This window comes from Solea senegalensis, linkage group LG4 (genome assembly GCF_019176455.1).
Source record: "Solea senegalensis isolate Sse05_10M linkage group LG4, IFAPA_SoseM_1, whole genome shotgun sequence".
NCBI lineage: Eukaryota > Metazoa > Chordata > Actinopteri > Pleuronectiformes > Soleidae > Solea > Solea senegalensis.
In genome coordinates this window covers 2,709,586-2,781,187 of record NC_058024.1, presented here as the reverse complement: position 1 = coordinate 2,781,187, position 71,602 = coordinate 2,709,586, and the positions used below count along the sequence as shown (strand labels likewise).

The window sequence follows — 71,602 nt, the reverse complement described above, 5'->3', positions numbered from 1 at the left end:
TGCATACATTGTGTTACACATGTTTTTCATTGATGACTGCCTAGAATAGACATGGGCATTTTGCGGCCCGCGGGCCACATTTGGGCATCCCTGTCCGGCCCGTGGTATGTCAGTCAGATACACACCATGAAAAATGACAAAGATGCAAGTGGAATAATAATAATAACGATCAAAATGATTTGATGGTGAAAGAAAGAAACGCCTCTGACACAGGACTCGTACCGAGCAAAGGGATTTTATTTGGTTACAAGTCAGGCGTCAGACCAAGCTCTGCAGAAGCTTCGGAGAATGTGGTCCATGCCGAACAATTCTGGCCACTGTGAGCTGGACCACATCTGTGTTTCTTCAACAAGCCTTATCCAGGACCGGCCCAGGACTGGCTCGTAAACGTGTTGTAAAACTGTCCTAGGTAATGCTCGTGACCCCAAAATCCACCCCAATGAGGAGTTTCCCGCTTGCTTTTCAATACAATGGAGATCACATCATGATAAATCAGCTGAGTCAGATACTACAAAAGTTGAGCAGGGAACCCTATTGTTGTGGGGCACCAGTCCTAACCACTGCACCACCTTGGAACCCTTGTCTCGTCTTTGTGCCGTCTTTATACCACATGTCTGCAGGTGTGAACAAACACCTTCCTCTCTTTTCTTTTTGTTTTCTATGTGCGGTGTTGATGCTGTTTTTGTTGTTCATGTGTTCCTGTCTTATTTTCTCAGTCGTCTAAAGAGTTGCAGAGCACAATAGCATCAATAGAGTGGGCATTTACTGTTGTGAAAACTCAGACAAAGCCGTGTTTGTGTTTCCTTTTCTGAAAGGCACAAACTTTTGTTTCGGACAAAGCGTGTGAACGACTGGAGAGAGGTTTTATTTTTGCTAAATTACTCCTTTCAGCGTGTTTTCATATCAGGGTGATGGTAGTTCAGTGGTAGACCAAGTTGTCTTTCAACTCAAAAGTAACTTTGAGTTGACCCACAACATAGACCACTTTGTATTATTTACATAAGGCTTCACATCCACCTGCCATTGGGCTTTTATTATGCTCTATATGAACTGTGTGTCTGTGACTCGTGCACTGCTGAGACTCTGATTCACTCACAGTGTCTTGATTCAAAAAGAGATGAATGCCTGTATTTTCCATAATTTCCAAATTGATTTGGAATCAATTGATTTGAGAACGAAAGACACTTCTGCACTCACTCTGTACCCTCCTCCTCTTCCTCCTCCTCTTCCAACACACCTCACATTGTTCTGTCACTCATCAGTACACATTTCAACCATGACTGATTACTCTCTCACTGACACGCCTCACCCTTAACGTTGTGTGTTCTTTCATGCAAACAGGTGCAGAAGCTGTGCACATTCAGCGGCTCCCACAGCGTCTTGTTTCATTTTATCTCTGCTGTTAAAAGACACCGTAGAGGACAATAAAGGGTTTATAAAGTCAGGTGAGGTACTGTACTGGACAAAGAGTGCAGCGGATGAATGGATTGAACACACACGACTTATCTTTTCTTCATATCATTCAGTTGAGTTCAGTGAAAGCGACACATGATGTCTCCAATGCAGGAGACATTTCAAAACGTATGAATGCCAACGTCGGTCACTTCTCAAACTTGTAAACGTTGGGTGGAGCTGAGAGGCTCAATCAGCATGTTGTGAGTTCATGATTTAAATGAAGATGACATTTGTTTATATTTGAAAGACGGGAAATACTTCTACTGTGCTTGAAGTGTATTATTATGACACGTCGGACTCATAACTGACAAGGGTTCAGTTATTCTCATCGAGCTGCTGTTTCTGTGACAGACAGTGATATTTGTACATAGTTAGACCGAAACCTTTTACAATATTATTAGAGCAGAGAAACAACAGTTCACACAAACACTAGGCATCAGTGGAGTGAACAACTCTGTTAAAAAGCCTTTTAACAGAAGAACCAGACTCAGAGATGTGCAGCATCTGCCTCGACCGGTTGCGGTGAAAGGAAAAATATGGGACAGAGGAGAGGAGGGGGACAGAAAGTGAGTGTGCTGGATGTAAAACACATTATATTTGTTCTTTATCTGTCGTAGCTTTGCTGTTATATGAGCAGACAAAAATAGCACAGTATAGTATAGTATAGTATAGTATAGTATAGTATAGTACAGTATAGTACAGTATAATATAGTATAGTATAGTATAGTATAATATAGCATAGTATAGTATAGTATAGCATAATATAGTATAGTATTGTATAGTATAGTATAGTACAATATAGTATAGTATAGTATAATATAATATAATATAATATAGTATAGTATAGTGTAGTATAGTATAGTATTGTATAGTATAGTTTAGTTTAGTATAGTATAATATAGCATAGTATATTATAGTATAGTACTGTATAGTATAGTATAATATAATATAGTGTACTGTATTGTAGTGTAATATAATATAGTACAGTATAGTGTAGTATAGTATAGTATAGTATAATATAGTATAGTATAGTATAGTATAGTATAGTATAGTATAGTAAGTACAGTATAGTATAGTATAGTATAGTATAGGATAGTACAGTACAGTATAGTATAGTATTGTAAAGTATAGTATTGTATAGTATAGTACTGTATAGTATAGTATAGTATAATATAGTATAGTATAGTATAATATAATATAGTACAGTGCAGTGTAGTATAGTATAGTATAGTAAATACAGTATAGTATAATATAGTAAAGTATAGTATAAGCAACTGATGCATATCGATATAGATAGGTGTCTGTTTCCTGTTTCCTGTTCTCTGTTTCCTGACCAGTATTGTTTTATTGACATAATTATTTCGAGTGAATTGTTCGAATATTTATTCTTCATTTCTAACATGAGCTTCCATTTGGACGAGGAGTCTGGTGTATTTACAGCTCTGCTGATCACTGATCGCGACTGACGAGCCGCATCACACACCCTGCTCCTGTAGCTACTGAACAAATCTGATTCTAATGATTCAGTTACACTGAAAACAACTGCTTTACAAGTCACTAGTCACTGGTTTGTGTGTGAGTGTGTGTGTGACACGTGTAAAACAAAGTCACTGCAGTTTCATGCAGCGATGACTCCGCCCACATTGACTAGGTACTATTTTGTAGTGGAAAACCAACCTAAACCGTGCTGTGCAGAGGCGAGGCGAGCTGGGACCATACAGGAAAGGGGCTAAAATGTGTAAATGTGTTTTTAACTTTAATTCCTGCTAAATTCATCAGATCACTGACATTTCCACAGTTCCTCGCCGATAGGTCCTCAGAAGTGCGGAGAAAGAGTCAGTGAAAGAAAGAAGAAAAAGGTGATGAAAAAAGACAAATGAATGAATGTTATCCATGGACCTAAAAGACATTAAAATAGAGAGAGAGAGAGAGAGACACACACACACACACAAAGATTTGTTCATCAAATTAACTTAATGTTAATAAAAATGAGTTGAGGGTGAAAGTCGGAGCGGAGAGTCGTGATCTCCAAATGTTCAAACGCATCAAACTATAATGCTCTAATTGTGCAAATCAGCAATTGAGGACTGAGGCTAAAATAAGTGGTTACATTGTGAGGGAGGGAGCTAATTAAAATGTGTGAATTCATCAGTAATATCGCGGCGGTTTACAAAAATAAAACAACAAACATCAGTAAATATGTCATCAGAGCAGCATTTGACAAGTCAAACCCCTCTGGCCACAGTGACAGTTGCTGGATCCTGTGAACGAGCAGCTTAGAGTAATTCACACACGACATGTCATAACAACCCCGACCTCAACTGCAGTCAATTACCCACACGGTCTTCCTGTGTGTGAGTTTGGCCCTCTTTTCTGTGGTTGCCAGACCCTGATGGTAAAGACTGGAATCAGGTCACTGGGCTGCCATATCTCATATATCAGATAGATATCTGCTCCATCTGAGTGCTGCCGACTGCACCACATATACCAACCTACACACACACGCTTTCGAAAATTGCAATAAAAACTGAAATTTGTAATTCGGTGAATCACTCCAACCTTATGCAAAAAGTGTTTTTCACATGTTTTACAACTTCTGGTCTAATAAAAAGCAGATCCTTAACTTCCAGTCAGTTGTCCCTAATAAATAGAAAACTTAAAGAGGAAATCAATGGGAATTAACTCAATAACTAATGGAAAACTTTTTATTAATGTTTGCGACTTAAACCTTTTGATATTGATAAAAAAATCAGACTCAGACTAATTGAAATTCGGGCTTTATAGTTTGTGTTTGTGAGGGCAAATAAAATTAATGTAGGTTTTTAACCATCTACAGGAGGGGACTCAAACTCGGGGGCCACGGAGCATCAGGTCTGGTCAGGAGGGGGAGGGGCCAGTCAAGTGAAAACAAGTGAAATGTTTTAGGGAGAAAAACGCAACTATTCAATCATATCAAGATGTTCCACGCAGGTCTCTGATGCATCAAAGATTTTAAAGACAGCGGGGGCGTGTTCTGTCAGTTTGGACATGGAATTGTCTGTCCTGTCCCAAAGATGAGAAAGACGGTGACAGTGACAGTGAAAACATGGCCGCCAGCAACAATAATAACAAAGAAAAACCTCAATAACAAAAAAAAGCTCATCAAATTAAATCTGTGCCTTCTTATAATATGTTCACCACTTCATCTTGTTATCAGACAGCCTTTTATATATGGGACCAGAGGATTGTGTCGCTTTGTAAACCACTCACTCTCCCACACCAAACCCCATAGAGAAAATCAGTGATTTTAAACGTCACACACACAGGACTTGATAGTCCACTACGTCCTCCATCGCTAAGTTCAAATGTCTCATTTTGTCACTTCATTGTATGAACTCCTTTGTTGAGATTGACCTCAGCGGCACAAGTTTACCAAACACGGCAGCAGTAGACCACGCGCTCCTGTGTTCCTGCCGGCTAGAAATGCTGATTTTCTCCATGGGGTTTGGTGCGGGAGCGTGTCAGTCAGAAAAGACTGTCAAAAGGTGAGATAGACAGATAGGAGTCCTCGGGCGACTTTGGGATAAAATCAAGCAATTATTCAGAATGAGGCGCTGAATAAACTGCAAATAAATAGACATTAGCTCAGCTCTGTCACTCATACTGATTCACCCTGATGAAACCACGCCGCAGTAAAGAAGGATGGAGCTGCTGCTGCACCAATGTGGATCAGTAAAAACCAGCTCACTCTGATGATGGAAAACCACTGAGTGAGAGACTCGTCAGCCCCTGAATGAAACCGTGACCTTCACAAAGCCACACTGGAGTTTGTTGGGTCACTGAAATGGTTCAGGGCACAGAAATAGACACAAAGGAGAGAAGTAGGCCTACAGCCACTGCTTCAGGGAGGTTTTAGGTCATGGATTCCTGCAGCAGTGGTCAGGCTGGCACAGTTTTACATGTCCTCATTAATATGTCTATATGCTATCACTCTGTCTCGTCTGTACTCGCGACTGCGTCTTGACTTTCAAAAGGGAAAGTTTGTACCATCACTTTGTAAAAGCGTCTCACTCTCCGCACCAAAGTCCGTGCAGACAGGTAACAACGCGGGCTCCGTCGACGCTCTGGTTTACAGGTCGTCTAACGGCGTGGTTGTGTCAGAGGAAAGGAAATGAACTTGGAGGGTCACCAGTTCAGATCAGTCCCCCACTGTGTGTGTTTACCACCGGTGTGTAACAAGTTATTCACGTTCACGTGAAAATGACTGATTCTTCTTTTGTCACGTGGCTAAAATTGTTTTTCTTTGTTTCCACGTGAACACTGCATCGCGTGCAGTGTTCACATAGAAGTCAAAGGTCAATCTCAGGGTTCAATGCACCATAGAGATGTTACGAAGCCAGACGTCATACCAAATACAAATTCTGCAACGACAATGACACAGTGACCGAGGTTGTTTCTGTGTTTCTGGGCTGAAGACCAGCAAATAATGTCCACCCATATTTAAGTGTTTTTAACACATTTTCAACACTTTTTTTAAGTATGATAACAGCCTTTAAATATGCCCTTTTTATACTAACCCTTTATAAAGTGACAATCAGCCTAGATATGGAATGCGCCATGCACCTCGGGGGGGGGGAGGAGGAGGAGGGAGGCTGGGCCCCTGACTGAATAACTGCATTGAGATAAACACCAGCAGTGGAAAAAAACCCTCATAAGATTATTGTGCTTAGGTGACACAATATAAGAGCGATAGCACAGATCTGCTCGTGTGTGCGTTTGCACAGAGCACTTTATCATGCCGACATGCCACAAAATTACAAAACACATACTGACATAGAGCAAACCGCAGGGAGGTGGCTGATGAAGACGTTTTAACAGCCCGCTTTTTTGAGTCTGTCAACGTGTTATGAATCCCCGACCCCCCCCACCCCCAATCGCCCCAACCGATAAGCAAAGTTCGCATTCTTTCTAAGAAACGAGCACAACAAGACACACCCTCCTTTCCGTCCATTTATCCGCTGAATACAGGAGAAAAAATTTTTTTTGTAAATTTCAACCTAAGAGACGAGATAATATGAACATGAACACCTGATGAACCGATACTGATTCTGCAGAAAGTCTCCAAAGGAAATACTCGCATTGGTTAAAAAAAAAACAAACATCACAGGTCAGCTGGATGAGGTCAGCTCGTAGCACAAGCCTGCAGCGCCACATCACCTCTCACCATCTACACACACACACACACACACATGCACTCCATCAATCTCTCTCCATCAGCTCTGGCCCGTGTGGCCACGGCTACACTTTGCCCTCCACTGATGGAAAGCAAATAACAAGCCACATAAAAGGCCTGCTCTCTGTTCATGAACACACACACACACACATATGCACACACACAGACATGCACGAGATAACAGCCTGTGTGTGTGTGTGTGTGTGTGTGTGTGTTACCATGGCACTACCCCACACAAAGGCAGCCCTGAAATAGCCCCCCTCACACAATGAGACCTGCCACTCTGTCTATGAGATAATGTCTAATTGAAAACACTGCAGCCATTGTGCTCCTGTCACCGGCGCTATTGTCCAGATAGCCCTCTCTCTCCTCCCCCCACCTCTCTTTTTCCATTGACGCGGCGTGATTGTTCCTCACCATTGTGGCAACCCTACCCTCTCTCTCTCTCTCTTTGTTCTCTGCACACACCCTCCTCCCGTATTGTTATAATTTCATTACTTATTTGTTTTTTGTTCCGCTTCTCCTTTCACTCCCCTGCAGACCTTTTGTTCACCATATTTAGGTACTTCATTGGGATCTACTGTCAGTGTGTGCGTGCGCGCGCGTGCGTGTGTGCGTGTGCACGAGCAGGTGTCAGTTTCAAGAGGACATAAAAACAGGAAGCGAGATAAAATAGTTCTGTGAGATGAAATAAAGCCCGCGCCGGCATCACACAGGGAGTACAGATTGGTTTTTATCCGCGTGCAGCTCTTGATACCGGTAATATGAAACATGGCCCTTGTGTTCTGCTGTAGTCGGAGACAAGCAGTTACAAGGACAACAGGCATTGTCCTGAGTGAATGACATTCTGCCTTTTGTTGACTCGTTCAGACAGTATGGACCAGATACCGAGGCTGCATCCATGCCGCCATCTCAGTTGAAAACAGTGTTTTCAAGCCATCAAGACAAAGATGAGCTTTTCAGCTCCATGTCAGATGTAATGTATGTCCACATGAACGTGCTTAAGAAGAAAATAATAATGGCATAAAAAAAACAACAACAAGGGTTTCTGAGACCAATGACAGGGTGAACATGGAGAGAAGAACCAGGAAGTGAATGACACAGTTACACTCTATGTGTTTTATTCACCCACAGTGTTGCAAACAGAGTTATAATAAAAAAAAAGAATTTCCATGACTCATTCTCAGAAGTCAAATGTGATTTCAGAAGTGACAAGCTAACCACACCCATCACGTCAAATCATTTGACGTGGCAAATGTAAGATTAGCCGATACATTGTGACGTTATATTGATTGTTTTTTGTTTTTTATTTTGTACAATTTGAATTATAAGTTTCAAAAAGAAAATGTCAATTCCAGCTTAGCATTTTAAGCTGGAACAAAACAGCTAGAAAAGAACTCCACACAATAACATGTGATCAAAAGAATAAAACCTTATGACTATTTAAAATGTCCGTGCAGAGGTGAACATGGACCTTTTAACCACACGCCATCAGGTGTGTCGCTTTCTTCACTGTTTCACAGACAGCAGAAGGAAAATCACAAGTGCACATATTCATTATTGATATGATCAGGAACACACTGTGATGCCTGCAGAGACCAGTTTTGTATAGTTGAACAGAGCCAAACAGTCAGCACTCGAGTCTTTAAACTGCTGTTGTTGCGTGACGTACGGACAGATCGTGTTTACTCCGTGATCCGTCTGAACTGTGCAAACATGGCTGCCAGCAGAGACACAAGAATAAACTGAGTTTAGCCACTTCACAAAAAGCTCAACTAATGAAAAGTAATAAAACTCCCATTTGCATAGAAAGTTGGAGCTGGGAGTGACATCATCTCCGAGGGACAAGTCGGAAAAAAACATGGATGTATATCAGGGTCATTGTTCGAAAATTGTTAGCCATTGCTAGCCACTGTTAGCCATTGTGAGCCACTGTTAGCCATTCATAGCCATTGTTAGCCACTGTTCACCACTGTTGACCATTGTTAGACATTGTTAGCCACTGTTGGCCACTGTTGGCCACTGTTAGACATTGTTAGTCACTGTTGGCCATTGATAGCCACTGTAAGCCATTGTTAGCCACTGTTAGCCACTGTTGACCATTGTTAGACATTGTTAGCCATTGTTAGCCACTGTTGGTCATTGATAGCCATTGTTAGCCATTGTTAGTCATTGTTAGCCACTGTTGGCCATTGTTAGCCACTGTTGGCCACTGTTAGCCACTGTTGGCCATTGATAGCCATTGTTAGCCACTGTTAGCCATTCATAGCCATTGTTAGCCACTGTTAGCCACTGTTCACCACTGTTGGTCATTAATAGCCATTGTTAGCCACTGTTGGTCATTGATGGCCATTCTTAGCCACTGTTCGCCACTGTTCACCACTGTTGACCATTGTTAGACATTGTTAGCCACTGTTGATCATTGATAGTCATTGTTAGCCACTGTTGGTCATTGATAGCAATTTTTAGCCACTGTTGGTCATTGATAGCCATTGTTAGCCACTGTTGGCCACCATTAACCACTGTTAGCCATTGTTAGACATTGTTAGCCACTGTTAGCCACTGTTTTGTGTGTCTGCATTGAGGAAGTTGAAGTGTGAGTGAGAATCTTTTGCTGATTCTTCTGTTCCTTCAGATGTATCGTGACTGTGTAGTTGTAAGCACTCAATGTCACATGATGTCTTTTATGGTAACACCGTAATGTGTCACAAGGTGAAGACGTTGTTTAAAAAAAATCTTCAATTTGTCCGGAATTTTGAAAAGTCTCAGTTTACATGGCAATAAAGTATATATGTGAACAGAAGGTCAAAAGCATATAAAAAGCTCAGCATTGAGTGAAACCTGGCCACGTGTGGACACTGAATTACAGTGAAGTTGTAGGAGTTGCAAGTCAAACTTCTTTTGCTTCCATTTCAGGTGAAAGAACAGATGAGCCTGTACTAAAAAGAAGTACTGCCAACATGTTTGGAAGCTCACACATTGCCTGCAGCAGTTTGTCTACCTGTGAGTTTGACAGCAGAGAAGACAAATGAATCAATGATCCTGTTCTTGCATAAGTGCAGCAGCTTAACAGGTCAGGCCACAAATGTCACTTTGATTGAGAAATTTGCTCATAACAGTGATGATGATGATGATGATGATGATCCCCTCAGTTTTACTGTCAGCAAAACATTCACACATTTCAAAGGCGAGTGTCAACAGGTAATTATATCGTCCATGGGCATAATTTATACGTTTTAATGGAATTAAATATTTTACAATCATGTCATTTTGTTGACAAAGAGTTGTGATATAAAACATATTCAAAAAAAGTGCTTGTTTTACACACCTAACTATAAAATGGGCTTTAGGTGATGCTTTCAATTAGGACACACCATGAAATGTAAAATGGAATTATGTAAAAGATATCAATAAAACCCTGCTGAGTAGTTATACAGCCAACCAAATTTATTTATATGGCACTATGCAGACAAAAGGCAATTTATAGTGCTTCACAAAGGCATGGAAATAAATTAAAATGAGACATTAAAAATTACATTTAAAAGACAATCAAAACAAACAAATAAACAATAAGAGGCATTAAAATTGCATTACAAAGACAACTAAGAGAAAGCTCCTTGAAGAGAGTGCAAACTTCTGAAAACGTTGCTCAGGGCTGTTAGAGGTGTTTGAATTGAGGAAAGAGAATCAGCTTGTCCAACTCTTTCCAATGTCAGTGTTATAATCATACAACTTTTTTTTTTAAATCATTACACAAATGGCCCTTAAGTGAAAATGATAAAAATTCTCATGGCCTACCAACAATGATTCCCATAATACTTCCCATAGAATATACTGAATAACCACCAGCGGGTGAGTGCTAATTACAAAAATAAGTCATTTTGAATAGAAGTCTATGTGAAAATGATCTGCTTCTCACTTGTTTTATAACGTCAGTAAACATTTTCCTGACAAGTTAATGCATTATTAGTTAGTTCCAGCTCTTTACATCAGTTGCGTAACTTATGTTCTCATCAAAAAGAAAGTAAATGACAAAACATAACAAATAGTAGACCCCAGTGTGATTGACAGCTGGTGTCATCCAATAGGAGCCTGGTAGCAGGTGATATCTCCAAACTTCGGTTCAGATTCGTATAAGTCACGTAACAACCGCATAGCACCTGCAAAAGAAAGTCACATCACCACACATTTGGAACGGAGAACAACAGGACATGGAGCTATCGTCTAAACAACTTCCTCTTACCACTAATGTATTTCATTTCATAGAGTTAACTATCATCCTCATCATCATCGTCATCCTCCGCTTATCCGGGGCCGGGTCGCGGGGGCAGCAGTTTCAGCAAGGGACCCCAAACTTCCCTTTCCCGAGCCACATTGACCAGCTCCGACTGAGGGATCCCGAGGCGTTCCCAGGCCAGAGTGGAGATGTAATCTCTCCACCTTGTCCTAGGTCTACCTCGAGGCCTCCTCCCAGTTGGACGTGCCTGATACACCTCCCTTGGGAGGCGCCCAGGAGGCATGCTCACCAGATGCCCGAACCACCTCAACTGGCTCCTTTCAATGTGAAGGAGCAGTGGTTCTACTCCGAGCTCCCCCCGGATGACCGAGCTTCTCACCCTATCTCTAAGGGAAAAGCCAGCGACTCTCCTGAGGAATCCCATTTCGGCCGCTTGTACCCGCGATCTCGTTCTTTCGGTCATGACCCAACCTTCATGACCATAGGTGAGGGTAGGAATGAAGACTAACCGGTAGATCGAGAGCTTTGCCTTCCGGCTCAGCTTCCTTTTCGTCACAACCGTGCGGTAAAGCGAATGCAGTACCGCACCAGCCGCTCCGATTCTCCGGCCCATCTCCTGCTCCCTCGTCCCCTCACTCGTGAACAAGACCCCGAGATACTTGAACTCCTTCACCTGGGGCAAGGAGTCATTCCCTACCCGGAGAAGGCAATCCACCGGTTTCCTGCTAAGAGCCATGTCCTCAGACTTAGAGGTGCTGATCTTCATCCCGACCGCTTCACACTCGGCCATTAGAGTTAACTAATATCATTGAAAACATGTATTCTATTTCATAAGAAAAACAACTCTAAGTTATTTTTATTGCCAAGCATTATGGCATAGGATTTACACAGGAAGTAGTAAGTGGCTCTTATTTTGAAAGCCAAAGATAACATAAACATGTGCATGTTATTTGGTATTACAACTAAAATGAAAGAAAAAAAACTATGCATTCATTTCATGAGAATAACTACAAAAACGTAATATAAAGTTATTTTATTTAAAATCCCTGAAACTGCAATGCTGCTCTTGATTCAGTCTCCCTGTCCAAAAACATACAAAGGTTAATTGTTGACCCTAACTTTACCGTAGGTGTGAGTGTTGTTTGTCCCTGTGATGGACTGTGTGTGACCAGCCTTTGGTTCTATGTCAGCTGTGATTGGCTCCACCCCCTGTGGTGAGTGAGTGAATTTCTGACATGCAGGTAAAAGACAGCCTGGGGACTAGTTTAAGGGGTGTGGCTCATATGCATGACCTGTAAAACATGAACATAAATCTTCCCCAATGCTGACATGTCTGGTGAGTTTTCAAGTATGTTTAGAAGCTCAAATAAACAATTCATTTTCCTGAAGACTCAACAATGCAGTTACACGGTGTAGTTTAGTGAAGGTTGTTACATGGTGTAATTTAATGAAGGCCGTTACACAGTGTTACACAGTGTAGTTTAGTGAAGGCCGTTACATTGGTGTAGTTTAGTGAAGGCCGTTACATGGTGTAGATTAGTGAAGGCTGTTACACTGGTGTTTAGTGAAGGCTGTAACATTGGTGTAGTTTAGTGAAGGCCGCATTGGTGTAGTTTAGTGAAGGCACATGGTGTAGATTAGTGAAGGCTGTTACGGAAGTTTAGTGAAGGGTACATTGGTGTGGCTTAGTGGGGTGGAGGTTCAGTGGTTAGCCCATTGGTGTAGTTTAGTGGGGGTGGAGTGGCTCAGTGGTTAAGACCCTACCTTGTGTACCAAAGACATCATGGTCACAAGTTCGATTCCACCCCTGGCTAATTGTACTTGATTCCATTGTAAGTCGCTTTGGATAAAAGCGTCTGCTAAATGACATGACATGTAATGTAGTGAAGGCCGTTACATGGTGTAGATTAGTGAAGGCTGTTACACGGTGTAGTTTAGTGAAGGCTGTTAGCATTGGTGTAGTTTAGTGAAGGCTGTGTACAGTGTAGTATAGTGTAGGCGTTACAGTGTAGTTTAGTAGGCTGTTACCGCTGTCGTTAGTGAAGGCTGTTACATGGTATAATTTAATGAAGGGAAGTGTTTAGTGAAGGCTGTTACGGTGTAGTTTATTGAAGGCGGTCCGTAGTTGTAGTTTAGTGAAGGCAGTTACACGGTGTAGTTTAGTGAAGGCTGTTACAGTGTTACACGTAAAGTTTATTGGTGTAGTTTAGTGAAGGCGTTACATTGGTGTAGATTAGTGATGTTACAAGGCCGTTACATTGGTGTAGTTTAGAAGGCCGTTACATGAATTGGTGTTTTAGTGAATGGTGTAGTTTAGTGAAGGCCATTACATTGGTGTAGTTTAGTGAAGGCCGTTATGTGTTTAGTGAAGGCACATTGGTGTAGTTTAGTGAAGGTTGTGGTGTAGTATAACATAGTGTAATTTAGTGAAGGCTGTTACATGGTACAGATTAGTGAAGGCCGTTACACGGTGTAGTTTAGTGAAGGCTGTTACATTGGTGTAGTTTAGTGAAGGCCGTTACGCGGGGTAGTTTAGTGAAGGCTGTTACGCTGTGTGGTTTAGTGAGGGCCGTTTCTGCCAGGTTTTGTGTGTGTGTGTATGTGTATGTCTCTGTGTTTCAGAAATACACAATCATGCTCCTCCAATGTATATATTTCACATGTTCACCTTTTTAAGCGATTGTAGGATGCTCTTATCTGTAAATGTGTGAGTATTGCTGGTGTTTGTCTACATTCTTGGTCTGAATAGCATGTAAACAGGAGTTTTAATAATTGTTTGTAATAGTTGATGTTTGGTGACACCTCCCGCCCCTTCCTCCTCCTCCTCCCCTGGTGCCTGTGCGTTCTGACCTCTGCCACTTCTCGAGCAGCTCTGGACCGACATGTTGATCAGATCCCCAGTGCGGTCGGCCAAACAACTTCACAATGAAAAATGCCTGCACATTTCCTCGGTTTCACAAACACAGCTTAAAACAAAAAGCCCTTATCAGACCTGCGTATTATTCACCGTGTTAATTGGAGGGAAAATAAATGTATTGTGCATCTCGACTCTGCTGTTAAAACAAGATAAGAACCACATGAGCAAGTCTGAGGCTGCAGCTATTCAATGGATTGTTTAATAGAAAAAGTGTGAACGAGTTGGAAACTATGTTTTTCCTTTTTTCTGCGGCGCAGAGACCTGGTGTGACTAATGTGGCCGAGCTGGTAATCCCCTCTGAACGTGTCATTTATTGATTGTCACTGATTGTGGCACAATCCATTCAAGCAACACAGGTCAGAGGTCAAACATGTGCAGTCACAACAAAAGCTATATGGAGATACAATCACCACCCAAAACAAAGAGGTGTGATAACTCCTCTGCACATTACAGCAAACTTATTTCACTCACACTTTTGTGTGAGTAAAATCGTAAAATCGTAAAATCATAAAATCACAGCTTTTCTTGATTGACTCTGGTGTGGGAGAGTGTGACGATGTTTGCAGACTTTGTAGATTCTACGTTGTTCCTTTTATAATAACTCCAAAAATGTTTCTTACCCCAGCTTTAAATGCTATAAATCTCATTCATCCATTGTCTACCGCTTTATCTTCATCATGAGGGATGCTGGAGCCCATCCCAGTTGACACAAGGCAGGAGGCGGGGTCACACCCTGGACAAGTCACCCGTCCATCACAGGTCAAACACACAGAGACGAACAACCATTCACACTATGGTCTCAGTATAGAGAGTGTCATGTTTTTGGGCTGTGGAGCGGCCCATCGGCGCTGTGTGGCCGATGGTAAAAAATAAAACATAAACATCCTCAAAAATTTCAGGTTTAAAGACTGAAAAAAACAGTGTTTTCAGAATAAACAAAGTAAAATGGATGAACGCGTGTAAATGCAACACCACACCACTGCGAACCCGCTTTTTCAGCCTCTGCTGATTGAAAAAGGAAGTCGCGCACAGAGAGATAATCATATCATGAGTCACATTAGCCAACTCCATGTTTGGCAAAGTCTGGGCACAGAAGATGAGAACATGAGCACACTTGTTTCTATAATTGCTCCGTGTCCTGCATCACAGGTTAGAGCAGTAAAGGGTCACTCCGCCCTTTACAGAATAAACGGAGGAATAAACATGTCAGTAATCACAGCGGTCTGATAAAGACCCGCTGTCGCCACGCTGACACACGATACCATCGTGTGGAGACAAACAGCGACCTGTGCGTCACTCTGAGCGTGAATGGGTGCATGATGGGTAGAGGGTTCATCCACAGGTTATAAAAACCTGCCATCACAATACTCACCAAACCACCGGCTCTGAAACAAAGACACTTTCTCTGAAGACAGGCTGTCGCTCCCGAATCAGCTATAACATCATACCCTCTGTTACTGTTTCACCAAATTCCCGTTTTATTTATTTTCTATTTAAAACATTTAACAATGGTTGTTTGTCCCTGTGATGGACTGGCAAACTGTCCAGGGTGTGACCCCGCCTATCGCCCTATGTCAGCTGCGCTCCATTCATGGAAAATATAAGATAAGATATATTAAAGGGGGAGTTCAGGACATTTGAGCTTTTGCCTTCTCTGACCAAAGTCCACCACAGTCCACAGAGAAAATCCGATTTTCGACGACAAATGGAATGCAGCGTATGCATGTCACTTTTCACTGTGCTCATGTAACAACCTGTTACACTACATCTGGCATGTGTATACTATTCGGGGTGGAACGGTTCACAAAAGCCACGGTTCGGTTCGTCTCGCGGTTTTGGGTCACGGTTTCCGGTTCAGTTATTTTTTTTACACTCATACCATACCATGTATCAGATCTATAGCCTAATAATTAGATTTTTTTTTCTTTTTTATCTTAGAAAAACTGAAATAATGAGGCAGCTTGATTAGCTTGTGTCAGTGCTTCACGAAGATGCTTTCATCAAGTGGGCGGGTCTGCAAATACTGAACTTTTAATCGTCTATGTGATGAAATCCTGCATCTTCTGTTGTGCAGGTTTGTCCATCAACGTTTGTCCATCAACTGTCACGTTACAGTAAATCTGTAATGCTCCCACACAGGAGAACGAAACGATGCTGCCGCTGGCTCGTCCTCCAACTCTGGTGCTCCTCCTGCATCTTCTTGTGACATTTTTGCACCTGATGGGAAAAAAAACTTCACTGAATTACGGGCGCAAGGCTTACGCCACGTTGTGTGACATAAACCGAACGGTGCACACGCGTCCCAAACCGTGACGGATTTTTTGAATGAACTGTTCCACCCCAAGTATATACTGCATTGCGCGCTATTAAACGCGTTATTAACAGCGTTAACATAAACCCATTTTAACGGTGCCAATTTCTTTAACGATTAACATTCTTTTTGCCTGAGCAAACTTTCACACGCTGTTGCAACAACTAGTAACGTTAGGAAAACTACAACACCACACCGGCTCTAGCCAGACGGGAAACAACACAACAGTCACGCTGCACACACTTGTTCAGGCTAACGTTCTGTTTTGAGTGGATGGCGAGCGCCGTGCGCGTCTCCGTCTCCAACGCAGCCTGGATCATTTCTCCAAGCACTCCCCACATCCAAGTCATGATGTACGCAGTGTTACCAACCAAGCGGGCAGACCCCCGAACCGTAGTGAGAAGACCCCTGAAGACCGCTAGCTCCTTTAGCTCGAATTAGCTCGTTGCGGCAACAACACATTAAACCACGGCACTTTATTCACACACTGCAGGCTGATACACAGCCTCTTTTATTATTGTGCGGCTCTCACAATAAGAGGAATAAATCGAAATATTGTTATATTAATATTATTATATATATTAATATTCTATTGTCTCAATAAAAAAAACATTTGCACAAAGAAAGGCGATCCACTTTTCTATGCTGAGAAGAGAAAATAATGGGACAAAAAGAAATTTTTAGAATAGATTAAAAACTATGTTAACTATGACATTCATGCGATTAAACATATTAATCGTTTGACAGCACTCATTTTTAAATATGAACACATAGACACAGGTTGTATATAATGAGTGATGTGACTCTCGTGTGTTTCTAAGCCGACACAGTAAAAAAAAAACGGCCGCGTGTGCGCTGATGACCTAAGCAACACCAGGAAGGGTTTTTTTTGAGAATGTGTTACTGTGCAGTGGTGCCCACGTAAAGAACAGCGGTACATCCTGATGAGATGAAGCACGCTGGATGTTGGATTGTGTGTCTGCCGGTGTGCAGGTTTACACAAAAACAAAGCAATCTTCAATCTTCATGATGATTGTTCATGCTTTTCTAACCAAGAATGGAAGGTTGAACTGAATCATTTGAAATCGTACATGTCACATGTGAGCATTATATGTATTATATCTATATGGGGACATGAGACAAGACCTGGTCTGATATCATCATATCACCATAAAGTATCTGTGATGACTTCTCCTGGTTTTTAAGGCTGTTGCATTGATAATCATCATATTACATACATACATGTTGAATAAATGAGTGAAATTCACATATTTTGTGAAATCTTTTCTTCTTTTCTTCTCCATCAATTATAAAAGACATAAGAAATAAGCTCAGTTGGTTCCTGTGATTATTCTGTGTAATCATGTAATCCCTCTCTCGTATTTAACTTGTGTCTTGTGTGTTTGGTGTAACTATTCTGGGTTCATTCTGCGTTTTTACCTGGTTAAATAAAGAATGATGAGGTCCACTCGGTTCTGTGTGCAGGAAGTGTCGTCTCTCGTCTGTAACCTCTGTTGCATCTTGACGTTCTTTTCTCCGTGTAGTCTGGACACTCAGAATGAATAATGAAATGTTGTACACAGAACAAAATTATATCACAGAATGATATTTGAAAACCTCACTTCATAACCTAGTTATTTGTGTTGTAGCAGAATTTGATCCTATTTATAGTAAATTTCATTAACCCTTTAATACCGGGCATATCGGCAACAACACGTTTGCACAAGCACATTTCACAAAAACTCAGATGTTATTTTAAATATGTTTTATACTATTCAACTATTTTACTTTACTATTCACTATACTATTCAAATTTCAAATTTAACACACAAAATCTGTGTTCATGTACAACTACAAGGTTTTTTTCTGAATTAAACGTTTTGTTTTTCTTCATTTTAAAGTGTTCATACATTATTTTAACATGCAGTTTCAAAAAGTGAAACTTATTCTGGGAAAAAGGGCAAAAGCACTTTTTCTGGACATTTTCTGGCCCTTTTACAGTTAAAATAAGCACATAAAACAGGTCTAGACAGGCATTTTGAGGCTTAGGTGTTAAAGGGTTATATATTCCAAAGAAATAAAGCAGGTATTATCTGAATTGACCCTCATGTGCAGCATAAAGCAGTAGAAGATGGATGGTAATAACAAGTGTATTTTGAGATCATGTAATACAGATTATATTTGATTTTAGAGTGTATTTACAGTGTGTAGTCACTCATAAACATGTTATGAGTCCAGAGAAACAGCCTGTGTGCAGCTTTATATCCACATATCAGGATATAGAGACTAAAATTCAGATGTTTTTTTATCAGCCATCTCACCCTAGCCTTACAAAAAATGTATGTCTTGATTTATATTATAACATCCCTGTGCCCCTCATGTGGAGGATACAGCGGTAGATGAGTGAGTGTACATTGTAATGTACATCGACACTGATTGATGTAAAAGAGTATATTGTGATAAGATATATCAGACATAGATTTTCCTATGGATAATATGATTGTGGCAGTGGCACAAGAGGAACTGTATTCATGTTTGTGAAGATGAGTGACATCACAACAGTGGAAATGTCCTTGTTAAAGCCAGTGCACTGTATCGGCTGCTGGGACGAGCAGTCTAACTCTAACTGCACGCTATGAATATCCTGTCAGTCAGCCAGACAGGAAACAGGCACCAGCAGGGTGTCTGACTGGCTCTGCCAGACCCACAGGGGTCACAACTGTAAGGTGGGGGTCAGCCAGGTGAGCTAGACACGGGAACAAAAGACCACTAACAACCTCCCCCCCCCAACCTCCTCTCTCCCCATCCCGTCTGCCTTCCCTTCCCTCAGAACAATTGCCACCGGCGGGAACAGGAAGTGATGTAGAGAGGAGGTTACTAAGCAGGGCAGTTCCTCTGGTCGAGGGTCAGACAAGGAAAGAGAAGTTAAAGGAAAGAGGAGAAATCATAAAGAACACCCATGATGGCACAGTATCCTGTTTGTGTTTGTATGTGTGTGTACTAAAACAATGTTTGACTTTTACAATATCCATTTTTTTCATCATTATTTCATCCTTTAAATATACATTTATACAGTATATATACATATACACATATATACACATATATATGTGGAATAGACACAATTATATTTAAAAGTCACTTCTTAACACACAATTTTAAGCCTAATTATTTGTGTTAAATACAAATTAAATATTAAATAAATAAATAAAGCAGGTATTATCTGTAATGAAAAGTGTTCATATCTTCATATTTATAGGCCATATTGCCCCGCCTTACAGAAATACTGTTTTGAGATATATATATATATATATATTATATAAAATATAAAAGTATATGGTGATAAGATATTTGACCACATTATGACCCAGTCCTGTTACAAAAGAACAGTTCAGTTTCCACTCAGAAAAGAGTGTCTGATGATGAAATGAAACTAAAAACATATTCAGATATTGTAGATTTTATGAAGTGGCTAAAAAGACTTTTCTTTGTTAACACTGGCCTCCCCCTGGTTGTTATCGTGACTCCAGGGCCTCGACAGTGTGGCGTGGAGTTGGACAGCCAGTGTCTCTGCATGTCTCTGTCTTCCTTGAGAATGTAAGCAGGCGTGTGGCATTGAGAAGCAGCAGTCCATTCCCGCTCCGTAACACAAAGACAAGCATGTGGCGCTCGACAGCGATGCCCGCTGAACGACGCATGCTGTCACGAGCTGCAGGGCCCCTGCCTTTTAAGATGCGGCCGAGGGCCTGTGCCCTGAAAGGTGACACCTCAGCCTGCACCACTGAGGATCCTTGCGTCTTCTCTTTCGCCCCCACCCACGGGATCTTGTCTGTCCACGGCTGCTAATTTACGTCACATTTTCTCTGCTGAGCCTGTGTTGTATGTTATTAATACCATTGTTAACTGCACACTCAAGGCTGCACCCCCCACACACACACACACACACCAGACTGAGCTCATCGTGTTACAGGTATATTGTGCACATCAGGGAAATTGCCAATCCTGCTGTATATAATACCATCTATAAATATCAAAGGGAAAACCTTGGCCAGTTATGGTCAGATGCATCCAGCAACACACTCCAAGGTTCCCTTCTCAGCTTATAGAGGCAGACAAGAGACCTTTTTATTTAAAAAAAAAAATAAAAAGGAGAGAAGCCACTATTAGGGATAACAAGTGTTTCACCTGTTGTTTTCATCAATGTGCACCAGCAGCATTTGGTGTGGAACAGCACACTCTAGAGGTTAATCAGGGCATGGGATTCATTTATGGACCCAGTTTTATATAAAGACATAAAGAAACATTGTCAAATTCAAATAAAATGCATAGTAATGACGTACATTACAGTCATTTCTACATTTTCACTGATGAGAATTAAGGACACATGATGACAAAATAAAAAAAGGCCAGAATTCTGACTTTAATCTTGGAATTATCATGGGGGAAAAAAAGGCACAATCCTTGCTTTAATCCAGTACTTCTCAAATAGAGGGCGGGGCTTGCGAAAATGAAAATCAGCTTTCATTAGGTGACTTTTTGTCATGTTTCATGTACATGAACGAAAGTTGGTATACATGTTAATCATGTATCATAATATGAACTTGAATATGTCCATATTTAGTGGAGAAACAATGGTTGTGGTAAAGAATAAAAATAGTAAAAAGAGGTCCTTTATGAAACATTCTGCCTTTAAAAGGCAAAGGGGAACAAATATTAATGATGGAAGAGCACATTGAGATTTTAAAATGAAGCCTCTGCTTTTGCTATATTTCTTAGAGAGGAACCAAATGCAGGATGTTTTTTCTTAAAATAAAAGACAACAAAAATAAAATCCCAGAATACAAGGAGCCCACAATCAAACAACCAACCCAAACAGAACCCACTTTTTACCACAACGTACCAAAACTGAGCAGATAACCCCAGAGAAAGCGTGGTAAACTGAGGTGCACGGAGATTATATAGACTCAGGAGGCTGGATTAAGTGCTCACGGCGCAGGTGAAACTCATCAGACACAGGTGGGAAACATTAGGGCGGGACAGACAATCACAGAGGCGGGAGAGGGAAGACACAAGCCAGAAAATAAAAATAAAAACGCCCTTGATGTGACTTACAACAGAGGCCTACCTTACATGAAAACCAAATCTATTTGTCGGTCTTTCCTTGTGAAGTGGGCGATGGCAGCATCGTTAAGTTTGTCCTTTGGCTCCAAAAGAAGTCCTTTCTCTGTGGACATCAGTACCAAAGCTCCCAGGCGATCCTGTCCAGTACTGTTTCTGGCAAACAAAACAGAGAAAAAATACTCCCGGGCCCAAAAAGCAATTTTCCCATTGACCACAATCGTAAAAGAGACGCCTCTAAAACTGTTCACACGACACCTCGAGACATGTATAGATATTTATATTCTATATTTTTAATTCATGGAGTTTCATATTTGATAAAACCTCCCTAAAGGCCATAAAAAGCCCAGAAAAATCTTATTTCTATGTGAAAACTTTATAAGAAATGTGAATAAATGCAATTAGGAGTTTCCTTTTACCTTTTTTAATACGCCGAGCAAGTCGAGCACACGGACGGCACGTTCACATAGCCGAAAGGCATCATGGGGGGTAACACTACTGCGCATGCTCATGCTCTACACAACCTGGAAATAAACGCCGAAGTCAGAAACTTTTTTGGCATATGCGCTGGGTGAGCAACGCCATAGGAATAATAGATAGAATAGAATAATAATAGAAAAACTTGCGACGTTGAAAGCAAACGCAGCTTATCCAACGTTGCCCTCTTGTGACACAGTGGATCTATTTGTGCATAAGTCAGAGCAGGACTGTCAGGTTCCATCACACTGAGCAAGGGGTGAAGATTTAGCCCTCATGCGTGGTGTTGTGCTGCCCTCATGTGGCCACAGCGCCCCACTGTTTCCTCACAGTCGTTTTTGAGGCCATCGAGATTTATTACGGTAACAGCAAAAACTGAACAAGTGCCATTTTGCAAGGAGCACCCCCCCTTCAAAAGATGATGGATTAAATTAAGATGAATTCCATCCCTCAGGCCTAATATGGCAGACACAGACAGAGGACATGCTACAGCAGCGTTGCAGGAGTTCTTTATTTCAAAAAAGAAGTTAACACAGCTTTGGAATGTGAAACTGGCCGACGAAGACGAGCGCGCGCAAGTCCGACTCGACTTCAGCGTCGATAAATTAAACATCGAGCCGACCGAGAGGTCGAGAAACGCACAAAAAAGAGAGAGAGAGAAATTCACCGTCTGGTCTTGTGCGCGTTGCACCAGATTGCATGCAAATTGTGCTTGTTACAAAAAATACAAAACGTCTAATATTAACTACACTGAGAATAATAATAATAATAATAATGATACAGTGCAAAGTGCAAAACAGACAAAAAAAGTACATTTGTTTAAATAATAACACAAGTGAAGGAGCCAAACTGTGAAAGATAGGTTTGAAATACGACGTTTAGATATTCATCGGACAAAAGATGATAAAATGGATAAAAGTGTGTTTAATAATACATGATATTAACGCGATTGAGCAAAATACTGACAGTGGGAGTGTCTCACTTACTGACCGTCCCTCATTTTTGTTTTTCTTAAGGTTTCTGCTGTTTCGGTCTTCCTGAACGTTATTTGTCTGGCGTCCGGGGCTTTGTCAAGCAAAACTATCAGAGCTGACCGGAGAGAGAGAGTCGAGAAGCGCTTGTCTCGTCAAAACTCCGGAAAGGACGAGGATTGTTTAGCGAGCGGTAAACTTCTTTGTGTTTTTCAGTCAAACTCCAACCCGTTACATGTCCGTCTTCAAGTAGGACAAATCACTTCCTGTGTGCAGCGCTGGGCGACGCCAGAGAGAGCGAGAGTCGTGTGGAGGTAACAGACTTAACGAGGAGTGTGTGAATTCATTTGCTAATGACGATGGTTTACATTTAAAGTGTTAATCTACTTCCATGTGCACGATATTACACAAATATTGTCCCTTTTTTTTTGACCGTCACTTCAAACATTACTTCATAATACGACAAACTAACGGCAAAGAAAGAAAGAAAGAAATCTAAGTTTTGTAGCGACAGTAAAATTGTACGTGTGAACAGTCCTTCTATCATATTAGAGCAGTTAACGCTGGACGTGCTCCCGGGAACTCCAGTACGATTGTCGGCGACTGTGAAGAGGCTCGCGTCCGAGTGACACTGATGGAACGTGACAGGACGTCGCGTGCGACGGGACGCGGCGACAGCTGCTCATTAGCTAACCTGCGCGGGACGAAGCCGGCGCGGTGGAGATAATGAAGGAAAACAGACGTCTCACTGATGTCCAAGCGCTTTCCACGGCAAACAAACTTATACATAAAATGTTCAGACAAAGGCAGCATCATGTTAAAGGTCCAGTGTGTGACATTTAACTTTAAGGCGAGGGCCTTGCTTTACAGAGGCCGCCTTCCGCCCACATAAACTCACCGTACTTCCTTGATACCCTTCTGTAAACTGCAAGACTACAAGTTAGTGGATGTGTGAAGTAGAAGGCGGAACTGGGGGGGCGGGGCTACAAGTGAGTGAACAAGGGGGCAGAACTTCATCACTCATCCCACACACTCAAATGTTCCGCCCCTGACGTCAAACCCCTCCTCTCTGGAGGAGTCCTGTTGTTTGAGGAGTACTGTGCAGTTTTCACCACTAGATGTCACTGATGCCTACACACTGGACCTTTAAGCGTGTTACATGTTTGTAATCCTCACACCCCTGCGGGTCACAGAGGCTAGAGTTCATCGCGAGGCGCGTGGCGCCGCCATTTCGGATGGTGCGTGACGTGATCGAGCGCCTCCAGCACGAGGCGCATGAACTCCCCCACGTCGAAGGAGTAGTTGGTGAACTTGGGGTGTTCGTTGAGGGTGGGATGGTGACCCTGCAGGGAAGTGTTAGAGGAGAGTAAACAGAAGCATAGAATTACAGTGTGTGTGTTTGTGTTGTCAGGCTGTCGTCTCAGGCGGCAAACACGCAAACAACGTGTGTGTAATTGCATATAATTAAACGTGTGCCTGCTGATGCATGCGTGTGTGTGTGTGTATATATACGAGATGAACAGGGAGAGCAGGAGATTCCCCTACCTTGTCCTGAGGGACCACTTTGTCCCTTTTCTGCCAAGTCACGTATCGAACGCCCCGCAGCCGAGCCAAATCCTGATAGCAGCTCTCGTCCTGACAATTATATCTGAGAAGGACAGACGCACAGGCAATTTATCTCTTTTCTCTCCTCCCCTCTGTCTGCCTCACTTTTACTCTTTATATTACAAAAGTGTTTCCACACTTCTTTGTCTTTGGGGCTCTTAAAACGCCAAGACAGTGTGGACGTGCCGGTGTGTCCGGGGCCTGATTTATTATTATTTTTTTTTTAGTTTTTATTAATCCCCTTAGGGAAAGTATTCTTCTGCATTTTGACCCATCCTAGCAGTGGGCTGCCACACTGAGTGGCGCCCGGGGAGCATTGGGGGTTTGGGTACCTTGCTCAGGGGTACCCCAGCCCTTTTTGGCCGGGTGGGGATTTGAACCGGCGACCTTCTGGTTACAAGTCAAGTTCCCTTTCCACTTGGCCACGGGCTGCCTTATGTGTTTTTAAATCAAAATGTAGTGCCGTGGATGAAGCCTCGGCTGCTCCTCTCAGGTGTCGGATCAGGTCGGGTTAAAAAGGCATTAAAGAGTCCTACTTCAAGAATATGTGGGGGTATTTTTGGACACAGCATGCTCTTTCTACTCCACTCCTCTCACTCACACACACACACACGCACATGCTGGCAGACAGGAAGTGTCACTCACAGCTCAAAGATGACAGCCCAGTCAGGGAGGAAGAGGAGGTGTGTGAGGCCGGCCCCGTGCATCCCTATAAAGATGTCAGAGTTGTGGGTGATCCTCAGCTGCTCCAGGAAGGGAACATCCCTGAGAGACAGACACACATCCATCACCGTCATCGTGTCAGCCGCGCGGTCATGTTACATAACTGAAAACACTTCAAAGGTACGGTGTGTTAGAATTAGTGACACCTCGACTGCCATTTCCTGCTTCCTCTTATTTTGTATTTGCGTAGCAGGTTTCGGCTTCAAAATATAAGAAAAACATACGCGCGGCTCCGTTAGACCTCTTTTGGAGCCATTTTACTTGACTTGCACCACGTGCTTCTGCTTCAAAACACAACAGTTGAGCTGTAGCTGGTTTGTCCATGCGGGCTCCTGTAGAAACATGGCGGCACGCGATGGCAGCCTCCGCAAAGCAAGGGCCTTGTCTGACGTACGGAGAAAAGGCTTCTTCTACGGCTACGACGACATACTTACGGGCAGTGAATTCGGTCTCCCTATCCTACACATGACGGTCATTAATAGCAGGGCAAACACACAAAGACGGACAATAATTCTGCCTCACACTCACGACTACGGTCAGTTTACAGTGTCCAGAGTGTGACAGGAAACCGGAGAGAACCCACGAGCAACTCCCACACCTGGACCTTTTCACGCTTTACTCTTGTCACAGTGCCGGTAATGTGGCTAACGCTAACGCTCCGTCACTCACTTGTATCTGTAGTCCACCACATTGACCTCCAGTAAGGGCATCGTCTTCAGGGCATTTACCAGCTGTAACAACAACAGAGGGGGCGTTGTTGTCTGATCAATGACAGACCAAACAGACACGGGCAGTGACCACACACACACACACACAAGCTGTTTATAGCAAATGAGATTTTAAATAGGCACTTAACGGCGGCAGGCAGTAAATCAATGCGGGAGGGGAGGGGCCGAGGGAGTGGGAGGGTTGTATAAAGGGAGAGAAAGAGACTCAAAGGGAGGACAGGTGGGAGAGCAAGATGGAGGGAGAAGTGCACGAGGCAGGAAGAGGGAGGGAGGGAGGGAGAGAAGGTGGAGCCGGACTCACCTCTGCTTGGTTTAATATCCGTCTGTATTCTGTGCTGCGTGCCAGCACGGTGACACGAACACGCCCCGCCTGAAAAAAGCAACGCACTCGATAATCAATCAGCCAAGGACAGAAGAGACAGGCGACGCTCATTCACAATAATCTCAAGCCTTCACTCTCTTTTCTGTTATGTTCTTCTTCTTTTCGGTCGTCTCTCGCTGAACAGCTGAGAGGGAGCAGATGCAATCACATTAATCGGTAATTTCTTACGTGGACACAAAAAAACAGGGGTTTACTTCTTTTGATATGCTCTTCAGAGTGCAGAGAAGTTTCCCTCTCCTTCCGTACCTAATAAATCATCTGAGCACATGTATACGCTCACTGGCCACTTTATTAGGTACAGACGACACCTTATAGAGTGGCAGGAGTGACAACCTGTGTGTTTTCCAGCTGCAGCGACCGTTCTGTTTCAAAGTTCTTCTCTACACTTTGAATGTAATGACTGGTCGTTTGAGTTGTTATCGTCTCTTACGGCCAGTACTCGTTAAAATCTAAAAATCACCAGGACATTGGTGGTTGTGTGTGAAAATAGTAGATCAGAAGATCCCGATCAGTAGATCGGGATCTTCTGCAGATAGCTGGAGGCAACTGGACACGCCGTCCATTACACTGTCCATTAAAGGGATTTTCTATTTTGAACCTTCTGCTTTTACACCTCTTTTTGCTGTTTCTTACTTTTTGAGGATTCCGTTCCCTCTCTGTACTTTCTTTGGTTTTGATTTACTTCCAGTTCTGTTTTCCTGCTCTTGGGATTGATGTGCAGCGTTTCACACATTGCTCCCAGCAGCCTCCTCTGTTGGATCATGTGTTCAGGTCAGTTTCACACTGCGTTATGTTCTCCAGAAGTGTCGTTCTTTTGGATTTTTGTTTATTAAATAAAAAGTCAACTCTATTTTGAGCTCTGCATTTGGGGGTCCTCAACAAACCACGCCTGAACGACCTAAAGAGTGGCTGATCAGGTTATGTGCACTAACCTAATCGAGTGTTTGTATGCAGACCACGTCATCTTCCCTCTTCTACTGAAACGTTATTTAAAAAGTTGCCATTAAAAAACGAGGAGGAGCCTGCAGAAGAAAGAGACAGCGTGAGACGTGTCGTTAATCTCTGGATGAAAGGAGGGATCCGGGAACAGGGTCAGGGCCAACAAGACTCTCATTTAGTCGCCGCGCTGCTATCTCGCCCAAAAGCCTCTGAGCATAAATCCAGCAAACGCCATGAATTCACAATGAGTTCCTCCACGGGCAGGAAGAAGTTACCGGAGTTTACAGGTCGCACAGGTACGACAAACCTGCTATCGTTTTTATGAGAAACACTGGAGAGTTGAGAGTAGAGAAGAATCTACACAGATATATATACTTTATTCTGGGTGATTTGGGACACTAAGGCTCTGACTTGGCTCTTTCTCTGCCTTTAAAGAAACAAGATTGTGTCCCCGCCTCCTTCAACAAAACACGAGCGTCCTTATTGCTGCGTAAACACTGATACGCCTCAGAGCTTTTCCCATCAGTTATCGCTTCAGAGTCTTCAGAGTTGCAACAGAGTCTTCTGTGGACCGTCCTCCCGTCCCACGATACACAGTAAATCTAACAAAAGGAGTTCATTTCATTCTTTAAATGTGTTACTATTTTGGAAAATACAAACACTGTTGCGTCACATTGCTTTAATGTGATTTATGTAGAAAAGTAAAGCAGGGTGACAGTGTTAAAGTAACAGTAAAAGAGTCAATTTAACTCTTTATATTTAACTTTTAGTGTTACGTTAAAACTAAATGAGTTACATTTAATAAAAATGTCACTGTCGCTCTTGGGGGTTAGAGTCCGGTCACCGTGGAATACACCGTTTCTGCTTCAGAGACAGGAAGCTGTGCCCATAATTCACACAAATAATGTGGATAACACAAGTTTTTATCTGTCATTATAAGAATGAACGTAGTTCCCTACCACAGTCATTCCCAGAGACTTTTTAGGGATTTTTTGGGGGGGAGTTGCTTAATAATACTTCAAATTTATAACATTACATGTGATATATTATCATAAATATCTAGTTTATTCAAAATAACATTAGGTAACCGCACTAAAAAGAGTCAAAGGCAAATTTTGTTTGTCTGGTTGAGAAAGGAAATCAAAGTTGCTGTAACGTAAATATTGCTTTCTGAAACTGGAAATTGCTTATTTGTTTAACCGATGCAGTATAGTTCTGTGAAACTGAGATCGGCCTATAGTGATGCATTATGGGTGTGTGTCTATGGACTTTCAACAATTTAGTGGGCACGCACACACACACACGGGGGACACAGCATTCGCGTCATCAGATAAGTTTTCACGTTTTCTTCGAGCAAAACTTGTGTTGTTAAAACCAATATTGCACATTTGTAATGATAATAGAAAAATAGAAAAATACATGTTGCAGGGCGTTTGTTGACGAACAGGACAAACAACCATTTCTTTACAGTAACCTACGTTGTATTTATACAAATGTATATATCCGAAACAAAAGATGTCTGCCATAAAGCAGAATTTTTAAAATTGTTATTGGAAGGCTCTGCCCTGGACACCCCTCAGCAAGACTGGCGCACGCGTGAAGTGATACTACAGGACCGCCACAAGACGGCGACATTCGTCTGGCCAGAATTTAACTCGGGAGAGAACGTTGTCACACTCTCACGCACATGCTCTCCCGCACTCTTCTGCACCAGACGTGGGGAGTAAAGACCCAGAGCTCTCCGGAGTAGAACCCTCTCCTCCCCCTCCTCATCCTCCTCCTCAGCCTCCAAGTGGTCTATGTAAATGTAAATGACTCATTCTTGACAAAAGGCAAAAGAGCTGTGTGCGTGCGCACATTTGAATAAGGTCGATCAATCAAAATGTCGGGCTTAACTTTTAAGGCCTGATTTCAGCTCTAATGCAGACAGAAGTGACAATCACGCTGCTGTAGGTTGATGTAACTGTCAACATTATTTAAAATCAATCCCCTCTGAACTGTGAGGGGCAGCGTTACACCTCCTCGCGAAGAAAGCCAGCTGGAAGCGATTAGAAGATGTTCCTAATAAAGTGATCAGTGTCAAACAAACAACCAGTCAGTGGAGCGTACCTCAGTGGGATACCGACTGTTCATGGCATTCACTGGTGCAGGAGAACAGACGTTATTCTTACCTTTGGCGCGTCTCGCTGCACGTTCAGCCGATGGAGAACGTGCTGAGAAAACGCTCTGAACATGCCTTCACTGGAGCAGTCGGGGATCTGCCGTCACAAACAGAAGGGGTCCATGTCAGTCACCTTTGCAATTGATTTCCCCATCCATTCAATACAATGCACCCAAATATTGCATTAAAAATGGTTATTATTTGGTATTTCTAGCAGATTTGAAATGAATTGAGGGTAAATTGAATGTGGTCACACTTGTGTAGCACCACATTGGCTGAAAAATATATAATACAGGCAGCGGCGATGTTTACATGGCATCATCTTTACGGTAATCTCCTTGGAATAATCATTTAAATGATACGGGCTTTTGAATGCATCGCATAAACATTCGATATGAAGCGCAGGAAGTGCACGTTCTGCGTGGGTTTATCAGAATAATGTGAGGTAAAAAATAAAAAAATAAAAAAAGAAACGGCCGTCCGGGTCTGGGGGATTTTAATTGGCTACACAAGCGAAGACACACACAAACATTTGTGAGACGTGGGATGGGGGACTCACGAGAGGCGTGTTGTAAAAGAGTCCGTATCTCATTCTTGGGAGGAGGGAGAAGAAGGCATCCTTGAAACACACCTGCAAGAGAAGCGAGAGCAGATAAATGAAGACCATGACGGGTAGTCATTTCAGATCCAGCTTGTGTTTTTTCTGGGGTTTTTTCACTAAAACAACACAATGGTCCGACTGAGGGTAAATGTGTGTGGAGTTTGCATATCCTCTCTGTGGTTCTCTGGTTTCCTCCATCAGTCCAAAAACATGCAGAGGTTATCTTGGACACTCCAAATCGACTGGGTGTGTATGTGAGAGTTGTTTGTCTCAGTGTGGGGTCAGCTGAGGTTGACCCTCATGTGGGGGGACAAAGACACCTTCACACACACAGTTAATAATACCTACTCTTTTTGAGTCATAGGTCTTCAGGTGGATGATGTCATACTCTGAGAAGGCCTTCCATGTTTCTCTGAACAAATCTCCATAATCATAAAAACTCTGGCAAAAAGAAAGAAAAGAACAAATGCTGTTTAAAATGTTAACAACGGAGATGAAAAACAAAGCAACAAATTTTACTTTCTGGAGCTTTTCTGCGTTTTATTCCAAACCTTTTTTTTGTTTTGCACACTCACTGACAGGCACTGAGTCTGTTTGGTTTGCAGCAAGGAGTCTGCGATGAAAGGTCACTGCTTTTCTTTCTCTCTTCCTGTCAGTTTTATCTCCCTCCTTCTCTCTCGCTCTCTCCTCTTTTCCTCTGTTTCCTTTTCCCTCTTTACCTCTGTGCGCGGCGGCGGGAACAATAGGCCGGATGAGGCCGTCCATAAATCATTCTGTTTTTCAGAACCGCTGTTTTCTCCCCTGATGTCGTCATCAGACAATCGTACCACTGACTTGTTCAACAACAACTGTGAGAATAATAATCTGGAGCAAAATTAGCGTTTGTGTCTTTCATGCGTAACGTCTACACCAGCCATTCCCAAATTTAAAGAGTGCTGGCCAGGGCCTGCTCTGAAATCTGAAAATCCTCTGAAGTCCACACACGAGACTAGAATCAATAATAATTCCCATATATATATATTATTGTTTTTATGTGAAAAAAAAATCAGTGCAGATTAATAATCAGCCCACTTCACTTAATCTCTGAATTTGCATATCTTTCAACACATGCATGTGGTTAGTACTACAGCTGGAATATAATTTGAAAAGGACTATAATTTGAAAGGTTTATATTCATAAATAACAATGTATGAATTAAAATTGACAAATTAAAATTGAAACATATTTATTTATTTATTTAATTAATTATTTATTTATTTAAATTTAATGACCTTTCACGGCCCACATTTTGGGAAACACAGGTATATGTGTTAGCTTCTAGGTGTAGACCATATAATATGACAATTTTGGCCTTTTTACGAAATGGTCGACCAGAAAATAAGAAAGAAAAATAAAGTAATAATAATAATATATATAAAATCTCTCACCAGTCACCTCGTAGCACATGAGGTAGTACAACATATTTTTCTCATAAATCATAAAACTCATTAACACATTCTTTAACGTGCAATGTTCCGACTTCATTCTTTTCTTATTTTCATCCAGGTTTTCCGATCTTCTTCTTCTGTTTCATGCACTGACTGCAGTGCAGGCACAAAATGCAGATTTTAGAGAACTATGGTCCAACCGTGGTCCCGGCTCGGCTCGCCTCGGCATGGTTTAGGTTGGTTTTCAAATACAAAATAGTGCCTACTCAACGTGGGCGGAGTCATCACTGCACGGCTGCACAAACCGTCACATACACACAAACGAGTGACCAGTGACTTTTAAAGCAGTGGTTTTCAGTGTAAGTGAATCATTAGAATCAGTTCATTAAAAAAAAGATTTACTTCCTCCATGCCAAAGTCACTGAACTGAAATACAGCGGCAGGGTTTGTGACGCCGGTGATGATCAGCAGTGTTGTTGCTAAATACACCAGACATTTCCCTGGTAATTGTTGGAGATGAACGCACGTTTTAAGGATTGTTAAGTCTTTTTAACTGATGGTATCTGTGCAAACTTCCCTGCACTGCCCCTAGAGGTCAGTCTAGCGACACGCAGCATAAACCCCGTGAAGTACTGACGCAGCACGTGAGGTGCGCGCTGCAGTTAGAGTCGCTTATGTAACAGACGCAGCACGGACACGTTCGGCGAGCTACAGGTTTCGAAAGGCTCTGTAACTGAGTGTCTACGTAAGTGCCGTTCACTTTATGCTTGTTGTATTTCGTCACATATTCTGCTTGATAGTTTAGCCTCAAACAAACACTGTGCAGAGATCGTTTAAACCCTAATTGCTTGTGTGATCTCACACACACACACACACACTACAATTTACTGTCACGAATATGTGTTTGTGTTGTGTGCTCAACTGTGTTCACAATGTCCAGTACTGTCATGTACACACTATAGAAATGAAGGGCGGCTTAGCAACACCGAAATTATACTTCAGTTATCCTCAATTATCTAGTTCATAATGCCGCCATGAGTGTTATGTGGTCTGCAGCGACCCCCTAGCGGTCTTTTTGTGTATTGCTACCACTTTGCAGTAACTGGGTATTTCCAGGCCATTGTGTTTCTGGTTATATTGTTGAACAGACTATTTGTGTTTGGACTGTCGCCATTCACTAACTTTATACTCACTGTTATAACGTTATAGCTGTTTATTCATGTGTGTTATACAGAAACCACGTCTCTGTTCTCAAATGTCTCATTTTGTCCACAAACCAAAAATGATTTCTTTGTTTATACGATTTAAAGAAACCAGAAAATATTCACATTTAAGAAGCTGAAAAAGCAGAAATCATAACATTCCATATGCCAAAAGAAATCACAGGATGTGACGTCAGTAAGGCCGACAAAAGAAACCACGACGTGGCACGAACATCTGAAACGTTTATCTTCATTTGCTGCCGACTGCGAGGAAAACATGCAAAATATGCAAACTGGTAAGACGTTAATGAACTGCTGTCATCTTCAGATATAATAACAGGCATGTTTCCCCCCCTCAGCTTGAACTGCTCACGTCAACACATGACAACCTACCGTGTCCCACATGACAATGTTGATGTCTGTGCTGAAGGAGTTGTTAATGTGCTGGGAGATGTAGAGGTTGACAAAGTCACAGAAGTGGTGGTACATGTTTACGCCTGTCAGAAAAACACAGTTATTATACTGTCAGTGTGTCATACATGTAAATGTGCATCGATAGAACTGTCATCAGTCTGTTTTTCGAGGCTGTAGCTTTATATTTAACTGTAGTCAAAGCTTTCAGTGTATGTAAGTAGACTGTCGAGGCAGAAATGTGTGCATACTGCAGAATTAGCAGCAATCTCTGTGGCTTACCTGCATCCAGTTTCATGAACACGGTGGGTTTTTCAATGATGATCTCACAGTGTCCGTCCTCTGTGGGATGAAAGTCCAGCTCTGTGTATGTTTGAAGCTCAGCATACCTACAAAAAACAACAACACATGTTGTCAGTGAGAAACATCTAACTGTGAAAATGTTACATTGACATGGAAATAAAACACATAAGAATGTTATTATAAGTACATAATAATTAAACCATTACAGGTCTAAGGGCTTTCCACTGGATGTAGACCCAATTGCTGGTCATCAATCATCAATATTGAAAACGTTTCAGGTTAAAATCAGAATATATTTTTCTTTTGTTTGTTTTATTTAAAATGTACTAAATGTTTCATAAATTGTTATTGAACTCCAAACTAATATTGGTTTTATTTGTTTGCCCAGATGTGAATTAGCAGCACACTAACTCTGGTGCAATTAATAAATACATTCATTCGATTTTTTTCTTTTCAAATTTCATTTTCAATTGAACTTGAGTGGAGAAGACTTTATTGGGAAGAGTGGGAATCGAACTCGCGTTCACCCGTCAGTCACGGGGAGAAGTCCGGTTTAAATTAAATGATATGATAAATGTAATTATCGGTCATTTAACGTTTTTCTTTTTAGTATTACATGTAGTTAGTTTTAAACATGCACACGTGTAGCAAACTCAACTGAATTTGAGCGTAGACGATTTTATTGGGGAGAGTGAGACTCGAACTCGCGTTCGCCCGTCAGTCGCGGAGAGAAGGAACTCCGGTTTAGATATTAACGGCTGGCCTCGCGCCAGTCGCAGCGTGAAGCCACAGTTTCAGAAACAAATGTCAAACCGAGCTCGAAAAGACTGTGTTTTTCTCTATAAAAGAACCCCCATACAGGTTGGATTTCAGCGGAGAGGCGGAAGCGGAGCCTCGCAGTGAAATCCACAGTTGTGATGAGACAGACAGCCCTGTGCAGCTACACCGTGTTTGTGGGGAGGAGAGAGCGGAACCTGAACGCAACATTTCCCGGTATAAACGGTATTGTCATGTCTCGCGACCCACTTTGTTAAGAAACACAAGTACTGTATTCTTGACTAGTAACCCATAGTTTGGTTGGGAAAAAAAAAAATTCGAGCTAGCCAGGAGTCGAACCTAGAATCTTCTGATCCGTAGTCAGACGCGTTATCCATTGCGCCACTAGCCCGATGAAAACGTGTGCAAGTCGATGTCGTACACATTTTTTTCGAATTGTGAACATGTCTTTTTTTTTTAAGTTTGATATTAAAAATATAGATATTCATTGCAGGTGATATGAGTGAGTACAGACAATATATAAACGTAGGAAAAAGCTTGCAATGGAACATTTTTCAGTTGAAAAAAGAAAAAACAAAACAGCATGAATACTGAGGAAAAAGTCAGAATTCTGACTGAAGAAAGAAAGTCAGAATTCTGACTTTTTTCTCAGAATTCATGCCGTTTTATTATTTAATTACATGTGGCCCTAATACTCTTCCGTAATTTTCAGTGCCAAAAATGTCACTGCTCTGGCTCCATACTAAATACCAATCTTTTTCCAGAGACAATGAGCTGACCTGCAGGGTGGATAATGGAGCGCTATCATGTTGATAGATCTGCCCAATTTTGAATGCATTTCAGTGTGTACACACAGACACACACAGGCAATTTCAGTACATAACAACAAACAATACATCACATTTTCTATTCACAACAACACTGCTATTTTAACCATGCAATCATATAAAAACATGCATGATGTTTTCTGCCTCACCAGGACTGCAGGGGGCTCTTGTGCTCTCCCTGTGCGGCAAGTGCTCGCTTGTTGAGTCTGCAGTGGCCTCCAATCTCCCCCGGCTGAAAGAAGTCCTCCTTGAATCTGCGCGGGGGGGGGACAGAGATCACGTTCCAACTACCAGGCAACTATGCACCGGTATTAGTACTAGTGGCAGGATTTCTTTAAAAGGAAAAAGTGGACAACTTTGATTTGTACTGACCTCTCATGACCTCTGCGTGGCTTTCTTAAGTCCAGGTAAAGGTTTGTGGCCTTACAGAACCTCGCGTGGCTGCTGCATTTTAATGTAGACTGACCCTGGAACATATTTAAGATAAGCCATAAGACATGATGTTGACGTTTTAGCTTACACCAAAGGTCTCATGTTTTTGTATTATCACCATAAATAGGTTTATATTGTTAACTATTTATCAGTCCATATCCAAACAAACACCTTTATTTTGAAATTATGTGAAAAAAACTAACTAAATTAACTTTTTTTTCTCAAAACGTTGGATTTTTCACTTAACCTTTAACAATTCGATTCACTCGCACATTCACGCATCTTTTACAGCTTTATCCTCACATGGTGCCAATCTCAGCTGATATACGGTGAAATTTAGCATCCAATTTGCCAAATCTGCATTTTTTTGGACAGTGAGAGGAAACCCATGCACACAAACACGGAGAGAACATGCAACAATTCAACTATTAATAAAAAAATAAACTTCCAAAGTTGGAGATAATGAGAATGGTCTCTACCGCCGCTTTCCAAGAGGACAGAAAATGCAGGCCTATTGTCTGTGGCCTCCTGTTGATCACTGCGTCTCTTTGCTACCTGTTGTTTGTTCCTGTTGACTCAGTCGGGCCTGTGGGAACTAAGGAAATGAGCAGACTCACTGGCTCGCTGGCCTTGCAGAGAGTCTTCAGCTCGGAGCGACGCTCCTTGACGTAGCCAAAATCCGCCTGCTCCCAGAAAATCCCCCGAGCCGCCTCCAGTGACCGAGCCCTGACAGCGGAGCAGAGATGTGGGCAGATGGGTCATGCATGCTAACAATGAAGCTCCTATGGATAAAAGACTATGACTATTCGTGATACTTGGAGAGTCTGACACGTCATAGGATGGCTGCAGTGAGAGTGTGGTCAGTAAATGATGTGAACTGTAAAGGATGAAACGAGAACACGGTGACTGTGACGTGAGGAGCAGTACCATCCAGAGTCGGCTTTGGTACAGACTGGATAGCTGAAGCGCTTCCCTGGATCGCAGTTCTTCTCATATCCCCAACAGGCCGACGAGTCCCGCAGTGCATCCTGCAATTTCATACTAGTCAATGAATTGTTTTATTATAATAAAAGAAAACCAAGTGACTAAAACAGCTTTTGTTTTCCATTTTCCATTATTCAAATCTGTTCCACAGTTAAGGAGTAAAATTGCGGTATCAGTAGATACAAAGGGTTGTGATATCGGCATCGGTATCAGACATGAAAAAAGTCATACTGAGCAATCGGGGGCTGTGTCTAGTAATCGTTTGGTCCAGAAAATGTCAGAAAACCTGGAAATGATGCTGTTCTCAAATGTCTCATTTTGTCCACAAACCAAAAATGTCTATGTTTATACGAGTCAAAGAAACCAGAAAATATTCACATTTAAGGAGCTGAAAAAGCAGAAATCATAACATTCCATATGCCAAAAGAAATCACAGGATGTGACGCCAGTAAGGCCGACAACAAACCTAGAGGTCACCTCAGACTTTTGCACCGCGGCGAGCTATTGACAGAGCACATATCTTACTTTAAAAGGGCAGAGCGGGTCCAGGCGACACCGCTTGGCGACCCTCTTGTTGTTGAAGAGGAAGTAGGGCACGTGCTCCGGCGGCAGGGAGATCCCACTGTAGTTGAGCTGCGGCGCGGCCGGTCTGCGCTTGCTGTTCGCAGCCTCCGTGGCGGTGACCGCGGTGTGACAAGAAACTATGCCCAGCGCCACCAAGAGCAGCATAGTAGTCAGGATTCCACAGGCATGTGAGACACAGCTGCCAAGTCCTCACAGCCTTCTGTCAGACGATAAGAGACGGAGACTGTAGAGAGTGTGTGTGTGTGTGTAATCCTGGCTGCAAACCACACACACACACACACACCAGCTGAGCACAAGCATGTCTGTGTGTGTGTATTACAAACACACATGTGGGGAAACAGTGGGTCCTGTGGGATCTGAGGTCCACACAAGGAAAGTTCATGTCGCAGGAAGTATTTCTTACTTTGTTTCTCACTTGTTGTCGGAGCAGCCTCACTTGTAGGTGTCGATTATTTGTTGCTCTCTTTGCTCCGTTGAATACCAATAAATGTTGATCTGTGTTTACCAAACCTGGAAATGATGTCTTGTTTTTGTCCACAAACCAAAAATGATTCCGTTTGAATGATTTATTTGTTAGAAAATATTCACATTTAACAAGCTGAAAAATCAGCTTATTAATTGGTTATCAAAATAGCTGACAATTTAGTAATCGATTAATAATGATCAATCCAAAACTCCTGTGTGGCTGCTAATCCATCAATCTGTCAATTATTTTCTCAATTAATTGATTACTTTTTTTGATCTATACAATGTCAGAAAATGTTGATTTGTTTCCCAAACCTAAAAATGATGATGTTCTCAAATGTCTTGTTTTGTCCAAAAAACAAACAAACAAATGAATCAATTCTAATGATTTATTTGTTACATAGCGCGAATGAACCTATTACCAAAATAGTTGGAAATTAATTTAGTATTAGTTGCAGCTCTACTGGGGTGATGGGACTTTATTAAAGCCCTCAAACTCTGGAACTCTTTCCCTAATGATCTTAGACAAATCACATTTCTACCTTTTTTGAAACATCTTAAAACCTTGTTGTTTTTTTAACAAAAGCTTTTGGGAACATTTGCACATATTTACATTAGATTGGACTTTCATCCTCACACATAAGAAATGCTATTGCTGAATTAATTGTCAATAATTCTGATATTCAAATTATTGGCTTTATTGCACAATAAAACAAGTTCTGAGATATTTATTTAAGCTTCTTAAAAAAAAATTCTGATTATTTATTTCTGAAAAACTGATTATTTTTGGTATGTGGACAAAGAAAGACTTTTTCAGGCATCATTAATTCAAGGATTTAGAAACACTGATCACATTTTATGGCCCAAACAACTGGTCAATTAATCATGGACATGATCATGACAGATTAATCAACTGTGAAAGAAATAATCATTAGTTGCAGCCACTTCATTATTTCATAGTTAAAATCTGTTGAAATGAAATGTAGTGATGATTTATAGTTTGTGTGACGTTATAATTGTCACATTAGACCACAGACACTTTAAAATGATCTAAATCTTATTTTTATGATCATTTAATATGTAATGATTGTATAAATCGGTCCCCTGATGTCATATCTATAAGCAGCACAAATAAAATGGCAGTTAATATTCTTTGTCAAGCGATGGAGAAATAAAATATCATTGTTTTATGGTTAAATCAATTCATTTTATTTAAAAGCCCACCCAAGTCACTTTAACCGTTAGTCGTTTGGTTCTAGAACCGCCCCTGCCGTTAATTAGCTGTTCAGCTAGTTAGCTTGACTGTTGTGTGTGTGAGTAATCATCACACTCCGCTAGCTGTGACAACCTGCTAGTTAGTGGAGTTAACGTGTTTAAACGACCACAGTCACGTTAAGACTGTTGTTGACCGTAACGTTAACGACGGACAATCACGCGCGAAGTTGTAACACACGAGTTACTTCGTTTTTATGACGTAATTTGTTTTTATGACGTATAAAACACGTACAAACAGACGTGACACATGCTAGTGTGTTTTGATATGAAGTAATCGGGCTAACGTTTAGCGTTAGTTCTTCATTCACACTAACGTGGAAATGTAAAACAAAAGGAAGAAGCGGTTTAATGAGATAATGTTAAAGTTTGAGTGATAATGTTAGAGTTAATGTGGTAAATGAGGCTGCGGTGACAGTTTTTACCTGGACACAAACACACACTGGTCCGCTTACTCTCCTCCACTTTGTCGTGACTACTGTGTTCATCTGCCGGCGGTCGCCATAACACCGGAAACCTCATACCGGCACGCAATGTGTAGTGACGTCCACCGAGTGGCGCTGTTGTACCACAATTACACGCCATATTATTATTATTTTATTTTATTTTTAAACAGGGCCGCCTCCAGCCGCCTTGATTTCTACGCCAACACCCGCTGCAGCTTTTGGGGGAAGATAAATTATATAAATAAAAGGGGAAAAAAGAATGTATGAATAAATACATAAATAAACAAATGAATAAATAAAAAATCACATTGATAAATACATTTATTAAATTTATTTTTGTATTTATTTACCTATGTTTTTATTCTTTTATTAATTCATTTGTGTATTGTTTTATTTATTTCTGTATTTATTTATCCATTTCTTTCATTTATTATCATGTCATTTATTGTCCTCCATATTTTATATCCACATCTTCTCCGGCATGAGTATAAAAAAATAGCATGTTAACAGCAAAATAAAAGATAGCAACCCAAGCACTCCTCTTAATATATTGGCAAAAAACCCAATATAGTGCATCCCTAATATTTTCATTTTGTAAATAAGTGCACTCCAATCTTTTGCCGTTTGCACCAATGACCAGAACAACTCCTGGTGAACTAGTTGTGACATTATTTTTTAATCAAATGTGCTTGACTGGTGAAAATAAACCTAGGCAATTAAAAAAATCTAGATAACTAGCCACTTTATTGGGTACACTTGTCCAACCTCCAGCCCATCCTTTCAGCTAGAAATTTAATTTAACTTCATAAAATGTAAAGGAAGGAAATACATCTTAAAATTGTACATGTTCACATACATTTTATACAAATATGTACTTATGTTGTGTGTTTTTTTATACTTGAACTCATCATTTTATACATTTACTGTCAGTGAATGTCTTCTTAATAGGTACAGTCTACTGTACACTTCTAAAAATGAATGTAGAATTATTTTATAAACTTCAATTTTGTATAAAAGAAAGATTTTACACACTGGACCCTTAAAAGCATGGCTTTCCACACAACTGAGAGCGATAGCTTAATATGTAGTTTGCATTTAAAACATATTTATATGGTTAAATAGAAATAAAACACACCATATTCTACAGAACCTTGTAAATAAACGTTTTAAATGATTTCACACGTTCTAAATCAAGAGCGTCAGACATTTTCGCCACCCAAATAAATGTTTATTCATTTACATATTTATAGATAATTTAAAATACAGTTTTGAAGATTTTAAATCAGACTACTCTCGGGTCTAAACCACGTTTTGTGATTTGTTGTTGTTTTTTTTTTTTAATAGGATTTAAGAATACATACAATTTCTTTCTTTCTTTCTTCACATTTCCACACCTTTTCTTAAACCCACTGTGATTATGAGTCAGGAAATAAACAAGACCGATTTTCTGTGTAGTGCAAATAGAACTTTACCATCTCCTACAGTTATAAACTGTCTATAAACGACACTATGGGTCAAAGGGCCAGTCATGAGAAAACCTGCAGTAACATTTTACAATCACAAACTGGAACTTTCCTTCAAACCAGATTCTGTAAGAATCCCAGCACCCTCACTTAAATATGTTAAAGAATTAAAATAAAATAAAATAATTACATAACGATGAAGGAAAATGAAACCCCATGTTCTCCGTCCTGTCGTTTCCCCGTGAACGACGACTCTCGCTCGTTCGTGCTGTTTATTTCTGGTTCTTCAGCAGCTCGTCGATCTGGGTCTTGTACATGTTCTTCACGTCTTCCAGGTCCAGTCGGAGTTCCTCGGCCTCCTCGGCCTTCTCCCCGTACATCTGCAGGATGGTGTTGTGCCTCTGCTCCAGCTCCTGAAATCAACAGCCGCGAAGAAATATAAGAAGAGGGGGGAACTCTGGGGTCTGCAATCTTTAGGACATTGCAGTGTATAACAGAGGATAACGCCGAGGTTTCAGAACACAGGGCCGGACAGAGGAAGCTAAAGGGCCGATGACACGCTAAGGCAGGGGTCACTGAGTGTCTAGTTTGGTCAGTAGAGGGCTTTAAGAAAAAGACATCAAAATAATATCTACGATAGCTCAAATAATTTCAAAATAAAAGTCAGGAACGAGAAAATATAAATGTATTTATGTGTATAAAAAACTGGAAACCAAGTGTAAAATGAAGAGAAGTCACAGAGAGCCACGTAGCTCTGTGCTGCTCTGAAGGTCCAGCAATCATTTACATCTGACCTCTGACCTCCAATGACATGATCACACATGGAAGGAAACACCTTCGTAGTAAGTAGTGACCTGCTTGGTGTTCCGTAGCTTGGCGGTTGCAGTACGTTATTGAAATGTATAAATCCAGGAGTTTTACCACCACTGAATAAGGTCACATGACTGATGCTACAAACACGTCTTATAGTCTACAAGTTGAATTTTGAGGATGTTTTTGCTGACAGAAGAGTTGCCTGCGTTAACGGAGTTGTTGTCGTGGTTACGTCTGCGTCGCTGCGATGCACGTGGGGACGTCCTGTGCTTTGCTCCGTGCTCATAACGTAGTTTGTGCGCCAAAACACACGGGGAAGTGGGAGGCGGTTCATGTTTTGTCACTTATGTGTCGCCCAAATCAGCAGTTGCCGTGGTTACTATGAGTTGGCAGCAGAATGGGGTTAGCGGTAGGTGGTACCGTGAAGTTAAATCCTCGATTTCACCTTTGGTGGTCGAGACTGTGGCACCCGTGTTTCCGATTGGTCTATTCTCACCTTGAGCTGAACTTTCAGCTTGGGGATCTCCATCACCTGCTCCTCCATCTCGTCGTTTTGACTGGTGAGTCGAACCAGCTCCTCCGCCATCACGGAGCGACTCCTCTCCAGATTAGAGATTTCCAGCTGGGGAAAAGAGGGAAAGAAAGAAAGACGAAAGAGAAGCCACGGGAGATGATTCAGGTTTTCTTTTTTTCTTTCTTTTCTATCAAAATGTTAATTTTGTTGTTGGAAAATACACAATTTCACATTTCAGATTGGTTGTGAACTGGTTCACCTGCAGCTGAGCGATTTCTCCTTCTCGGAGTTTGAGCTGTGACTGGAGGTTTTCCATGATGTTGGATCCTCCCGACAGCCGGGCAGCCTCGTACAGGTTGGTTCCGCTCATGGTCATGGTGCTGAGCGAGTGCTCCGAGGAGTCGTCCTGTGGGAAGAAGAAAACAAAGTGTGAGACCAAAAAAAAAAGCACAACAAATCCAAGTAAATGTCTGTTATTTTTCCATATTTTCCCCCCCCCATGTAAAGTACCTGGAATAGAAGCGAGGTGTGGAGGCCGCCATTATCGGTCCCACTTATGGAGCTGGAGCGGGACAGTGAGGGAGTGGAGGTGGCTGGGGGTTCTCCTGTGGAGTGAGTCATAAGAACCCTCCGCTCCTGTGAAAGAATCATTTCACAACTGTCTGTTAAAGACGAGACCAAGAATGAAACATCTTCTGTTTCGTTAAAGCTCATCCTTCCCTTTCCTAAGCCCAGTAGGGAACTGTGGCAGCCATTGATCATCATTGGCTTTCTAAAGTCTATGGCTCGGACTTTTTATTCAAATTATGGAAATCCATTTGAATTTGTGGGGTGAGACGTTCAAACTCTACCCTGTTCCCAGTTCAAAACATACAAGTGGGTCATTGTCAGGCCTCTGCGTTGCTTTGCTGATGAGCTGACAATCTGAAAACATCCAAAACATGCAGGGCAGTGTGTGTGTCCAGGACTTAAATACATATAAAAGGCTTTTTTCTCTTATTTAAAAGCATTCGTAGACTTTCAGACCCTAAATGTTACACACTAGACTTTTAAATCAAACTTTATAAAAAATCCATCACCTTATCTTTGAGTGCCTCTTGTGCCAAGTAGCATTTCTTCTTCTCCTGCTCCACCTTCATCTTCTCCATTTCTAGTTGATTAGCCAACAGCAGCTGAAAGAAGAAGAAAAAGCAAAAAATACATAAAAAAATAAGCTGTTTTTAATAAGCAGTACAACAACAGGATTGGGAGAGCATTGTCGCACCTTTTCCTTCTTGGCCTCTTCCATCATTCGGCCGTATTCTCCTCGTAGGTTTTCCAATTCAACGTGTTCCCTACGTTAGGAAAACGAGCAAAAAGTCAAATATTAAAGGCTCAAAACATTTAAAATTCACAATTCACAGAGCTTTTTTCAACAAGCGGGGAAATATGCGTAGGATACGGTGATTTTTCAACAACCGCATACTGCAATCATGTATCATGGTCTCTGTGTAGCACAGAATCATGAGGTTAGATAAATACCCGGCCCTAACGGTCATAAATGTTGACGACAGACAGCTTTGGGTGCATGCAATCATAAGCCATAAATATAAATACACAGAAGGAGTAGTAAATGTGAGGGTGACTGGGTTAATGTATGTACACGATCCATAAACTCTGCAGGTCAAAGTTTTACATTGCAATCATTCATCACCTGCTGCTTTCGTCCTCCATTTTCTCCCTCTTGTTCCTCTCGACGTCCAGCTGTGCCAGGACCCGGGCTTTCTCCTGGCGGAGCAGGGAATTCTGGGACTCCAGAGAGGTGTGCTGGGACTTGAAGGACAGCAGTTCGTCGGCTGCTGAGCGCTCCTTCTCCACGGCAACAGCCAGCTGTGCCTGAGCATCGGCTGTTAAATGAAGTAAAAGAGGATTAGGAGGAGAACAGGTCATGATTTCACTGATGTTTCACATAAACAGCTCAGGGCTGCAAGGATGAATCAACGTTAAACGACCATAAAGCATTTTAAAATTGGAATAATCGGGGGGTGAGAAGCAAGATCTCTGATTTCAGCTTCTTTGTTTTTAATGTTTTTCTGGTTTCTTTGTTACACTAGAACGATCAAATCATCTTTGTTTTGAGGTGGGGCTGAAACAAACGCTTATTTTTCCATAATCTATTCATTTGTCGATTATTTTCGCGATTAATCAAGTATTTGTTCGGTCCGCAAAATGTCAGAAAATGTTTTAAAAAAGACGATCAGCGTTTCCAAAGCAGTGAAATGATGGCGTTATGTTATCCACAAATGATAATCGTTCAAATTTAAAGATTTCTTTGTTATGTGGAGCAAAGAAACCAGAAAACATTCACATTTAAGAAGCTGAGAACTAAGAAAGATTGTTTTAAATATAAAAAAAACTCTGAAACTGATTAACTCGATGATTAAAAAATAGTTGACGATTCATTTAGTCATCGATCATGAATCGATGAATCGCTGCAGCCCCAGTTCTGAGGACAAATCTGAGGAACATTTACCACCATTTTCTACATTTTATGGCCCCAACAGTAATCAGTTATTAAATAATCATTAGTCGCTCCTGCTTTTTACCGAGCCGGTCAGAAATGTTCTTCTCCAGTTTTTCCCAGGATGCCGTTTGTCCGCCCAGCGACGCCTGTAAGTTCTCAATCTGCCGCAGAAGTGGCCGCGTGGCCGAGGTCACGCTGTGACTGAGCTCCTGGTTCCTCGCCTCTGCCTCCTGAAGTCTCTGTGGAAGAGGACGAGACATTTAAAAAAGGTCCATGAAACCAAAACCAAAAGCCCTGTCGCAGCTCATCAGCTCGCCAGGCTCAGCACCTGCTTATGTTACCTGCTGAAGCTCACTGATCTCCTCCCTCAGATAGTCTTCTTTCCTCGCCTGCTGCTGCTCCGCTCGCTGCAGAGCCAGTCTCAGGTCGGCCACCTGTGCACAGCATCACAAAGAGTGGATGGAGAAAACACTGACCAGTCAAACTCAACAGCCAGGAAATTCAGCTTCCGAGGAGCACAGTAAACCCAGTGGTGGCCTCTTTATCCGTTTCTAATCGCCTTGACAGACAAACAAGCCGGATGACGAGCTTCAATCTTGGCCAGTGTGTGCACTTTGATGTTGTTTGGATAAGAAATGAAATAGATCAGTAAACATTACGCAATAATAATACTCTTATCCGACAGTTAATCACATAATGTGTTTAAAGTTTTGCTCGTCAGGCTCAAAATACGCTAATAAACAGGTGCTGCAGTAGTTATTATGATACACACCATGTTTTTTTGTTTATTTTACTTATTTTTCTATGTTTTTAAATCATAAAATATCATGTTATCAAATTGTTCCCCCATCAGCTGGAGAAAAAACAGCTATGTTGACATTTTTGTCAAACTTATCGTTTAAAAAAATCCACTGTTTCTCTCTGCTTGTATGATTTTACTGGAAATAAATACCAAAGACTGAGAGACGGCAACAAAACGATCGCTTCACCTCTGATTCACAGGTGACGACTGAAACAAACCTACTTTGTCTACAAAGCAAACAGTTGACCGGTGTGTGTGTGTGTTACCTGGTTGCCCAGGGCCTCCTGCTGAATCCTGGCCTCCTCCTGAGCTTTCTCCAGAGCCAGGCTCAGCTGCTCCTTGGCTTGCGTTTCCCTGCTGTGAGCCGCCTCCTCGGCTTCGCTGGCTCGGCTGACATTTGCCTTGTGGAGTTCTGCGAGCTCCCTGACAACAGGAGTTGAAGACGACCATGGGTGAGTGAGTGAGTGGGTGAGTGGGTGGGTATGAGAAGAATAGAGAAACATTCTTTGTTGTTTTGTCCTTGTGCAAAGCGGAATTTGAATTAACCTGTGACCGCGTGGTATTAATGTGCCGTATTTATTTAAGTCCATAGAGAAAATCAGATATTTTACATCACAGCACGCAGGAGGTGTTGATCCACTGCTGCTTCCATTAGTGAGCTCAAATGTGTTATTTTCTTTCTTCGGTGTTTGAAATACTGAGTTCAGATTTATGAAAGCAGCACAGACCGACAGCGGTTTCTGTGTCACCCAAGAGCTAAAAATGCTGCTTTTCTTTATGGACTTTGGTGTGGGACAGTGAGCAGGTCACATGAAATGTGTCTAAAGATGAGATGAAGCAACAAACATTAAGCTAAGAGCTTAAGATATAACAGAAGTAAGCAGGTGTACATTTTAGGAGAGTTTTTACACTGGCTGGGAGTTCCTGAACTATCACTTTAAGACAATGTTTATTAACCCAGCCTGTGGGATAACTATTAAATAGCTACATTTTCACTGCTCACCTGATGTAAACACAGTGTTAAAACCTTAAAATAAAGGTAAATGTACAACTTCTTTCTCCATTTGAACTCTAATAATGTACACTGCCTCACAATGGGTGCGGCAATTCCAAAAAAGCACGGTGTTGTTTACTCCCTCCAGCTCTGTGGATATATATTTACAGTACGAGTAATCAGTGTTAACTCAGCAGGGTGTGGCGGTGTTTACTTGTAAGAGCTGTCCAGGGCAGCCTGCACACTTCTGTTCTTCTCCTGCAGCTCCTCAGAGTCGGACTGCAGCCTGCTCAGCTCCTTCTCCTGACGCTCCACCACGGCGTTCAGCTTCTTGATGTTTTCCCTGTGCTGCTTCTCCACCTCCTCCTTCCCATCTAGGATCTAAAAAAAACAAAGTCACACTGGTTCATATGATGGAAGCTGAAACAGCTGGTGGGGAAAAAAACAGATAAGCTTTACTGCTCTGTAAATAGGAGAAACAGGATGTGTTATTGTATCCAGAATAAGAAATTGAGCAGAGAACCTTTCACTGAAGGCCTGATACATTGTAAAGATTGACATTTTGACATGATTCTAACAAAAACACACACAATTAAAGTGCAGGTCTACCATAATCCCTCAGGGAACGAGCTCTAACATGACACTGGAGTATTTGTGCATCAGTTTACACGATTTATTTAATTCCCCAAAGACTGGGTTAAGTCGTGGAAGATTTTCTTGAAGAAGATTAAGATTAAGTTTTAATTCATTTAGCAAAGACATCTTAAGAATGATCTGTTTATCAAATCATTTCCAAGTATGTTTATTGTGACTCAGTGTTGCACGAGTGAAAACCTGACATCAATTCATGCAACATAACAAATCAGTATCAGGGTACTTTCTTAATAGCCGTCCTCAAAGACGATTCAGTGCTAATCTGACACTGTACTTTGTTGCTGTGTTGACCTCTGACCTGCTGGAGGTGCCCAAGTTCTTCCTCCTGGTCCTTGATTTTCCTCTGCTGCTTGGCGATCCTTGTGTCGCTCTCCTTCTCCTTCGCGCGCAGCTTCTTGATGATGTTGCTGTGCTGCAGCTGCTGCTTCGACAACTTCTCGCCTACAAGTGAGGGGGGGGAAAAAAACATCCATCAATGACGCAAATAACAATCATTTTTTGTAGTTTATGAAGGTTTAAAAAGTGTGTCATGGTCTCATGCTGCCTTCCATTTACATCAGAAGTCAGAAACACGAGTGATGTCACGCCCTAGTTCACTGCTGATCCCTCTAGTGAATCAGTTCTCAAGTTATGAACCCGGCGTTAAAGTAAAATCTTCTCTCGACTGTGGATACTGTTTTTTTTTTTTTGCTCTGTACCTTCTTCCAGCAGACCTCTGATCTGCTCCTCCTTCTCTCTGATGAGCTCCAGCGTGTCACTGGAGTTCAGCCTCGTCGAGAGGTCTTCCCGCAAGCCCTTTATCTCCTAACACAGAATAATATCATTTAGAACTGTTTTTTGACCTTGATAATGAAGCAGATACTTTACAGATTGCCATTTATGAACTTGTTTGATATGTCACGTGCCTTCTTGGCGATGTCCCTCTCTTTGCAGGCCAGTTGAGCTTTTCTCTCAGCGTCTGCGATGCGCTGGGTGAACTCGTCCTTCAGCGACTGCACAGTGGACGTTTCCTCCTTGAGGCTCACCACTTCACTGCGGTGTGAGCAAACTCATTAGTGGAAGAGCTCGTTGTAAAAATCTGTTACGGCCTCAAGGCCTAGACAATCTGAGCCGGGACGTTACTTTTCAGACAGGTTACTGAATATTTCAGAGGTATTTCTTTAAAATGACAGTCGATATTAGAGCAACTAACGATTATTTTCATAATCGATTAATCTGTCGATTCTTTTCTTGATTAATCATTTGTCCATAAAATATCAACACCTGGAAATGATGATGTTCTCAAATGTCTTGTTTTGTCCACAAACCAAAATGATTAACTTTTAATCTTTGTTATCCAGAGCAAAGAAAAGACGAAAATACTCACATTTAAGAAGCTTAAGCAATCGGAAATCTTGATTTAATCATTAAAAAAAGCTTCAAACCGATTAATCGATTATCAAAATAGCTTCATTGTTTCAGCCCCCTCAAAATATCATTCATGTCAACATTTATTGGTGATGTTGCAGCTGAATGAGAACATGTGTAGCCTCAAGAAAAGAGACAAGAAAAGTGTACAAACGTGTTTAAAAGATTGAAGATTATATTGTGATACAAACTCTTACTGTTGAGAGAAAAGCAACACAAGGTTTTGAAAACTCTCCCATCAGTATTATGTTGGATATCAGTGTCAAAAACATTCATAAAAAATCATTTACAATAGCTCCGTGGACCAGAGGCAGGTGTCGTGTATATACTGACTCTCTGAGATTGTCACAATCCTCCTCCAGCCTGGCCTTGTCTTTGCTGACTGCCAGCAGCTGACACTCTCTCTTCTCCAGGCGACCCGACAGCTCATCAATGACCTACAACATATCAACAACATGTTAACAACAGAAGCTGCACACAGGAATTTCAATACAAATACCAAGTTCACTTCCAAAAAGGTTACTCTTTGTTCATATTTTTTGACAGAATTCATTTTCAAGTGAGAGACTTTCTCAGAATGAGTTGTGTGGAACAGCATTTTATATACTTTTTATATAATCTAGTATGATTATTTTCAGAATTACTAAATCGATTCATTATTTTCTCTATAAACTGCAAACTTTTTTTTATAATACACTAATCTGTGTTTCCCAAACCTCAGAATGATGATGATGATCTCACAAGTCTATTTTGTCCACAAACCAACATTACATAGATTGTCTTGTTTCTTTTGTTACAGGGAGCAAATAAACCATAATATATTTATATTTAACAAGCTGAAAATATAGAGATCTTGTCTTAATTCTGGAAAAAATACAATTTGTTATCAAACTAATGCTGACTCATTTAGTAATCAATTTATCATTGCAGCCCTAACAATATCATTTTTGTTTACCGGCGTTGTGGCAAAGATATGAAAAATGGAAAATATCATGAATAACTCATGTTAAGTTGTGTGTATTCAGGAGTTTGTGCAGAATATCACATTTATATCTCCTGAGTAAACATTCCCAAGTACAAGAGACACAACTTTGAACTGAAGTTTTCCATTTCTTTTCATATTTAACATATATATAATACTGTCAATGTTGGTTTAATTGTTAGTCTGTGTGTGGGACAAGTGCTGGAGACCGTGCTGTAATATTCTTGTTATTCTTCAAAAACGTCAAAACCCAGAAGACTCAATGCAAATTAGCTGTGTCTAGAACTTCTAGTCACATTTGGAATGTGGTTTGGCGATCCGGTGACACTTTACCAAGATGTAACGATGCTCACGTTGTGTCCCTGCCAAATCAATCAAGTTCTTGAAGACGTCACATCAGTAGGTTTTCTTTCAGTTTTTAGGTTTTAAATGTCCTCAAGGACCTCAAGCATGTCAAAGTACCTTCACATGACCTGGAAAACCGAGAATATTCAGATACTACTTTAAGATGAACGGTTACCTTTTGAAGCTCCAGTATCTGAACTGTTGAGACACTCTTCATCTCTTCTGTGATTGGTGGAGCGATCTGTTTTTCAGCACTGAAGAAAGGGTCAGAAAGCGTGACACTAGCCTCAGCCATAGCTTCCTGCTCTATCAACTCTTCAGGCTCCTCTGTATTCACGGGCGTTGCACTCCGGCCACTCTCCTCCATCTCATCCAGCGAGTGCTGCCTCAGCGCTTCAGCCAATCCCTCCTCCTCCTCCTCCTCCTCTCCTTCCTCCTCTTCCTCCTCTCCTTCCGCCTCCACCACTCCATCCTCCTGCTTCTGACACACAGCTGATGACACTGTAGGAGGAGTAGAACCTGCAGTGACGGACGCCAGCGTCCGACTACCGGGGTTCTCGTCGTCCGAGTTCACCTCACTGACACTGCGACTGTCCAGCGACTGCACGCTGAATGAATCGATGCGTTCGAATGCGTCCGAGGAGGAGCCGCAGCTCTCCGTGAGTTTGGGGTAGTCCTCCATGCGGGGGAAATCTCCACAGGTTGAGGCAGTGAGAAGCTGGAACGAGCCCTGCATTAAGTGAAGGCCGGCCTTAACTTCACTCGTTTCTTGTCTGGAGCTGGCTGAGCTCTCGCTCAACACACTCTCGTGGTCGAGCACTTCAATGTCACTGGTGGTAGAGGTTCCTGAGGAGAAGGCACTCACTGGAGGAGAGGGGGTATCATTCTGCCGATCCTCTACCTTTGAGTCTTTCTGCTCAGGGAGCATGTCCTTCGGAGATGTGGAGGGCGGAGAATCAGAGGATGAGGAGCTCTTCAGCTCAGGGGTGACAGGTGAAGGATCTGAGGAGTCAGTGTTGTCCTGCTCGACCTGGTGTTCTGATGGAGTCAGTGACTGTTCTGTTTTTAGCTCCGAAACTGTTTTTGCACTACTGGGTTTGCTGCCAGGTTCGCATGGAAGATCACCGGCAGGAGCAACCGGAGAAACTGGCTGCAGGAGAATAGTGCCTGTATAAGGTGCCGCTGGTGAGGACTCAGACTCCGCCGGTGGGATTCCGGCCAACGTTTGACTCTCGTGGATCAGATTAGCAGGTGTCGACATTTGAGTGTCGACGTCTTCCTGGATCACAGCATCTTCATTTTCGCTGTCCTCGTCCTGAAGCCGCCTTTGGGACTTAGTGGGGGGGACAGACACTACCTGGGGTTGGGTCACACCTTGTATCTCTACAGGTGGCAGGAAGGCACTGAAAAAGTCTTCCGATTCATCCACAACCATGCGGGTGACGGGAGTAGTGATGGCCTCAGAGGACAGCGGGGGAGTGGGGGTCCTTTCTTCAGGGGGAGCTTCCCACTGCGTCATTCCCCATCCTCCACTTAATGACAGCTTTCCAGGCAACGTCACATCTAAGAAGAACAAACATCGCTTAAGTGGTTGTAGAAGTGGTGCAAAACTCTTTAAAAGGGTTGTAATCAAGACCACTCTTGGTCTCAGGACCACATTTTGAAATCAAGACCAGTCAAGATCGCCACTGGTTTTCATACAAATCATTATTGAGATTGAATGAGAAACTTTCATCTGCAACTGCAACGCGTAACATAGGTAGTTAGAATTTGGTCTCGGAAAAAACTTCTACCTCTTCCTGCCATCCCTTTAATAAATAAGTACAGTTAGACATCAAGATGAGTTTAGATGAATCTGTCTTTTATCGTATAGTATTTTTGGAAAATGGGTGCCAGAGTGGTGAAATCTCAAAACGCCACTCTTGTGTCTATGTGTATACAACCAATACATCTCTATTTTCATTGTTGTCGTCTTCCTCTTGTGTTTGGAGATAGTTTCTCAATTCACTTTATTACAGCTTTTTATTATAGCACTTTATTTAGCAGTGCGTACAGTGCCATATAAAGGCCTGGCATATGTACTACAGGATTTAGAGTTGTTTTAGAGGGGTTTCGTGTGGATGAAGACATTTCTTCAAACAGTGCTGTGTTTACGGAAAATGTGTCTATACAAAAGTAGATTGTACGGAGAAATTTCTGTTTCCTTGTGGATAAGGTCACACAAACAAGCTGTTTGATGTTTTAAAAATAAACACACTGATAAGACAGACAAAGCAAACATGGATACTGCTCTGCCATTCCCTTTTTTGGGTGAGGGGAGACAGAGATGTGAAGCATAGAGGTGCAGAGTGATTAATACACCACCATTCCAGAGTAGGAAAATGTACTATGTATCAACAAAGCTTCTTCAAATGAGGCACGACTTTGTTATTGTTGATGTCGAGTCTGTCAACACGGTTAAAGGTCAAACGTGCTATGTTGTTAATCGCTAATGCGAACCAATCAATAAAATCTTACTGACAATACACTTTTCAAAACAAGTGACTTAAAAAAACATGAAAGACAATAAAGACTGGTCTTGGTCTCAGAAAAGTCTAGTCTCTGTACACTCAGGTCTTGTCTTTATGCACTCTTAGTGATGTTTGGTGTCGGTACAATTGTCTCTGTTTAAATACACTCTTGGTCTCATCTTGATCTAAATACCCTTTGGTTTTGGTCTCATCTTAGTCTCTGTAAACACTGGGCTTGGTCTTGGTCTTATGTCAGTACACTTTGATCTGGGCATAGTCTTGGTCTTGCTACACTCTTGTCGTTGTCTTAAAACACTCCGTTTTGTGTCTCATCTTGGTCTCAGTGCCAGAACATTCTACTCTCGATCTTGTTTTGGTGTCAGCACAGTCCTGTCCTGGTGATCTCTGGTATCAGTACAATTGTCTTGGTTTTAAAACACTCTGGTCTTTGTCTTGAGAGGAACTTGCTGCACTCAGGTGCACGTTGGTCTCATCAGAACATTCTAGTGCAACACCAGCCTTGTATAGAACGTTACTTACCGTCGTAGGGCATCACAGTGGTATTACCCCACTGGTCCTCTTCCTTGATGTCCAGAACACGGTCGATTGACTTCTGCGCTGAGGTTAAAGCTTGTTTGGCGAAGCTGGACAGGTGAGAGGCGTTAAACCAGCTCATTTTCACCTGTAAAGCCAGCTCACAGCCACCGAGACACACCAGGAACTATGACACGGACACTGCAGGGAGATGTGGCGTCACCACACACACACACACACACACAACACTGTCACTTTGTTTGTCCCCTGCTCGTTTCACTGGTGACATTAAACCTGGTGCGGCTTCTATATTTAACTATTTCAAATTTTGAAATCCAGGAAACCTGTTTTGACAGGAAAGCTACTACCTAGCTAGTTAGCTAAGCAGCTCGGCAGAAGACCACTCAGAATATATATAAATGTCTGCGGGTTTATCAAGTGGAAACACTGTTGTTTCTAATGCCGCGTTTAAAAACGCTACCTCCACCATCAAAAGAGACGAGTTGCCGCGGTTAATCCAGGCTTTTTCCGCCTCATTTTCTCGGCCGTCATCGGTTTGTTTTGGTCGCTCTCAACTTGTAGTCCAACTAGCATTAGCGTTAGCTTGCTCGCCACTTCCTTTTCCACGTAGCAACATGACGTCACGATCCGGTCGCTCCTCTGAAATGAGCTCTTAGAACACTTTTTATCTGACACATCCCCAGTGTATGATTATATGATTGTTTTTTGAGAGTTGTATCTTTTTTTATTTATTATTGATGGTCATTTATTTACTTATGTGACATTGTACATCTACGGAAGAGGATTAGGGTCACACGTAAACAAAATAAAATAACAAACAAAATTCTGAGGGGGAACAAAGTCAGGATTCTGGTGTGGTTTTAAATACATTTTTTATTAAAAAAATATGTAATTAAATTGAAACCCGGTACAGCCGTCCTAACATTCAATAGCTAAATATAACTAATTCCAGATTATTTTGACTAAAGGACATTATAAATATATTCATTTCAGGATTTCTGAATTTTGAAGTTATGTCATTTGTCCAAGGATGAAGGAGAGGAAGAATGTCATTGTGAATATCTGATATTTTCATTTACAATATCTATCACATCTATTGAATGCTTAAATGGCTGTCATCGGCAGTTGTTTTTTGGTTCGTCTGGAATGATATTGCGTCTCAATTTCCGCATCTTTTCATAAGCTCAGCATTAAAGATGCAATTTGGTATTAATTTACTCCAATAGACAAGTTTGACCTTGAACACCTGGTGAATTATATCACCCTTTATGCAAAGTGATTCATTCACATAAAAACATATACAATTCTTTAAAAAAAAAACACTTCCACTTGTTCAATTAAATAATTCTACTTTGTAATTTTAATTTGCTGTATTTGACCTAACACTCTGCAATATGTATGTATGTATTATTCTTTATTGAAAAAAATAGCCCATATATTGAAATTGAGAAGCTCGTCTTGTCTAATTTAGTTTTTTTTATTTGTTTAAAACACACCCTGAACACGGGGGGTTGTGGATATTAGAACTTCCACAATCCTATGTCACATAAAGAAAACAGAGACAGTCTTATTTTTTTAGAAAAACCCAAACATTTAATGTCGTATATCAGTTAATTGCTAGTTGAGTCTTTACTGCAACTAAGTGTGTTGAAATAAATAAATATAAAAAAATATTCAACAAAAACACAGACAAGTACAGAAATGTGTTGTGTTTTTTGTTTTTGTTCGTTTGCACAGAGAACACTGAAGAGCTGTAGTGCAAATAACACATTGAAGCAGATTATCTCGAACAACTGCAGATGAGAACAGGTCAACATTGTTACGTATAATTTGGCTTTTCAGTGCAACTTTAGTTCTTATGTACATTAAAACGATAAAAAATATAATTTGTTTTCGATGAATAAAACATTTTGTAAATGGCTCCAGACGATTGTAAATATTTCGGTATCCAGTCATCGTCGGCCCAAGAGGCGAAAAACAAAAAATGACATCAACTGGTCGTGGTAGTGCTTCAATTTGTCCTACGAGGTAAAGCAGAGTCTGAACAGCATGGTCTGGGGTGTGGTGACGTCGGCTACAGCCAGCTCCTGCCCGTCACTCAGCCCCAGCTCTGGAAAGAACACGTTCACAGAATAAATGAGTCAGAACATTCACAGTCTCGTCATGTGTCGTGGACTCTGGCCAGTTCGAGGCGTGTGCTGTGCAGATTGTGGGACATATTTGGTATAAATTAATTAAAAAAAAGAACTCACCCTTCAGAGTCTTGGAGAGATTTGGTCGTGTCCTCTGTTCAATTGAAGCAACAGACTGCACAAAAAAATAAAACAAAAACATAACTTAGGGCTGTAAACATAACTGAACAGGCCCTCGCACAAACATGTCAGGGTGTGGAGCCACCGCAATGGCTCCAGAGAGGGGCCACTATTAATTTGTTAATTTAAAGCAAATGTTTCATGTCAATGAAACAATGTTTGTCACTGAAAGCGAGTTTCTCATTGCCAGTAGGTGGCGCATACTTTTGGCCACTACAATGGTTGCCACGGTAACGACATCTGTCTGGCATATATAATGTTTGTGGGGAAATTCTGAAAACTGTAGGACAAGTTTACATTTTAAAAATTTGCAGTGAAACGCACAGAATCTATAATGGTGGACTTCTTGTAGGACCAAAGACTCTTAAAATACCATGGTTGCCATAGTAACACGCATACAGATCAGTGTTGACATCAAATTCAAGGACTTTTCCAGGACAAATTCCCTCAAATTCAAGGATTCAATGTGCGTCCACTTTTATTGAATTTGCAGCACGCTCTGCATCTGGACAAGTGATTGTCCTCGGGATCTTGGTCAAAGTCAGTCTTTGTCTTTTGTCTTTGATGAGACAGAGATCATTTCCCAGACATCCCGTCGTCATTTTCTCTCTCTCTTACTTTAACTTTAGTCACTCATTGCGCTGCACGGAATCTCACGTCAAGGGCGGAGAGAGAGAAAGAGACAGTGGACAGTGTAAATAACAGCACCGCTAGTTATTATGACTGTGGGACGTTTGTCCTGTGTAGGCCTCGTCTCTGTACATCAAGCAATGCAGGGCGAGGAACAGTAGGTGGCGCCGTCACAAACACGGGAGACATAGACCTAACTATCAACTAAACATCTTTGCACAAAATGACCCATGTCTATTTAAAACTTTCCCAGGAACCATGGGAACCCTGTGGAACACCCTGAAATTCGATCCAATTTCACAAGAGGGGTAAAAAATGAGGGTGAAAGCAGAGGTGATTTACCTGTAAATATAACGTCTTGTTCTTTCCTTCCACTGTTGCTGTTAATGCAGGTGATTTCATTTGTCTGGAAAAAATAAAAAGTATAGCATTTCACTTTGTTAGTGAGGACAACGAGTCGCACCTAATGGCAAGTCAAAGAGCAAAACAACACATCATGACTGCAAACAAAGCTCCAGTCTGTTAGTTAGTCAGTTCATTAGTTATACTGCTGTGAATCATGATAATGAGGAAGGCAAAACCTACAGAGAAGAACTCTCAGTGAGGAAGTGAAGAACCTCCTGGAGTTTAGAGGACGGAGCAAAGTGCAAGTCCAGAGGTATTTGGCTGCAGGCCGAGCAGTTTTCCTGCGGTGAGAGTGAACATCGACAAACACTTAAAAGAAATATCTCCTCTCCGACTTTGTCACTCCACAGGAAAACTTGAGACGAACCACTTTGATTATTGATTAAAAGATAAATCATCAACGCTTGGGACACGTGTCCACTGGAGAGCCCAACACACACAAGTGTTATCCCAAACCGTAACCACAACCAGAATACAGATCTTAGCCCTAAACCTAACCAGTTCCTCACGAACAAGGTTCTGTGTCATCGGGACCAGGCTTTGGTCTCCATGAGGACTACTGGTCCTGACAAGGTCATTGTTCAAGCCAGAAAAAAAGGTCCTGAAGAGGCAACAAATACAAGAACACACGCTTTAGTGGGGACCAAAGCAGGTGAACGTCGCTGTGCGTGAGTGTTTGTATAGAATAGTAACGTCAAAATGACATTTTAACCACTGTGGCCGCAGTATAACGACAAAATTGTACACAAACAAAGAGCTGGTTGAGCTACAGTCCTGCTCTCTGTCTCCCCCCTATCTCCCTCAGTGGTACTGCAACCTCACCACAGCAGGAGTCCGCTCTTATTCTCTACTTTATTTCCTCATCTTTTGGAATTTTAAATGAAGTGGCAGAGATTTGATGTGGCACGTTTTTAGGGACAAAACATCTCAGCTAGTCAGTAAACAAAAGACAGCAGTGCAGGAGCCGGTGCAGTGAACCCCTGATTAAAGCTTGTTGAGGTTTTTTTTATAATTGTACATGTTTTCAAGAGGATATTTTTAGACATGACAGACGACTGGAGTCCTTACTTCATAATTCTTAGCTCCCAAGTTGTAATTTGCATGTTCTCAACCACTATTTTCTAACATACAGTATAAAACGTGCAAAGAGGAGAAACTGCATTTGCTATACTCGCACCGTAAACGCACAAACCTTTCGCTCTGCCTCAAAAGTGTACGTGTACAAGCCGTCGACGTCGTTGAACACCATGTAGTTATTGAGAGGTATGTAGGCACTGCAGGTGGAAAAAACAACAAGACAAGGTAAAACTGACAGGCAGATGGAAGAAATATTCATAAGGAAAACCCCGGAAACTCACCTTGACGCTAACTTGAAAACCTCGGTCGCGCAAGCAGCTTTATCAGATAAAACAGGGAGAGAAAGTTACACCTGAGAAACAGATGTCTGCTGTGTGTGAATCATTAATTTTTTATGTATCGGAACATAAAACCTTTCGCACGGCTTTGTACCGACACAATCTTATTAATCATATGCAGTATCTCACCAGCAATGACAGCATTTGTAGACGCTACAGCGGGGATTATCCTCTTAACAACACCTGCAACATTTCAACAGGTCACAGAAAATGTGTCTCAGTTACATTAAACAATGAATTAAAGACAGACAAATATTTTTACATGAGAAGGGCTGGGTATCACTGCTATCATCAATGCACTTTATGATATAATATGACCACAGGTGACAGGTGTTTTAAGGTGACAACAGAGGACACACACAAACAAACAAAATTGTCCTCCTGAGAGAAACATCAAGACACCAAAGCATCAGAAAAGCAGCGTGTGGAAGTCTTTCTCTTTCTATGCCACAAACAACAAAGTAACAATCAAATAAACTGTTAAATAAACGATTGCAATCAAGTATCAAGTGACTGGGATTTGTGCTGAGGATACAGGAGAAGTCAAATTAAAAGACAAACGTAAGGATTTTATGAATCGACATCGGATCTTCCAGAATATTTCTGTGAAACCTAACATTCAGAGACATTTCCATGAGAGACACGACTGATAAATGAACCCCAACTTAATTGTATGCACATGTTATTTAATAAATCTTAAGTAAAATGCTGGGGGAAAAACAAACTTCTGCAAATCTTATTACATTTAGGTTTGATCAAAAAATGTTGACTGTTGTTTTCAGAACCAAAATAAGTCAGCATTTTAATAATATCTTTGAAATATGGAGAAATACTATTCATCTATTGATAATTGAATAATCATTGCAGCGCTAGTTAAATGTACCTTGGCATGTTTCCCAGTGAAAGTGGAAAAAATGAAATGTAGTAAATGAACTCACCCTGGGTGAGTCTATACGTGACTCCTGTTATGTTAAACTCCGCTGCCCTCTCCAGAGATCGCTGGTACACCCACTGGATATGATTGGGGTCGTCTCCATCCAGAGCCACGCCGTCTGAATATAAACACACACACACACACACACACAAAACTAATACGTTTCACATGTGAGACGGCAGGGTTTATTGAACTTCAATATTACACAGCAGATTTAACAGTTCATACCTCCAAAGGGAGTCTCGTTAGGCCACAGCAGTATCCGCACATACTCAATGCAGTGTTCTGGCAACCGAGGCATGGAGGCGATTGTACACATGGGGAAGTTGACCTACAGAGACGGGTGTATTTTAGAAAAAACTGAGCGTGAACTCTTTCTGTACGGCTGGAGGGCCACACTGGATGTGTGGAAGTGTGTGACGGCTGATCCGTTGTTCAAGTCAGGGTGGAAAAATCCCCTTTTTTTTTGCTTCTGTGAAATATGTTTCGGGTACATTTTGTACCACATATCCACAGCAATTTTTATCACATGTTTCAGGGAACTCCATACCCGTTTTAAGACTTTTATACGACCTGTTTTTAATAGAAATAAGAATGAAAATGAATGCTAACTGCATGAATTAAAAACCGAGGAAATGTGTTATTTAACAAATACCTGTAATCATGTTTGTGAATTGCAATTTCAGATATTTCACAGGAATTTTTGCCACAAGCCTGCTGCTATGTTTTTTTTCAGAGGGTTTGCTTGTGAAAAATTAATACTTTAATAAATACCCCCAAATATTCCCTTCCACTCAAGTAAATGCCAGGGTGCTTCAGTGCAAAGCTACACATCCATCTGCCCTGCAGATAGTTCACAATAAAGCTCTGTTGAATGGATTCAGGGAGCTCAAACACTGGGGTGCTTTTACTTTGAAATGGGTACAGGGTTACTGTCATGTTTTATAAAGGGCACCCAAAAATACACACTGCCTTTACAAACTGTTCATTGTCATTTCTACTGCATTGTTTATTGTATTGCACTGTATTTTGTTTGCATGTTTTATTTTGTTTGCATGTTTTTATGTCTGGGACTAAGATGGAAATTAGCATTGTGCTAATTCCGGCACATTCACGGCAATGTATTGTATGTTCATTAATATGCACGGTCACATCCAAATAAACATTCACTGAATGACAAAAGTCAAGATAGCACAGACATGACATTCTCACAATTTTAAAGGGTAACTAAACCCTTTTCTGTAAATGCCACCCAATGGCTGATTTTGAAAAATGCCGAGAAGTGGATTGAGAGCTGAGTGAGGGAGGGAGAGTATATAGCTGAAAAGTGGTTTAGGGGTTTGGTTTCACTTTAAACACTGTGCTGTAAAAGAAAATCACTTCACCTGAGGAGGATAAAGCTCAAGTGTGCAGTCGATGCACGCTGTCATGCCGGGTAAAATGACTCTGGCGTTGCCTTTAAATCCCTCAGTCCCACCATCAATTAAAGGAATGACGGAGCCCTGATCCAAGACACCGTCCTCATACACCAGCAACGACAGCTACGCGGGCAAAACAACACGGTAAATTCAATTCAACCAATAACTGAACACAAACATCACTCGAGGAAAATCTGCCAGCATCAGTCAAGAGGAGAATGAGGACTAAAACTGCAGTGAATGTGAAGAACCTACCAGCATACCGTTCAGCCACCTCCTGGCAACTACAGAGTCCAGGCCACAGACGATTATGTGGAATTCTAGATGAAAATGGAATGATGAAAACATGCAATCTTTAAATCTGCGGTCATGATGCATTCCAGCCAATAGGGGCGTAACAGATTCTTGTGGAGCGACATTTCGTAATGTAAAACCAGAATGTGCGTTGCAGGACTGAAGAATGAATCCCAATCTAATTATTTTTGGTTATGTGAGCAGTGCAGAGTGGAGCCAATGTTCTGTCGAGTAATCAGGCAAAAGCAGTGAATTTAAGTCTGTTCAGTGTCTCTTTTTGGACTGAAGTATTTTGTCACATAATGATAATTACTGTGGTTTAAAACAGTAAGCTCAATATCCTACATGGCTCAGAGCGATGTTGTTTTTCAGTTTATTATGATTTATTGAGCTCCAGTCCCAAGTGCACCTGAGTCTCGTCGTATGTTCAGTACGATGCCAATAAAGGATCTCATCTTGTGTGCTGTTACAACCACAAACAAGTGTTTCTTACAAAAAGGAAACGAAAAGCCACATACTCACGTCTGTAAAATGTTTCATCCAAGTCTTGGATTTTCTTAAAATGTCTGCACAGAGCATTTAAGGACAGAATCACACAGATCTGCACCAAAAAAGATTACAGAAGCATTTTTGTTATCACAATTACATGGTCAGAGTCTGTCACCTACCACGTTAGGTCTAACATGTTTTTTTTATTTAGATTATGAATTATTAGGGGTTGAACGATGCTCAATATTCATGGTTTTCAGCTCAGATAGTTTTTAAATCTTTAATTTATTTTCCTGTTTTATATTGAGTTACAGCTACTCGTTAGGGCTACTTTTACATAGTTTTTTATTTTCTCAATTAATCGATTACTTACGTGGTCCAAAACTATTTCTTCTGTTCAATTTCTAATGATTTATTTGTCATATGCAGCAAAGAAACCAAATAATATTCACTTAAGAAGCTGAAATATCAGAGAGCTTGTTTTATTTCTCAGAAAAAAGAGACTCAAACCAATGAATTGATTGTCAAAATGGTTGACAACCAATTCATTGTTGCAGCCCTACTCGTTTTGCATTAAAACAACTTATTTTATACTCTAAAATATCAACAATCTTGCAACATTTTCTGAACCTCTGACACTCTGTCCATTACTGCCAAAAGGATACGGAACGACGCGGCATCCAGGTACTCGGCTGTTGATGAAATCTGCTGCGACATCTGCCTTAGGCCGACCCACATCGTTTGGCCTAGTTAAAAATGAAAAAACGAAACAATTAAGAATAAGCATTTACTTGTCTAATTGAACATAGGTCAAAGGGCTGTCACTTGGGGATGCAGGCCGACAGTTCACGATATATAGGTAAAAAGAGAGCCACATTCTACACCAATCAGTTTGACAGACTTGTTTCTGACAAATAATATCAGAAATTAAACTGTTCACCTTGATTATCAACATAGAACTGATGTAACACTATTACATTTCAATTAAAAGTTATTTCCCATTTCTTTAGAACTTGATTTTTCTTTAAAAAGGGTCAGCCATGACAGGTTATAAAAAATAAACTGAATGTATTCTTTCCATGATACTGACCTGAAGAGGAATTGTCGATTCAGGTTAGAAACATCAATCGTGTCCATGTCAACAACGTGGATGTTGTGAAAGCCGGACAAAGCCTTAGAGGAATAAGAAGAATAAGAAAAATATTTGTTTAAGTTTGAGACTTAAAGAGAAAAATTTAAGACATTTTATTTTCATATTCACATAAAAGTGATCATACCAGGTCTTTAAGCAGCTCACATCCCAGACCACCAGCCCCGATAAGCAGGATTCTGCAGGTTTCCAACATAAACTGCAGCGACTGTGGTGAGAATTGACAGGTATTACACCGAATATTCAGAGTATTACAAAAAACATGGCATGCCATTGGCTGGTCTGTGAGAATAAAACTGTTACCTCTTTGCTTGGTTCAAAGTCTGGATGTGTGAAAGGCCCAGATCGCTCTAGAAACTTCTTGATATGATTCCATCGACCACTCCATTCACAGACGGGGCCATTTCCTCCATCAACCATCATACTGAAGACAACAATGAGAACCTTTAGATGGTGGGACATAAGCAGGGGCCACTGCATACGGACATCATGCACAAAGAAATGAGGTGAGGGTGGCGTTCGTGGCTCACAGCAGATGTGTCGCAGTTTCCCTCGATGTTAGTTAGCATCTGCCCATACACAAATTGACACAATATACTATTTGTTCCTATAAACCACGCCTGATTTCCACATTTATTATGTCACCTATGATGATGATATGTTATTGTTATAACATATGTATCCCCAGGCTATATGAAGTTATAGCATTAAAATATACTGTATATGATATACATATAGTTGAATTTTCAGTTGATTTCAGCCAATATGATGTATCATATGTTTTAAACATATAAAAAAACTATGTCCTTTCTTTTTTTCCCTCATGTACACCAACGAGCCACTTAATTAGGTACACCTGCTCAACTGCTTGTCAGTGTAAGTATTTAATATCAGCAGCTCAATGCATTAAAATATGAAAACATGGTTAAGACAACCTGCTGAGATTTAATCCAAGCAACAAGGAGAAAAGGTTATTTAAATAATTTTTTTCCGTGATGGTTGTTGGTGCCAGATTTGGAAAAAATTCTAATTATTTCAGAATTATTTCTGCTGATCTACTGGGATTTTAACACCCAACCATCTCTAAGAGGTTATCAGAGAATTGTATGAAAAAGGGAAAATCCAGTGAGCATGAGTTATTTGGAAGAAGATGATTTGCTGATGCCAGAGGGAAAAAAACACTCTATTTGAGGTTTTACTGTACCCAATAAAGTGGCCAATGTGTGTAAACTCAATGTATAAATGAGTGTATGGCAAAAAAGTGTTGTATAAAATGCTTTGAGTGGTCATCAAGACTACAAAAGAGCTATGTTAATAGACAGACAATTTACAATATATGATTATTACATACAATCAAACTGTGGATGTATGAAAATATAGGTTTACATCAAAGTTATAAGTATAACTCTCCACTTCATATCAAGTTGTAATGGGAAGTGGCCCATGACCTCCTCTATCTTTAGATAGATTATAGGCAGAATAATGTTACTAAATATTATTATTAGTTATTGTCAAACACAGTGAGCAATATTATACATTAGGTTATATATATATCAAACTTTATTATTTAATACAAATGTTATATATGAGCTTGTTTCGTGTTTTTAGTACAGTTGTCCATATTATTTTATTTTTACTGTCAACTGTATCATTCCATATCATAGCAAACACTTTTACTTTGAAATTCTGTGAAATATCGTGATTTTAATTTCCCACATGCAGTAGTTTAAGCAGTTGAACATCTTATAATAAATACCTGTAGTAAAACATTTGAATTAAAAAAAATATTATATATATGTTTTGCACCTTTTTGTCAATGTCAAGTATTTATTCCCTCATAAACGTAACATTTCACACATGCAAAATTACAATACGCACATATATTACCTCTGCGTTTGGGTAATTTTAAATATAGCACATTGTCACTCTCTCAGCTGCTACGAGGCTATGGTAATGAGCTAACATGTCAACAACAGAGTTAAAACCCCCTGTGACCTTGAATAATGGTGAATAACACCACACAATTATAGGTATATGGAAGAGGTCGCTGCTAAATCTCCTCAATACAAGCTCACTTTTTCTTTATTTCGTTTACAACCAGAGCATGAAGCTTTTCCCTGAGCTAGCTAGCCAGCGAGCTAACGGCTACCTCCGGTACTGTCAACCTCAAGCCTCCACCTGGAAAGCGTCTACCGTTTCGTCACTAACTTTTCAGTCAGCTCCACTACTCTGCTTCTTTTCTTCTCCCTAAAACAGAGAATAAAAGGAGTTCATTCATTCGTGCGGCGCTTTCGCAGGTTAGTGGGGGTGTGAAAGCACATTTTTTTCCGGTCAGTTATTGACAGTTTTTTCTCTGATTGTTTCTTTGGCAGCTACTTACGGCTCATCCACGTCCGCCATATTTGGAAACTTAGCTGCATTCGAGTGTCGGAGTTGACGGTCGTAAATCCAAAATCTTTCCCAGCAGTCATGTCAAAAATAGTGCAAAATGTATTGTTTGTTTGGGGTTTTGTTTTCGGTCCCTGTTTTAACTTTGGACTGATAAAGTCACTGTTTATTTTCGTACTGTCTCGCGTTATAGATGATAACAAACATGAAACGCTGTCAAAGCTGTAGCTATGTAGTTTCGAAGGTTTTGATATTTCCGATAGTCATCAAAGCAGCGCCGTCGACAGTCTGCGATTACACTAAACAACCAACAGGTGGCAGTGTTTATCTATTGTTTTTGTGGTGTGGCGCTGGTGAACTGGGCAAACACAATGTGCATTGTGTTTCCATGATAAAACAATGTATTGTATGCGTATTAGTACAGATATATCAATGAATTTATTGATTTATTTTATTTATTGACATTTCCTTTCCAGGTTTTAGACACACTGGTGGCCATTAGGGCTGAAACAATTGCTCGATTAATTAATTGATCACTAAATTACTATTTTTTTTATCATCGATTAATCTGTTTTTTTCATTTTTCCAGCTTCTTAAATGTTATATGTTCCATATAACAAATAAATTGTTTGTGGTCAAAAGAAGACATTTGAGAACATCATTATTTCCAGGTTTGGAAAACAGCGATTGACATTTTCTGATATTTCATGGATCAAACGATTACGTAATACATTTATTGAGAAAATAATTGTTAGTTGCAGCCCCATTCCATTCTAGTTAGTGAATCAAAACATTTTCTGATTTTTCTGTGGCTATTCTTGATTGATCATAATAAGTAAAATTAACTAATTCTCTATTTTAACCAAATGTACATAATTCACACAACCATTTATTTTCTAAGCATTTTTTAAAACTGCTCATTTCCAGGGCACAACCTCAGACTTTTTATAAGTTGACTACAAAACATTAAATTCATCTTAATTCTTTTTCATACAAGACTAATTTGGCCAGACAAGAAGACACACCAAGAGACAAAATAAAGATAAAAAGCCAGAGCTATTTACATAATTTTACTTTGTGTTTTTTTTATTAATATGCCCTTGATTAAAATTCATTATTATTATTACAAATGTGCTCCTCTGAGTTGCGTTCGCTGGGCACTGAGCAGGAAATTGGGACCCTGTTATTTGTGTTTAACGATTTAACAAGTGAGCAGCGCTCCCTCGAGTACGTGATTTACTGTGTTCAAATGAACCTCGGTGTTCTTCATCTCTCATTACAGAGTGATTAATAAAGCGGAGATGGGCTTCTGTGTGTGTTTTAAGAGACTGTGAAGTGTCTGTGAACATAATTAAACCACCTGCTTCACCCCCTGTTTTATTAAAGGGAAGGTGGAGGACTTACCTTTAACAGAGGTCACCAAAGAAGCTGGTTTAATGAGTGGATTAATTCCACGTGTGAAAGTGCATTCATACATATTTTACCCAGCTTTTCTTTGATTTTAATGGTTTGACGACACTTTAAGTGAGCTGGGAGGGGGGGGGGATTTCATCTAGAGATTTTTAATGAGATGTTCCATATGACAGCGTCCAAAAACTGATAACTAAAAATAACTTATGTGGCTGTGTCCTTCATAGATGACTGCCTGCCATCCCATCTCACTCACTCTGTCTCTTTCTTTCTATTTGTTCTGTCTGAATTATCTGCTTTCATTAACCCTCATGTTCTCATAACTTCACTTAACTTTGGGTATCTATTGATACCAATACCAATATCACATCTATCAATATAAATATCATGACCATGAATATCTACCAATACCGATACCAATATCAGAACCTCTAGCACCTATCAATACTAATATCACAACCTTGAGTATCTATCAATATAAATATCATGACCTCGAATATCCATCGATTCCGATACCAATATTGGGACCTTCAGTATCTAACAATACCAATATCACAATCTTGAGTATCTATTGATACCGATACCAATATTGGGACCTTCAGTATCTAACAATACCAATATCTCAGCCATGAGTATCTATAAATTCCAATATCACAATCTTGAGTATCTATTGATACCGATACCAATATCACAACCTTATTTATCTATATCGACATCTATCAATACCAGTAGCAATTTCACAACCGCACATTCATCATCAATGTGTTTATTTTGTCAGTATTCTCATACATTTTATTGTGAAAGGGGCAACAGACTGTGTATAAATCTACAGGGAGAATTGGATGTAAAGTAGGGCAGGAGAAGAGGAGAAAGTCAAAGTGTCTTCCAGTGCTGACATATTGGTATAGATTCCACTGAAATGCCATCTGTCATTTTCGTACCTGAAGCAGCGACACAGTGAATGTCAGTGCTGTGCCTTTGACGCGACCCAGCTCTCTGCCATCCATCAACGCCAAAGTCAGTGAAAAATGTGTCCTCGCAGAGATTGAAGGGTCCACCGTTGAATAGATGGTTTCTCAAGAAACTCAACAAGAATAACTAGGACAGCGGCTGTAAAGGGGCTACATTTACCACAGTGGGGTCAAGAATATGTCCATGTAGCATCCATGTACCTTGATTAAAGACTTTGTTGTGTACTAGAAGTCGATTGATATGGGTTTTTCAATAGCTGATGCAGATGTTAATAAATCTTCCTCACTTGCAGACAGTGTTTCTACAGCGCCACATATAGGCCTGGCATATGTACTACACAGTGTTTAGAGACGTTCTAATGCGGTGTTTTTTTAACGTGGATTTAATTAATGATGCCGTGTTTTTGAAAAACCCTTTAAAAATGTAAAAACGTTAAAAGTATAAAAACATGTAGTTCTGTTTCCGTGTGGATTGAGCCTTAACAGACTTAGTTGTGTGTGTGAATATGTGGATAAATGATAAATGTTTTTTTCTAAAGTGCTTTATGCTGAATTTTATATGCATGAAAAGTGCAATATAAAAAAATCAGAGCAGTCGATTAGTGATAACTGTGACCTTTCATCTGACAAAAGAAAATATATATTGATAACAAATTATACAATTATAGTCATAGATAGATGTAGGTAGGTAGATAGATAAATATGTAGATATGAAGGTTGGTAGGTAGGTAGAGAGAGACAGATATAGGTAGGTAGGTAGGTAGGTATATAAATAGGCAGGTAGGTATGTAAGTATATAAATAGGTAGGTAGGCAGATGGATATGTAGTTATGTAGACAGACAGACGGATGAAAATAACACATCAGTTGGAATATGATCCTCAGAGGAGCTTTTTTGTTTGTTTGTAAATCTCATTCTCTCCCTGACACACGCTGGCTTCATACATCTGCATCTCCGTTTGCCATGTGACGGCTTTTTGTCAGTGACGTCCAAAGTGGTGTTGATTGTGCTAATGATAATGTGTCACGGCGAAGCGTCCCATGTCGGAGCGCAGCTGAGAGCCACGAGACAAGGAGACGCTCCTGTGTGGATGTTGTGTTGTGCTGTAGTGTGTAAGTGATTGATGACTCTCTCGGCTGAAGTGCTTTGATTAAGACTCCAGTGATTTATCACCACTGCTCACAATGTAATTAAACTCCATATATACCCTCAACAAAACAGCGTTGTCTTGCCACATGATTGCAATATGAGCGAGTGTGTGTATTTGTAGGCAATTGTGTGTTATCGTCTTCCATTTATACATCACATATTGCAAAGGACGTTCTAAATCGTCTCTAAAGTCTGTGTCTGAATAGATTTCCTGGAAAAACACATCCACACAACAATTTTTTTGTATTAAAATAGAAAATGTGACGTCTTATCGAACTATTTTATGTGTGATTGATGTGTTCAGAATCAGAATCAGAATCAGAAGAGCTTTATTGCCAAGTATGATTTGCACATACAAGGAATTTATTCTGGTGTCATTGGTGCATAACAAGCATACAACATTTTAAAAAAATTTAAAAAGTGTTTAACTTTGCCTTAAAAAAACACAGAGAGCATGTTTAAAATTTTGTGAACATTAGGTTGAAACAGGAATACCGCAAGGAACTATGCTGGGCCCACTTCTTTTTCGCTTAAACATTAATAACCTGACAGAAATGTACAATGTTGATACAGTTGTACATGCAGCTAGAAAAAACAGTGATGCTGTTGCAGATAAGCTAACAAAAAAAAAACCTGGATGAAGTATCAGCTTGGCCCGGTGCCTCCTGTTTAACACCACACGTCAGGAAAACAAAAACCCATCTGTTTCTCTATTAAAAAGCTGTCAGCAACAGAGTCACTGAACGTCAGGTGTAGTTATTTATTTATTTAAGTATAATGCTTATTTACTATAATTATTCACCACATATGACTCCAGTTATGAAGAGCAAAATCCATCTTTTTCTACCCTCGAGAGAGGCAGTCATCCAGAAACTGCCTCATGTTAAACTCATGTTAGCTGCAGATTGACTTGACTTGGCAAATAATTACACTGAACAATAATAAAAAAAATCTTTAAAAAAACATTGAAGTTTTCCATGTACGCAGAGGGAATGACAGCTCAGGAGACACAGGATCAGAAGAGCTGAGTAAGAACATTCAGATGCCAAATCTTTGAGTCACAGTCCCAACAGTGGCTAATCTGACTTTATTGCCCATCATCACTTGTCAAGAAGTAAAATAATAGTTCAGCACTTTTGGAAATACGCTTATTCTGCTTTAAGGACTGTCTTCTGCACGTGGTTCAGCACTTCTTCTCCAATTTGTGCCTTATTAACAGCTACATTGTGTAGAATTCAGCTACATTTATTGGTGGAGTTGCACACTCAGACAAATGAATCGTGGCATAGTTAATGATTCACATCTATTTCAGTTTATTGACATATTCATACGTTAAAAAATAAAAAATAAATGTTATAATCTTAAAATTTTAATCCAATTCCATAGACCAGTGTTTCTCAAACCTTTTATACCAAGTACCACCTGAGAAAATATTGAGCTCTTGAAGGTATAGTGAAATTAGATGGAGATGGAGCAAGAGATAAAATGACTCTAATTATTATTATTTAACATACCCTGGTACATACAGTAGAACAGTATTTCAAAGGGCGCGTACCACTAGTGGTACACGTACCACAGTTTGAGAACCATGGCCTTAGAATGTTTTAAATATGGCTCTAACTGTGAAACAACCAATTATTCATTGAGTTATAATATATAACAGCAGAAGGAGAACCTTAAGACGCTGGTGTGGAATTTTCCTCCAGCCGCTTCGACTGCCTTTATTCTTGCGCTGTACTTCCTACATCCTGTCCTCCTCAGCCGACTTCCTGCTCTGCCATTCCTACGACCTCCCATCACTATTGTCCTGTTGTCTGTGTGCTGAGGAGAGACACTGTGGACTGAAGAGACAACATCCACTTTGTCAGCAGTCATCCAGGAATTTCCTCACAGGAGTGAGACACACCTAAGAGAGTGGCGGACCACAGATAGTTCAAGGTTTACATTTGTCATCTACAAAGAGTAAAGAACCGGGAGAAAGCTGTGGCCACGACTCCCAACATCACCAATCCTCACAAATCTTATCTGTGGCTGGTTTCCTTTACATTTAAATGACAGTTTATTAAATGACCTCCAGGGAGCAAAACCACTGCGATCATCAGTCACATCAATATGTATTTTCCTGAAGAGTTTATGGTCTCAATTGCCAGTTTCAAAAGAATGTGATGTGAATTTAATAAATTATTTTCTCATTTAGATGATAAAAGTATGTCACATATGAGTGGACACTTGAAACAGGTATAGGGAAGTTGTGGTACTTTTCCATTGCATAGTTCTTGCACGACTCAGCTCGACTCGGCTCGACTTCAGTATCAGCCGCGTTGTTTTCCATTACTTCATAGTACCTCCTCAATAAGGGCAGGGTCATCAAAGCATGGCTGCACAAAACTGCCACGACGTTGTTTTATACGCGTCACAAACACACAAACTAGCGTTTTTTCGGTGTAACCGAATCATTAGAATAAGTTGAGATTTGTCCATAGAATCGTTCAGTTCTTCCTGCATGATCGTCTGAAACTGAAATACCACTGAACGGGTTGTGATTTGTCTCATGATCGCCGGCTTTCAGCAGTGCTGTCGCCAAATACACCAGTCTCCTGTTAAATGTTGACATTTTAGACATTTCCTTTTCAAATGTTGGAGATTTTCAGGATTTTTAAGTCTTTTTAACTGATCTACAGCTCGGCATTGTTTGAATTGATTCTTCCTCTTCCAGTGACGACACTCTTTGACCATTGATCGTTTTTGTTACGTAGCATTTTAGTATCGGCTCAGCTCGCTTGGAAGCGAAAACACCAGGCACCAGGTACTATCACTGTTGGAAAAGCAAAAAACCCCAGAAGAGTCGAGCTGAGCTGAGTAGTGCCAGAACTGTATAATGGAAAATAACTAACCATTCCACTGACATAGTGCCAGTCAGATCTCAAATATTGACCCTTAAGAAACGGGAGTTTGAAGATAACGCCACTACATTGTTTTATAGTTTAAAAGGGTAATGTAGTGGTGACTTCTGGATTTAAACTACACTGGCAAATGTAGAATGCCCCCTCGGACAGGGAGGGAGGGAGGGCTCAAGGAACACTGGAGAAAAGGTTCTTCAAATCAGATCCTGCAAAAATCCAGGTAGCAAAGCAACAAAATTGAAACTCGTGTCATGAGGGTTAAGGTGTGTCACGTTCCACAATGTGCCAATATACCACGTAAACAGTTGTGATTTATGAGCGCGAAGCCACTTTGTTTTGTCTGCACTGTTCCCACCCTGAGGATTAACCCTGAGGGACTTCCTCAACCCTGCATTTTATGTTCTAGTCTTTCCTCTGCAGAGCACGGGGCAGGGTGGAGCCTAAGGAAGTGGGGTATATCCTTCCTTTCCACTCAGAATGGACGAGGAGAGAGGCTGGAGGCTCGGAGGGCTCGCGCCCTGGTGCTTCTCACAACGTGCACCGCGTATCTCCTCTGTCATTGCGCTGATTTCTGCAGCAGATTTTATCGTAAAGGGCTCCAAGTGAAAGTCATTTGAAACAGTCACAGGAGATAAAGTATCTTTAAAAACCTCTCTCTTTAAACGCTTTAGAGTAACACACGGCGTTGCGGCTTGGCAGCCTTTAATGTGAAACTGTCGGTGAGATTTACAGTATTACAGTGACATCTTCATGAAAACATGTTGTTCTGTCATCGCAGAGTAGCAGTTTTGTCGCTTTCTCTGCTGCATCGCTGTAAATTAGATTCCATCAATAAGTCATATTTTATGTGCTTTCATAATATAATACATAATGAAGTGAGCGGTAACATTGATATTAATTTTTCACTTGGATTTACACAAAGTGGCTCCCTGCAGCGGGCATCATATTACTCATGTCAACACATAAAACACTGATGATTATTACCCGTTTGGAATTTCCTTGCCTTTAAATCTTTATGGCTGCTGCACATCTATGTGCAACGGTAACAAGTCATACTTTAATGAAGGCAATTCATCACTGTGCAAGTTCGGGTTTTTATGTAGGAGGTTGTGTTTTCATCAGTGTGGGTTTATCTATAAGTTTTAGCAACTTTCTGTCAGACAATTTTTGACAGATCAATCGCTTTTGGTGATTGAATTGGTAAGAATCTACCCACAGCTGCTG

At 40.9% G+C, this 71,602-nt stretch overlaps 3 protein-coding genes and 1 non-coding gene across 10 annotated transcripts; all 4 read right to left on the bottom strand.

Annotated features, from left to right (window-relative positions):
- Positions 1-22,509: 22,509 nt before the first annotated feature.
- Positions 22,510-39,033, bottom strand: eogt (EGF domain-specific O-linked N-acetylglucosamine (GlcNAc) transferase). Of its 3 annotated transcripts, none has more exons than XM_044024758.1 (16): positions 38,948-39,033; positions 36,726-36,984; positions 36,144-36,244; positions 35,834-35,942; positions 35,157-35,251; positions 34,934-35,038; positions 33,160-33,266; positions 32,860-32,963; positions 30,186-30,278; positions 29,796-29,867; positions 29,247-29,333; positions 26,056-26,124; positions 25,696-25,757; positions 24,949-25,068; positions 24,244-24,346; positions 22,510-24,041 (listed from the first exon to the last, which is right to left on the bottom strand). In XM_044024758.1, exons 2-16 carry the CDS (start codon positions 36,927-36,929, stop codon positions 23,895-23,897), a joined length of 1,578 nt encoding a protein of 525 aa, XP_043880693.1. In that variant the 5' UTR covers positions 36,930-36,984; positions 38,948-39,033; the 3' UTR covers positions 22,510-23,894. The 3 variants fall into 3 exon arrangements, with proteins under 3 accessions (XP_043880693.1, XP_043880694.1, XP_043880695.1); XM_044024759.1 differs by lacking the exon at positions 38,948-39,033 and adding an exon at positions 37,189-37,313; XM_044024760.1 differs by lacking the exon at positions 38,948-39,033 and having other exon boundaries at positions 36,726-37,052.
- trnar-acg lies at positions 34,276-34,348 on the bottom strand. Its single transcript has one exon. It is a non-coding gene; the product is annotated as a tRNA-Arg (tRNA).
- A 594-nt stretch (positions 39,034-39,627) lies between the features above and the next one.
- On the bottom strand, positions 39,628-53,107 carry tmf1 (TATA element modulatory factor 1). Of its 2 annotated transcripts, XM_044024372.1 has the most exons (18): positions 52,971-53,107; positions 52,496-52,690; positions 49,621-51,008; positions 48,452-48,555; positions 47,617-47,743; positions 47,410-47,515; positions 47,010-47,152; positions 46,272-46,438; positions 45,330-45,486; positions 44,603-44,695; positions 44,344-44,500; positions 43,452-43,644; positions 43,023-43,092; positions 42,838-42,930; positions 42,269-42,394; positions 42,018-42,164; positions 41,741-41,866; positions 39,628-40,844 (listed from the first exon to the last, which is right to left on the bottom strand). In XM_044024372.1, the coding sequence occupies exons 2-18, from the start codon at positions 52,629-52,631 to the stop codon at positions 40,704-40,706; spliced, it is 3,474 nt and encodes a 1,157-aa protein (XP_043880307.1). In that variant the 5' UTR covers positions 52,632-52,690; positions 52,971-53,107; the 3' UTR covers positions 39,628-40,703. The 2 variants fall into 2 exon arrangements, with proteins under 2 accessions (XP_043880307.1, XP_043880306.1); XM_044024371.1 differs by having other exon boundaries at positions 52,496-53,107.
- Positions 53,108-54,077: 970 nt separating this feature from the next.
- On the bottom strand, positions 54,078-63,973 carry LOC122768622 (NEDD8-activating enzyme E1 catalytic subunit). 4 transcript variants are annotated; one of them, XM_044024731.1, is made up of 18 exons: positions 63,938-63,972; positions 63,707-63,804; positions 61,861-61,981; positions 61,685-61,765; positions 61,498-61,580; positions 61,073-61,153; positions 60,441-60,484; positions 59,880-59,944; positions 59,592-59,747; positions 58,435-58,537; positions 58,211-58,324; positions 57,402-57,455; positions 57,216-57,252; positions 57,050-57,131; positions 56,038-56,138; positions 55,795-55,858; positions 54,763-54,817; positions 54,078-54,620 (listed from the first exon to the last, which is right to left on the bottom strand). In XM_044024731.1, exons 3-18 carry the CDS (start codon positions 61,978-61,980, stop codon positions 54,532-54,534), a joined length of 1,329 nt encoding a protein of 442 aa, XP_043880666.1. In that variant the 5' UTR covers position 61,981; positions 63,707-63,804; positions 63,938-63,972; the 3' UTR covers positions 54,078-54,531. The 4 variants fall into 4 exon arrangements, with proteins under 4 accessions (XP_043880666.1, XP_043880663.1, XP_043880664.1 ...); XM_044024728.1 differs by having other exon boundaries at positions 63,766-63,804; positions 63,938-63,957; XM_044024729.1 differs by lacking the exon at positions 63,707-63,804 and having other exon boundaries at positions 63,938-63,973.
- Between the last annotated feature and the right edge of the window lie 7,629 nt (positions 63,974-71,602).

Coding starts and splice junctions, on each gene's coding strand:
- eogt (XM_044024758.1), bottom strand. CDS start 36,929: ATGCTGCTCTTGGTGGCGCTGGGCATAGTTTCTTGTCACACCGCGGTC. Junction 25,758..26,055: donor GGATATTAAACCAAGCAGAG/GTGAGTCCGGCT, acceptor TTGTTGTTACAG/CTGGTAAATGCCCTGAAGAC. Junction 24,042..24,243: donor AAGTGGTCCCTCAGGACAAG/GTAGGGGAATCT, acceptor ACTTCCCTGCAG/GGTCACCATCCCACCCTCAA.
- LOC122768622 (XM_044024728.1), bottom strand. CDS start 63,957: ATGGCGGACGTGGATGAGCC. Junction 61,154..61,497: donor AATCGACAATTCCTCTTCAG/GTCAGTATCATG, acceptor ATTTTTAACTAG/GCCAAACGATGTGGGTCGGC. Junction 57,132..57,215: donor GTTTTCAAGTTAGCGTCAAG/GTGAGTTTCCGG, acceptor TTCCACCTGCAG/TGCCTACATACCTCTCAATA.
- tmf1 (XM_044024371.1), bottom strand. CDS start 52,631: ATGAGCTGGTTTAACGCCTCTCACCTGTCCAGCTTCGCCAAACAAGCT. Junction 45,487..46,271: donor GCCCTGGACAGCTCTTACAA/GTAAACACCGCC, acceptor TCCTGTTGTCAG/GGAGCTCGCAGAACTCCACA. Junction 44,501..44,602: donor AGATCAGTGAGCTTCAGCAG/GTAACATAAGCA, acceptor CCTCTTCCACAG/AGACTTCAGGAGGCAGAGGC.